The sequence below is a fragment of the Grammomys surdaster genome, unplaced genomic scaffold (assembly GCF_004785775.1).
Source record: "Grammomys surdaster isolate TR1022 unplaced genomic scaffold, NIH_TR_1.0 125584, whole genome shotgun sequence".
NCBI lineage: Eukaryota > Metazoa > Chordata > Mammalia > Rodentia > Muridae > Grammomys > Grammomys surdaster.
Genome location: NW_021620430.1, coordinates 106,164 through 174,728, shown reverse-complemented (window position 1 = coordinate 174,728; position 68,565 = coordinate 106,164). Strand labels below are relative to the sequence as shown.

Here is a 68,565-nt window from a genome sequence, read left to right as displayed (position 1 = left end):
TCCACAGGACAGGAGCAGACCGACTCTGTGTCTGCTCCAGCCCAAAGGACCAGGCAGGGGCGGAAGGGCAAAAGTAACTCCTTTTAATAGCCATAGGAAGATCTCCAAATAATTGCAGTCAATGTATTTCAATAGAAGACACATTAATTCTGTATAAGTAATGCCATGTAATACAAGAATGCTTAGAGTAACTGAAGTCTATTGAAGAGTGTGATAGTTATGTAGCCTTGCTGCAGCTCAGGGTCTTTAAGAAGGATCTCATACACTTCAGGGTTATTATTTAAACTATGTTATCCACATTCTTAAAAACAGAGCAATGACAAAACAAATAATGAGACTGTTGGTATCTATATCTTCTCTAAAGGAGAACTCAGCTGTCTGGTAGTTTGAAAGAGAATTTTCTCCCATAGGCTCATGTATCTAAAGATTTGGTCCCAGTTGGTGGTATATTTGGTGATTTTAAAGGCAGTGCAACATTGTTGGAAGAAGTATATCCCCGTTGTGGGACTTAAGCGTTGACATCCTTGTGTCACTTCCAGTTTCTTCTCTTGCTTCATGTTTGAAGCTAAAGCTATGATTTCTCACCTTTGTTCTCCTGCTGACATCCCTTTATTCCATGTTGAACGTTGGAACCATGACCCAATATGAAGTCTACATAAATTGCTTTTCATCACAGTATTGTTTATCACAGCAACAGGAAAGTAACACATATAGTCTGAGATGATCATATCTTTATTAGATTTCATGAGCATGATAGAACATACCTACAATCCGAACACTTAGGAGGCTGAGAAAGGAAGATCAAGACCCAGGCAAGCCTGAAGTATATAGGAAAATCTTACATCCACAAACAAAACACAACAGATCAATGTGGAGATGGTTTGTAAGGGGAAACATCCACATAGCAATGTCTATCAAACCTTCAGCAAATTCCTCAGGGAAAAAAAGCTGACTTCTTACCTTGATCCTTCTCTATCTCTACAGGATGGCCATAAATTCCAGTTTTTTTCCCATGTGAAACACAATTTCAATGTCAACCATACCTAATGTTTCTCTTAACCAACAAAATCAATGACAGAAATTCATGAATAACATAATTACTGTTAAAATATTTATTTAATATTTTATTTTGTGTGTATAGATGTAGCTCGTGTTAGATACTTTGCGGGCTCTATTTCCTTCCACTCTTCTCCACTCTTTCTCACCATTTCAACCCCCAAAGACTAGATATGAGAGAAAGAAGGATAGAGGGGAAAGAGGGCTATTTCACTGTTAAACTACTTCAACCTGATTTACAGATTTTGAGTTCCTCGGGTGCAGTTTGATCTTTACCTTCAGAATATCTAATACTTCTTGTTGATTCTTCTTTGTGCATCATAGCAACCAACCATACTGGTGACCTGAACAGACCTTGGGCACCAGCTCTGCACCCAACCCCAGAACACCCAGAGGAGGCTGGACTCCCAGGAGCTCTCACATGCCCAGGATTATTTGTAACATCTGCCCCATACTGAGAGTTACTGAAGCCCCAGGGACCCAGGGACACAGGAATCCCCTCCTAGCCAGTGGCACGGGTGCCTCTTAAGTTCTTGATTAGTTTTAGAGTAATTGAAACCAATTATGATAATCAGTGTTCTCCTCTTCCCATAAATGATCATAAAACATATTAGCATTAGTTTTTCCAAAATTGTTTCTGATTTAGGGAGGTTGATAAATGGTGATTTTCCCTTTTTTTAATGGAAAATCTGTAAATTTTTACTTACAGTTCTTAGGAGAAATGTCTCTTTTTGAAATTTTTCTGGTTTGTGGTCAGATAAATATAATATACTTTTATTTTGTACAAGTGGCATTTCACAAATTATATAAAATCTTGAATATGCTTTAAATTTATGACATTAAATATTTCAACATATTACCATATGTAGTCATGTGGCTTCTGCCAATGGAATGTCACCAGCAGCTATACATACATTTTTCTTGGTGAAATAATAGTAGTGCCATAAAAGTGTAGATATATGTTTTTAAAATGAAATCATTCTATATGAAATATTCTTTACTATATATATTTTAACATCCAGAAATTTGTATTGTGTCAGGTCCATACTAGCAAAATGTCTGAATTGTTTTCAGGCTATCTCTCTGACCTTCAATTACACATATTGAATAACTAAGAGTCTTTGGTAACTAAGAAGTCTTACTTTCTTTATTAAGAATTGATAACTAACGTTAGAGAATATTTGTTTTTATAAATGAAGAGATGGTGATATTGAGATAGAAAGGGGATATGAGAGAGTAACTAGAGAAAAAATATGGCCAAAGATCCTAATATCCTTGAATAAAAATGTTGCTCTGAAACCCATTACTAGGTACAATTAATGCTACTAAAATTTTTAAGAGAAAGGGGGCTGGTGAGATATCTCATGATATAAAGAAATATGCCACCAAATCTGATAACTTGAGTTCAAACATGCCAGTAACTGATTCTTTACAAATTTCTTCAAACCTCCACACACATACCATGGTTTATACTAATCTCTCTCTCTCTCTCTCTCTCTCTCACACACACACACACACACACACACACACACACACACACCTTAAATGTAATTTAAAGTAATAAATAATTGCAAAGACAAAATGCTGTCATGTCTTCCCTGAGACATATTATCATTCCCAACTCTCCTCTCTCCTCTAACTCCCTCTTTTCTCCTCACTCCCTTCCCCCTCCATCATTCCCATTCCCAGTGTGGGTCACTGAGCAATGATAGAGTAGCTTAGGCATTCAAAGGCTACACCTCTTCATCAATGATGTTCGTAATCTGTGGTTTTGTCACCTAGGCACAAGGTTAGACTCCATTATTTTAAAACTTCTTACACCTATTGTACTTAACTTTTATCACTTCCTTTCTCTGTTTGTCCTTATAAGTACTTCAACTCAACACTCTTAAAATTGAATAACTAGTGTATTTAGTCAACATTATCTTGCACTTTATCTTTATCAAAAAGATAAAGATATTGATTTCCTATATATCTATCACCCACATAAAATAAAGATAATAGGTTATGTTGAATACAGTTATGCCATTTGATGCAATTAAAATCAAATTACAAAATGAGCCAAAGCTATTACTATAAGACCATTTATCTCTTTTGGATTCAAGAATGAGATGAAAATTGAGGCAGTATAGAAAATAATGTTGTCTGTCAGACACAGTGATGAAAAGCTAACTTCAGTTGTAGCTGCAAACCATGAACAGAAAGTACAGCCTAGTAACCTAATAACTGGTGCTTGATTGTCTCAGTATTTCTTCTGCAGATGTAACATTACAAATAGTTGGGGCAAGTTATTAACAATGTAAGTTTGGTTAATGGTTCTAGAATGTTTGATATTCAAGATCAATGGATTGTTCTTGTGAAGGGCCTTCTTGCTGCATTATAACATCTAGGAAGGTTTCATAGTGAGAGATATTATGACAGTAAAACATGAGAGAACTAACTCTTCTATGACTAATTAAATTTAAAGGCAATGTCTTTAATACACTCATGAAGGCACATCTCCCAAGTTGTTATCTCCATTAAAGAGATTCTACTCTCAATGCTTTTAGGATGCTATCCAAATTTCATCATGAGTTTTGGAGAGGAAATTAAAATGTCAATATTGAGAAACATTTTGGAGTCTCTGTAGATCTATGTCTCCTAGCAAAAAGTATCAAATCAATCTGAAATTTCAATTTTTAGTTTTTCACATAAACAGCACCATGAATGTTTGGGAAGCTATTTTGTTGCATTCAGACAGTTTCATATTTAGTTATATAATTAATTTGTGTCCTATTTTAGTGCTATCCTTTTATACTGATTATATAGTTAATATTACAAGGAGTAAAATGTAACTGGAAATTATTTTCTAATTTGTAAACAGATAAAAGTGTACGCAGCTCTCCTTGTCCCAACTTTGCAACTGTATTTAGTTGATTTTAATTTTATAAGCTCATTCAAATTGACCTGTGTTGTTCTGAAAACATAATACAACATTCCTACCAGTAGTAAGAAGACTATCCTGCTAATAATGTAAACTTTCCCTTCTAAAATATTTTTATATGTGCTGTCTGATGCTTACGGTCTTCAGATATTACTCTTCAAGTAAAATTTTAGTTGTGACATTAATTTGTATTTTTCTTTTTACTTTTTCGTGTGTGTGTGTGTGTGTGTGTGTGTGTGTGTGTGTGTATGCTACATATGTGTAGATGCCAGAAGAACCTATAAGATTAGGATAGATATCTAAAGCTAAAGTCAGCGGTGATTGTGAGCCACCTGATATGTGTGCTGGGAAACAAAAAGTGGTTCTCTAGAAAACAGCAAGCACTCTTAACAACTGATCCATTTATCAAGCACAATTTGTATTTTCTTAATCAGTAATAAGACAGTATATTACAATTTTTAAATTAATTATTTTATTTATTTACATTCTATATATTCCCCCCCTCCCAGTCACCACTCCCACAGTTCTTTCTTCCATTACCCCTCCCCGTTGTTTTGGAGATGGTGCTTCCACCCCATCCCTGGCATCTGCCTTCCCTGAGGCCTCAACTCTTTACAGGATTATGCACATCCTCTCCAATTGAGGCCAGACAAGAAAGGCTACATATGTGCTGGGGGCCTAAGATCACCCCATGTATTGCCTTTGATTGACAACTTATTCTCTGGGAGCTTCAAGGGGTGAGAGGGAGTTGACACTGTTGTTCTCCTTATGGTGTTGCCAACCCCTATCAACTCCTTCAATCCATAGGGGTCCCTGGCCTCCATCTAGTGCTTACTTGTAATTATCTGGCTCTGTCTTTGTCATCTACTGGTAGAGCTTCTCAGAGAAAAGCCACAAAAGACTCTTGTCAGTAAGCACAACATATCATCAGTAATATGGTTGAATCCCACCCATGAGATGTATGTCATGTTGGGCCTGTCACTGGACAGCCTTTTCTTCTCCTTCTTTCAGTTTGTGCTCCATTTTCCCCCTCCATTTCTTTTAAACAGGAACAATTCTGGGTCAGAAAATTTGACTGTGGGTTGGTAACCCTGCCCTTCTATGCTACTAAAATTAAGATTAAGGATGATAAGGCATTTGTTAAGATAATAATGAATAAGTTTATTACTCTCTTCTGAAGTTTTATCAGAGTATACTATTGGAAGTCAGTTATATTTATTATACTAAGAGAGTAGGATCCTCATCAATAGATAGACATATAGGAAAAGTGAGACTACATCTACAAAGTGTCAGTATCATGCTGCCGCTTCAACTTAAAAATGATGCTTAGATGTAAAGTGAAATTTTAGTGTCGTAGAAGACACACAATCAGGAATGTAGATTCAATAATTACATGAAAGCCATGGAATCTTTTGCTCTATAGAATGTAGATCCATAGATACCATCTGAGATGGAGAAGGAGGTCTGGAAGTATTCTGAGGCTTGTAGAGCAGTAAAGTAGATACCTAATATGATAGGAATGAATAGAACTTGATTTACGTTATTTTGTTTTCTTTCTATTAAGCTATGATGAGCTCATGTAATTGAAACACCTGATGCTAGAAGAACTGATATATTGAGAAGTAGAACTTCTAGTGGGTTTAGTCTCCCCACTGTTGGGCATTTTGGATAAGTTCATACCCATTAAGTCCTGAATGTCTTTCACATCCCAGGTCTCTGGGACTTTCTAGAAGTTATTCTATCCCTAGAAGCTGCATATTTACATTCATTCTCCTGGACCTCTGAACATCTCTCCTGTTTCCTCTCCATAGCTGATCCTACCCGTCCTTTAGTCCTGCCCCTACCCACTTTGACCCAGATTCCTTCCTCCCTCTGCCTCCCATGATATTTTTGCTCCCCTTTCTAACTGGAATTGAAGCATCCTCACTTGGGATTTTCTTCTTTTTAGACTTCTTATGATCTATGGGTTATATCCTAGATATTCTGTAATTTTGGCTATTATTTACTTATCAGTGAGTACGTACTATACATGTCATTTCGGGTCTGGGTTTCGGTACTCAGGAAAATATTTTCTAGTTACATCCATTTGCTTGCAAAATTAATGATGTCCTTGTTTTTAATAGTTGAATAGAATTCCATAGTGTAAATGAACCATACTTTCTGTATCCATTCTTCTGTTGAAGGATATCTGGATTGCTTCCAGCTTCTGACTATTAGCAATAAGGCTGCTATGTAGATAGTGGAGCACATGTCCTTGTGGTATGTTGGAGCATCTTCTGGGAATATGCACAGGAGCAATATAGATGGATATTCAAGTAGAACTACTCCCAATTTCTTTCTTCAGGGACTTGAAATTCTTGTTATACAATTTTTTCAAATGCTTAGTTACACCAAGATATTTTGTATTATTTGTTGCTACTGAGATGGTTATTGTTTCCCTCATTTTTTCTCAACCTGTTTATCATTGGTATAAAAGAAGGGTATTGATTTGTTTGAGTTAATTTTATAATCAGCCCCTTTGCTGAAGCAGTTTATTATCTGTAGGAGTTCTCTGGTAGAATTTTTGAGGTCAACTATATATAGTATCATATCATCCTCAAATAATTATACTTCGACTTCTTCTTTTCCAAATTTAATCTTTTGATCTCCTTTTGTTGTCTAATTGCTTTAGCTAGAAATTCAAGTACTATATTGAATAGATAGGGAGAGAGTGGGCAGCCTTTTCTTGTCGGTGATTTTAGTGGGATTGCTTCAATTTTCTCTCCATTTACTATGATGTTGGCTGTTGGCTAACTGTATATTTCCTTTATTGTGTTTAGGTTTGTGCCATGAATTCCTGATGTCTCTGAGAATTTTAATATGAAGGAGTATTGTATATTGTCAAAGGTTTTTTCATCATTTAATGATATGATAATGTGACTGTTTTTGAGTTTGTTTATATAGTGGATTATATTGATTGATTTTAGTATACTGAACAAACCCTGAACCCCTGGCATGAAGCCTCCTTCACCATGGTGAATGATGGTTTTGATGTGTTCTTGGATTTGCTTTGTGAGAATTTTACTGAGTATTTTTGCATCAATATTCATAAATGAAATTTGTCTGAAGTTCTTTTCTTTGTTGCGTCTTTTGGGATTTAGGTATAAGGGTGTCTGTGGCCTCATAGAATGAGTTTGTCAGTGTTTCTTCTCGTTCTGTTTCATGGAGTATTTTGAGGAGTGTTTGAAGTAGCTCTTCTTTGAAATTCCTGAATACTTCTGCACCAAAACTATCTGCTCCTTAGCTTTTTTTGCTTGGGAGAATTTTAATTACTGCTTCCTTTTGTTTGGGATGCTTAAATAGTTTCCTTCATCTTGATTTAACTTTGCTACATGGTACCTGTCTAGAAAATCATATGTTTCTTTAAGACTTTCCTGTTTTGTGGAGTAGAGGCTTTTGTCATAAAACCTAATGATTTTTTTTTTTTAATTTCCTCGGTGTCTGTTGTTATGTCTCCCTTTTCATTTTTGATTTTGCTTATCTGGATATTGTCTCCCTGTCTTTTGGTTAGTCAGGATACGTGTTTGTGTACCTTGCTGATTTTCTCTAAGAACCATCTCTTGGTTTCGTTCATTATTTCATTCTTTGTATTGTTTTCTTTGTTCCTAACTGATTGATTTCAGGACTGAATTAGATTATTTTATGAATTCTACTCCACTTTCACATGCTTGTTCTTTTGATTCTAGAGCACTTAGGTATACTTTTTGTATACTTTTTTCTTTTTTTATTACTTTTATTTTTTTATTTTTTTACTTATTTACAGTGCAGTCATTACTCCATTCCAATCTCTCCTTCTATAGTTCCACATCATATTTCTCCTTCCCTCTGTCTCCAAGAGGATGTCCCGATTCCCACTCCAGTCCTTACTAGGCTTCCCCACTTCTTGGGACCTCAAGTCTCTCAAAAATTAGGTGCCTCTTCTCTCACTGAGGCCAGACCAGGCTGTCTTCTGGTGTGTATGTGCTAGGGGCATTGGACCAGATAGGTATGCTGCCTGTTTGGGGGTCTCATTTACTGAGATATCTCACAGGTTCTGGCTAGTTGAGACTGCTGGTCTTCCTATGGGATAGCCTTCCTCCTCAACTTCTTCTAGCCTTTCCCTAATTCAACCACAGGGTTCTTCAGCTTCTTTCCATTGGTTGGATGTAAGTATCTGCTTCTCTATCACTCAGCTGCTTATTGTGTCTCACAGAGGACAGTCATGCTAGGCTCCTGTCTGTAAGTACACCATAAATAGCATCAGTAATAATTTCAGACCTTGGGGCATCCCTTTGAGATGGATCCAAATTTGGGCCAGTCATTGGACCTCCTTTTTTTCAGTCTCTTGTACTTTTTTGTCATGCAGTTTTTTTTAGACAGGAACAACTATGGGTCAGTGTTTTGGAATGTTGGATGGTATCTGCATCCCTCCAATTGATGCTCTGTCTTTCTACTGGAGGTGGACTCATCAAGTCCCCCCTCCCCACTGTTTAATTTTGTGTCCCATAAATTTGAGTATGTTGTATCTTCATTTTTGTTGAATTCTAAAAAGTCTTTAGACTTATCAGCAGATGAACTATCTAAAGTGTCCCATATTCCTAAAGGAAATAGAGGAAGACATTAAAACCTACCCACCACCACCAAGTGCATGGAAAATGGATTTAATGCAGAATTCTACCAGGTATACATTTAAATTGCTGATATGATAACATTTTAATTTCCTTTTGGAGGTATTTATTGCTATGACCTTTCCTCTTAGCATTGCTTTCATTGTGTTCCATAAATTTGGTTATGTTGTGTCTTCATTTTCATTGAATTCAAGAAATTCTTTGATTTGTTACTGAATTTCCTCCCTGATCCAGAGATTATTCTGTAGAGAGCTGTCCAGTTTCCATGAGTGTGTATTCTTTACAGTGTTTCTGTTGGTGTTTAAAAGCCTGCTTTAATCCATGTGGTCTGATATGATACAATGAATTATTTCAATTTTCTTGTATCTGGTCATGCTTATTCTGTGACTGACTACATGATCAACTTTGGAGAAGGATCCAAGAGGTGTAAACAATGTATATTCTTTTGTGTTTGGGTGAAATACTCTATACATGTCTGTTAGATCCATTTGATGAATAATGTCTGTAAGTTTGATTATTTCTTTGTTTAATTTTTGTCCAGATGACCTGTGAACTAATGAGAATGGGATGTTGAAATATCCCATATTATGGTATGGGGTTTGATGTGAGATTTTTGTTTTAACTATGATTCTTTTGCAAATGTGGTTGCCCTCACGTTCGAGGCATTGATGTCCCAAATTGAAATATCATATTGGTAGGTTTTGCATTTGATTAAGATGAAGGGTTCTTTTTTGTAACTTTTAATTAATTTTAGTTGAAGATCTATTATATCAGATACTAGAATGGATACCCCAGCTTGTATTTTGGCTCTATTTCTGTGGAAACCCTTTTTCCATTCATTTACTCTACAGTGATGTCTATCTTTATTGCTTGGTTGTGTTTCTTGTAGGCAGCAGAATGATGGATCCTGTCTTTGAAATTTGAACCCATGTTGTTAGCCTATTCCTTTTTGTTTGTTTTGATTTTTGTTTTTTGTTTTTTCTTTGTTTGTTTGTTTGTTTTAATTTTTAATATGTTTAACATCTTTTCTTCTATTTTTATTTCATATTTTGTTTATTTACATTTCGATTGTCATCCCCTTTCTCCGTTTCCCCTCTCTAGTACATCCCTACCCCATCCCCATCCTCCTTTTTGCTTTTATGCCATTTTAATTACATGCAAGTATTAAGATCAGTTATAGGTTGAGGAACTAGCAATACAATATATGCAAATAGTCAAGGTACAAGCAAGAAAACTAACAAATAGTCAAAGAAGCAGCAAGTCAATAAGCAAAGTTTCGTGGACACTCCTGTGATCACTGTTTCTAAGGGCTAATCAGTATGACCACAATATCTGAGCCTACTTCTCTGTCCTAGCCCAAAGTCATTTTCGTGTCTAAAGCCTACTTCCTTGTTCTATACCAAGGTATAGATTCCTGCCTGAAACCACTTCTTTGTTCTAGCCTAAGATTTTGATTCCTCCCTGAAATTATTTCTTTGTTCTAGCCCAATGTCAGATTCCTGCCTGAAGCACGTTTTCTTGTCCTAGGCAAATGTCACATTCCTGTCAAGCATCCCATTTCCTTCCCCTTGGCCCATGTCAACTTCTTGCCAAGCAGCCCCAAAACTCTTCTCTTTTCCCTCTTTTTTGATTCACAAAAAAACTGTGCCTGTCTTAGGTCATTCTAACAAGAATGTCTTCCTTACCCATCATGGAATATGCATTACCAAAGACAATGCACTTCTGTCTTAGGTTGGTAAGGCTCTGTGCAGAATCTTACCTGCTGTTTGCTTGCCAACCTGTTAATTTAATAACTCTATCTGTGGGTCAATTTTCAGGTTCAAACCATGTACTTTGGCTGCCAACAATTTGATGTTGTTAAAGACAAACTTTAACACAATGGGCAGGAATAAAACTATTCCCAGGACAAAAACGGCTAGCCTGATCAAGCTATATATGCCATTCTTTAAACTTGACCAAAACAGAAATGCTGACCTCAGGTCGTGGATAATTTTATCAGCATTATCTGGTGAATCAATGTTCAGCAGAGCAGCATTCTTGAAATTCTGAAGCTTACTATGCAAAGTTAAAGCATCCAGAGTGGTATTAGACTTATACCAAATTCACTGCTAGTATCTTTAAACTTTTTTCTGATTATAGTGACTGTCCCTGTAAATTTATGAACTAACAGGAATCCAATGGTATTTGACATGATATGTGAGATGTCTCCTTACTCTTAAACTCTGAACCTCTTTCCAATAATTCAAACTGGATAAAGAGGATCAATCCAATGTTCCAAATTCCTATCTAAATCCTCTTGTATATTCAACATATTAGTCACAATTTTTTGCTAAATGGTTCACAAAAGTAGCTGTCTTCTTGTGTCAAAGCAATCGCAGAAGCAGTGGTGCTAGTAGTTAATGTAATTAAAGCTATTCTACCAGAAATAATCAAGTCCACTAATCTCTTGCTTCTGCTTAAAGCCTGACTCACTTCTTCCAGTACTTGCAAGCTTTTTTTTCAGAAGAGCAAGGTTCTGTGATATTCAGCGTAATAAAACAACATCTGGTTGATCTGCCTCTGACAAAATACCATGAATGTCATAGATTGCTTTCTTACACTGGTGAATAGGCATCTGGGTTTGTTATGATTATTGTTCTAGGTGCCAACTTCTGAGGTTTGTTGTTGGAAGGATTTTGTTGTTGTGGTGGTTGCTGTTTTTTTTTTTTAATTTTTGGTTTTTGGATGCTTTTTTGTACTTTGTTTCCATTTCTTCTCTGGTACTCTAGCCAGAGTGGCCTTTGGTTAAGTAGATGGTCTCTGCTTAAGTTGGGTATTGGACTTCTGATGGCCAGAAATGCACACAGAAATGGCTCTAGCGTATTAAAGGCATTGAACGGCCATAATTTAAAAATCTTAGCAAAATTTTACTCATTTCCTCTTTGAGACAGTTTTTCTCAATAACAAATTTCATGATTAGGCAAAGGAAATCATTTGAGGAAATGTTTTACCCATTGGAAGCTAAAATTTCAAGCTTAACAAAATGAAATGATGGACCTAACCTTTTTCCCTTTCATAAAAATATCATGCCTGAATATATAGGCATGTGATATACAGTACAAGATATACAGGAGTATATCTTGTAGAGAAACACAATTTTATTTCTTTGGTTCTGGGAAAGGCATCCTATCTGTAAATGATGTATTTTTTTTAAATTTGTCCCAGCCTTTCATTGGCATAATGAATGAAGGATATATTAGACCAAAACATAGATAATGAAATTTTCTTTTGCTTAAAGACCTACACACCACACTTCTGATGAGTAAAAATATTTCTGAGAAACAAACTCCATTATAGAAAGGTTATATAGTATTTTCTAGGCTTACATTTTTAAGGTAAGGAAGGCAGTTCCCTTTAAGAGTATCTGTTACATAAGCACATTCCTTTAAGGAAGAATCTTGGGTGAATCACAAGATTCTGCCAGAACAAAGGGAGGCTCAGAGATTCAAGTGCTTCTGCGAGAGGTTTGTTGGTGATAGTTCAGTAATAGAGGATTGGGAAGTATCAGGACCCCCCCACCTCAGTAATCCTAATGTCTTTGGACCCCTCTTAGACTCTGCTATTCATTTAAACTCCAATAATCTGCTCTCTTATGTTTTTTTCAGAATTGCGACCACGGCAACACTCCTGGTTAAGGTAGCGAGGGATAGTGACCTCTGGCCAGAGTACTAAAAGCCGAGGTCTGCACAAGAACGTGGGCTAGCTAGGCAAGGCCAAGGACCAACATGGACAAGAAACTTCATAGAGTAAAAGTCTATGTCATGGTAGAAGGCAAGAAATGGAAAGACATATGTGCAGGACAAATTTCATCCAAATACATCGAACGGCTCGAGGGTGTGTGCCTGCTTGTTCATTCAGAGTCAGATCACTCACTGACTATGGAGTATAAGATACATCCTAACGTGCCCTATAAGAAACAGCAAGGGGATATAATCATTTGGTCTGAAGGTAAGAACCATGGCATGGCAATACATTTCCAGGAACCAAGTGGTTGTCAAGAAATCTGGGAAGATATCTGCCAAGTTCAAGGTAAAGATCCAAGTCTAGAAATGACACAAGAACTTACTGGTGATCTAGAAAGCTTTGAAGATTTGCCGCTGAGCTGGAATCAGGTTGAGATGCCAAATTGTAAACTCACTACACTTGCAAACATTGTAAATTTATTTACTTTTGTCAATGAAATGCCAAGCCTCAAGGAAAGGCTGGTGCTGGTCTTAGAAACCGAAGGTTACATTAAAAAACTGCTCCAGCTGTTCAACACTTGTGAAAAAAAGCTGAACATGGAAGCCTTACACTATTTGAATAGCATCATTAAAGGAATCCTATTTCTAAATGATACACGCTTGTTTAAGATCATGTGTTCTGATGAATTTTTCATGGATGTGGTAGGATGCCTTGAATATGGCCCTGGTTTGGATCAGCCAAAGCGGCATAGGGAATTCTTGACTCAAAATGTTAAATTCAGGGAAGTTATCCCAATAACACAAGCCCAACTTAGGCAAAAAATACAACAGACCTACAGAATGCAATATGTTCATGATATTATGTTGCCCACACCATCCATATTTGAAGCAGATCTTCTTTCTGATCTTACTACTATGATTTTTTTCAATAAAATTGAAATAATCACAATGCTGCAGGAAGACGAAAATTTTTTGCTTGAAGTTTTTGCTCAGTTAAAAGATAATGATATAAGTGATGAGAGAAGGCATGAATTGTTATTATTCTTCAAGGAATTCTGTGTATTTGCCAGAACACTACAGTCTCAAGAGAAAAATGGATTAATAAACACACTGATAAAGCTAGGAATCATGAATGTTCTGAAAGTCATAGTACACATGCATGATGATCAAACACAAATAGCTGCTCTGGATATATTTGCTTATCTAGTAGAATATAATCCTCGACTAGTCCAAGCATATGCAATGGAAGAAGCTCAGGACAGTGAAGATAATGATAACATTCTCATTAATATAATGATCAAAAAAATGATCTGTGATTCTGATCCGGAATTTTCACGAGGCATTATTTTGTCAGCAGTTCTTCATGCTCTTCTTGATCCAGAAAATATGTGTGTCACAGCTAATGGATGTGAAAGAAAGGGATTTCTAAATTTCTTCTACACACATTGCATGAACAACCTCATAGCACCAATTTTGTCCACCAGAGTAGAAAATGACAGAGATGAAAATAGGGCTAACATCTGCCCTGATAATTATCAAAATGCACAGTTGTTGGAAGTAATTTTAGAAATACTCATGTTTTGTGTGCAATGCCATTCAACGTATATAAAAAATTATATTTTGAGCAACAACTTGCTCAGCAGAATCTTAGTGCTGATGAATTCAAAGCATACTTTTCTGATTTTGTGTGCTGTTCGGTTTATGAGAAAGATGATTGGCCTTAAAGATGAAATGTATAATCTTTACATAATTAAGAAAAATCTATTTGAACCAGTTGTAAATATTTTTATGCATAATGGACCTCGGTACAATATGTTAAATTCAGCTATTATTGAGCTATTTGAATTTATAAGACAAGAAAACATCAAGTCTCTCATTGAAAACATTGTGGAAAAATTTTTTATTCCTTTTGAATCAATTGAGTATGTCCAGACCTTTAAAGGGTTGAAGATTAAATATGAAGAGGAAAAGAAGAGGGAAAGTAGAATACAAAGGTATTTAGATGATATGATATACCAGAAAATATGTTGTAGACATATTAAAGTTATGGAGGTAAAAGTCAAGGCAGACATAGACATATGTTGTAGAGGAATCACAGAAGAAGAATCAGAAAAAGAAGGAGGAGGAGTAGAAGGAGGAGAAGGAGGAGGAGGAGGAGGAGGAGGAGGAGGAGGAGGAGGAGCTATTCTACCAGTAGGAAGTGACTTTCAAAGTCATTATGACATATTTATGAAAATTAAAGAAAAAAATGAAAGAGAAAATGAAATAGAACGCCCCAAAAGAAAATCATCTGAAGCGTCTAAATGTTCATCTCAAGGTCATGATTCTGATAATGAAATGACTACAGTTCACTTTAGCAGCTTTGTTCCTTTAGTGGATTACCCCTATGATACTGATGGTGACAATGATGATGATTCTTATGATAACTATGAAAATGAAAATGATGACAAAGATGAGGAACCCCCCCTTAAAAGACCTACTCTTAGTTCATAAATCATATGAGGTCCTTATCTCCAAGTTCAAGTAAAATTCTATAAATATCACAAATTGAAAAATTTAGTTAAAAATCTTTCTTCTATGGGTTTAAATATGGTAAAATTTGGAACAAAATAATTAATAAGAGACCTCAGTTTTATATAAAGAAAACCTCCCATAATATAGATGCATAGTGTAAAATAAACAGTAACTAAGTCATAAATTCTTAAGAAGATCATCTTATTTAATCAACATGGTTTGGGAGGAGGAGATAATTTGTTAAAGTAATTCAATTTTTACTAAAATCTTCATATTATAAGCAACTACAAAGATTTTATTGCAAAGCCTACTTTGTAAAAAATCATCTAGCAATGGCATTTTTTCATAAATTGAAGTTTGTCTAATGTATCTTTTGTTTGTATGGAAGACAAAGTCATACTGAAATAAAAATAAAGTGAGATTTTTCAACATTTCTGTGAAAATTTAACAGAACTTCAGCATTATGAATAATAATAAAGAAACATCTAGTGCAATTCAGTAAATTTTTTTGTGAATAAAGTGCTAAGCTGGATCCTAAAGTAGCTGCTGTTAATGTACATCTTTTTAGATAAGAAATATTAAATATAAGTATAAATATAGTACCATTTCTAATGTGGTTTCTGTAGGATCTTCACGGGATGAAATAGTATGCATCAAATATCAAGTTAGAGAAAGTTAATGAAGCTTTGTCTTTTTCCTTAGAGTAGTAGGTACATAATAGGATACACACACACACACACACACACATTCACAGACTCACACACACACACACACTATATATATATATATAATTTCAGCAACCATATGTATGTATGTATGTACATACGTATGATGGATCAAATAAACTAACAGAACAAATTAATAGAGGAAAATTTGACTCTGTCTTACAGTGTGAGTGAATACATTCCATCCTGGTGAGGAGTACACGCTTCAGTTCTTGGAAGAATCTAAAGCATCCTGTCACATTTTACCCACAATCAACAAACAACTAGATGATTTCTGAGGCTTAGTTCAATTTTTCTTTTTGTTTAGTGTCGGACATCAGCCAGTGGTACAGAGTCATATATATTCAAGTTGAGTCTTCCAATTTCAATTATCTCAGTCTATAAACTACCTCATATATATGCAAAGAAATTTGTCCTTAAGGGTAGATTCTGTTAATTATTAACAATTAAGAATTAAACCCTTGTCTTCCTAACATGCAAACATATAACTATTTAGCCATAACCTTCCACCATCTCATACAGAATTATAAAAGGTATATAGTGTAACTGTAAAACACCTCATAGTCTATAATGATTTTGACATTGCTCAAAAGTGTAATGACAAAATCTTCTCTGAGACTCAGTCTCTTAACTGTAATGAGGTCTCATGCCATAAAAGAAAGCATATTATTAACTTTTTGTAGGGATGAAACATATGATAAAAATCAATATATGGAGGCCAGAAAGTTGGTTCAACAGTTAGGAACACTTCCATAAAACTGCATTTGATCCCGTAGTATCCACATAGTAGCTAAGAAATATGTATAAGTCCATGATGATATCCCATAGTTCATTCTCCAACCGAGGGCCATGTTGGAGTCCTTGGTCTTGTTGTGTTGGGAGGCTAAGTGGATGGTAATGGCCCTTGTTATGTTCAAAGGCCATATGGATAGTCATTGTCTATGCTACCACCTGAAGACATGTTGAGGTCAGAGAACTAAGCTGCCATGAGAAGCCATGGTGATGTGACTGGCCTGGGCTGCTTCATGAGGCCCTGTTGATATCTGAGATTTTATGTTACTGCCAGTTTCCATGTTGGTTTTAATGCCCTTGCTGCATCAAGAGCAGTGTTGATTTCCATGGCTCATGTTACCCCCAAAGGCTATGGGGATGTCCATTGACTGTGGAGACATGTTGATGTCTTCGGACTGTACTGTCACCAGAAACCATGTGGAAGACTAAGGTTTATGATGCCACTGTCTATAAATGGAAAGGAAGCTTCTTTTGCAGTGGTATCAGTGACTGCAGATTCACAGTTGATAATGAGAGACATAGAAGGTTTCTTTGTCAATCTCTCTCACATCCCAACCCTCAAAAGAAACAGTCTAGACAGGTAGCCATTAAAAACAATCTCTTAAAAACAGTAACTGGAATGCTGAAATACAGCTTTTCAGAGTTGACAGATTTCTGTGGGAGGCACGGGTGGGATTAGGAAAGGACTCAGTTATCTATAAAGTGCTGGACACTCAGAGTTAGATCATGGTCCATTCAGTATATGAGCAAAGAAAATTTAATATAGTATTGTTTTTCCTTTCTTTTCTCTTTTTTATTCTTCTTCTTTGATATTTGGAGAGGTCACAATTGTTGGGGTGGACCTGGGAGGACTGGAAAGTGAATGTGATTGGGAGCATTAAATTAAATTTCCAAATAATATATATCTGGTGTTGTATTGAAGTCTTTGATCCATTTGGACATGAGTTTTCTGCAGGGTGACAAATATAAATTCATTTGCATTCTTCTACATACTAATACCTAATCAGACCACCACTATTTGTTGAGGGACCTTTCCTTTTTTTCATTGAGAATTTCTAGCTTCTTTATAAAAAACCAGGTGTCCATAAGTGTTTGAATGTCTGGGAAATTGATTTGATTCCCTTGATTAACTTGTCTGGTTTTATGTCAATACCATGTGGTTTTTATTAATATACTTCTACTGATCCATGTGTATGAATGTTCTTTTTATCTTCAGGTATCTCCTTCAATTTATTTCTTCAGATGCATAAAGGTTTTATCATATTTTCTCTTGCTTCATTACAGTTACCTCAACATTTTATATTATTCCTAATTATTATGAAGGTGGTTGTTTCACTGATTTCTTTTTAGTTCATTTGGCATTTGTGTATAAGCTGGATACTGATTTTTTGTATTAATTTTTATCTATTAATTTCCTTAAAGGTGTTTGTTTACCTGCAGGATTTCCTTGGTAGAATTTTAGGGGTATATCATCTGCAATAATGACACTTTTACTTCTTCCTTTCCAAGATTAATCTACTTGGTCTTTGCCAGGTGTTTCATTACTTTAGCTAAAACTTAAATTATGACATTGAATAGATGTGGAGAGAGAGGAAAGTCTTGTCTTGTCCCTAATTTTAATGGAATTGCTTATAGTTTCTACCAATTTAATGTTATGTTGGCTATTGGCTTGTAGTAAACTGTCTTTATTACATTTAAGGATGTTCTTGCACCCCTAAACTTCCTTAAGATTTCATCAAGAAGGAATGTTGAATTTTGTGAAAGGTATTTTCATCATCTAATGAGATGATCACGTTTGTTTTTATGATGGATTAGTTTGACAGATTTTGATATGGAGAAATGAACTTGCAACTCTGGGATGAAGTTTGCCTGATCATGGTGAATGACATTTTTGATGTGTTATTGGATTCATGTTTACCAGTAATTTCATTGAGTATTTTTCACCTAGATTAATGAAGAAAATTGGTTTATAATTTTTTCTTTGTTGAATCTTTGGGTGGCTTGGGTAACAGGGTGAATGGGAACACATAAAAATGTGTTTCATAATGTTCCTTCTGTTTCTGTTTTGTGGAATAATTTGAGGTATATGGACATTAGTTCATTGAAAATGTGGTAGAATTTTGCACTGAATCTGGAGCTGTTAACTTTTTTTTTGCTATTTTGTTTATTTTGCTTGGTTGGTAGACTTTTAAAGACTACTTTCTATTTCCTTAGAGATTATAGGTTTATTTAAGCTGTTTATTGGGTCTTGTTTAACATTGGTAGGTGGCATCTATGGAGAAAAATTTCAATTCTTTTAGACTTTCCAATTTGGTGGATAACCACTTTTCCCCCTATGCATTTATTTGTTTTATTGTTTGTTGATTGACTTTTTAATTTTAATTATTCAGTTTACATCCCATTCATTGACCTCTCCCTGTCACCCTCTCCGACAATCCTAGCCTCCGTTTTCCCACCCCTTCCCCTCTCAGTGTGTGAGGCTCCTCCTCGGACATCAAGTCTGCAAATTTAGGTGCCTCCTTTCCCACTGAGGCCAGACAAAGCATCCCAGCAAGAACATATTTCACATACAGGTAACAGCTTTTGGGATAGCACCTGCTCTAGTTGTTTGGGACTCACATGAGGACCAAGATAAACATCTGCTACATATGTGTTGGGAGGCCTAGGTCCAGTCTGTGTGTCTTCTTTGGTTGGTAGTTTATTTGCTGAGAGCCCCAAAGATACAGGTGATTTGACTTTGTTGGTCTTCCTGTGGAGTTCCTATCCCCCTCTGGGCCTGCAATCCTTCCTCCTGTAGGACCATGAAAGGCAGCCTGGTTTCTGGTCTAACATAGCCTAGAAACTGTCAGAGACTCCAAGTGATCCTCAGGGACTGCATGCATTTCACTATGCTCCCAGACTCCAGGTTCCTGACATAAGGTCACAGCCCTCCATAGATTTGTGTCCTTTAGTCACTAAGGGAAATACTCTTACTAGCCCCTCTACAAGTAGAAGGCATGACTACAGGCCATGGAGCCTCATGGACAGATCCCCATATTAATGAGGTACCTAAAGACCAGAGGGGCATAGCCAGTTAAGCATCCTTCCCAGACCCTCCTCCCTGAAAAATGTATTTAACCTCCGGCCTGCCCTGAGAAAACAGGGATACAGTTTCTCATCTACTGCCAGCCATGACAATAAACATCTTAAAACCGTGGACTGTAAACATCTTAAAACCATGGACTGTTTCTCTTCATCAGAACCTGCCATGGGGAACACCTGTCTAATCTCCCACAGAAGACATCTCTGTGTTCCCAGACACAGGACTACCAATCCAAGCAAGCCTACTGCTATGACTATCCCCTCTAGACAGAGCTGGAACCTCTCCCTGTCTCTTCCCTTCAGCCACTGGGCAATTCAACCCATATACCCCCACTTCATTCTCAACTCTTTCGCGACTCACAGTGATGCTTGCAGACTCAAAGCCTGAGAATCAGCTGGTCCCTGGCCACCTTTTGGCCTGGAGACACCCCCAGCCAACTACTGCAGTCCCCAGGGACCTCAGACTGTGCCCCCCAACCCCTGGAGTTGGGTTCCAGAGCTTCCCATAGCCAAATGCCCACACAGAACCTGCATGGGGAGAGTGCATTCAAACTTCCTGTGCCTCTGTCTACCCGAGTGGCCCTAGCCATTTGGTGGGGCAGATCTGGAACATACATTAACCCAACAATTGGTCCGGGATATACTTTAACCCAACATCCTCCTATTCTTCCATAAGAGTCCTTGAGCTCCAACTGCTGTTAGGCTGTGTGTATTTACATTCCTTTAAGTAAGCTGCTAGGTAGAGACACTCAGAGGACACTCATGGTAGACTACTGTATGCAAGCATAACTGAGTATTATTAATAATTTCAGGGTTTGGTGCTTGCCCATGGGATAAAAATCAACTTAGGCAGGTCATTAGTTGAGTATTCCCCCAGTCTCTGCTCTATCCTCCCTGCAATTCTTTTAGACAAGATAAATTTTGCATCAAAATTTTGGTAGGTGGGTTTGTGTCCCTATTGCACCAAAGGTGTTTTGCCTGGCTACAAGAGGAGATCTCTTTAGATTCCATTTCCCCCTACTGTTTTGAGTCTCATTTTAGGTCATCCCAATTGATTCCTGGGAATCTCCCACCTCCCAGGTCTCTAGCATGTCTACTGAATACACCCCCACTCCCCAACCCCACCATCTACAGATTTCCATTCATTCTCCTGGCTCTATGGCTTTCTAGTCTCTCTCTCCAAACATGATCTCATTCCGCATTCTATCTTGGTCAACTTTCAGACTCTGTACCTTCCCTCCATCTGCCTCCCATGACTACTTATTTCCCTTTCTAAGTGATATTCAAACATCTTTGCTTGGGCTTTCCTTTTTGTTTAGCTTTTTTGGGTCTGTGGAATCCAGTGTGGATATCCTCTACATTATGTCTAATATGCACTTATGAGTGAGTACATACCATGAGTGTCATTTTAGGTCTAGGTTACCTTACTCAGGATGATAATTTCAAATTCCATCCATTTGTCTGCACAATTCATGATGTCTTTATTTATAATACCTGAATACCATTCTATTGTGTAGATGTATCATATTTTTTCTTCCATTTTGCAGTTGAGGGACATGTATATTGTTTCTAGTTTCTGGTTATTATGAATAAATCTGCTATGAACTTAAAATGGCAAGTGATTTTATCAAATAGTGGAGCATCTTTTGGGTATATTCCCAAGAGTGATATAGCTGAGTCTTGAGGTAGAACTATTCCCAGTGTTCTGAGAAACTGCCACATTAATTTCAAAAGTGGCTCTTTAAGTTTATATTCTGACTAGCAATAGAAAATTTTTCTCCTAGCTCCACATCTTGGCCAGCATGTGTCTCTTGAGTTTTTGCTATTATCCATTCTGATGGGTGTAAATGGAAACAAGGATTTATTTTGATGTGCATTTCTCTGATGACTAATGACTTTGAATATTTCTTTAAGTGTTTCTGAGCCATTTGACATTCCTCTGTTGAGAATTTTCTGTTAGCACTATACCACATTTTTTAGTTGGGTTATGTTCCCATTTACCAATTGTTGATCTTAGAGCCTGAGCCATTGGTATTCTGTTTAGGGAATCATTTCATTTATCAGTCCTTTCAAGGATATTTTCCACTTCATGTTCTTTGAGATGTAGTGTGTCTATTTGAATGTTGAGGTCCTTGAGCCACTTGGACTTGAGTTTTATGAAGGGTGATAAATATGGATCAATTTTCATTGTTCTATAAGTAAAACTACAGTTTGACCAGTACTGCTTATTAAAGATGCTTTTCTTTTTCCATTGTATGGTTTTGGCTTGCCATTTATGGTTTTGGCTCAAGTGTTCATAGGTGTGTGGGTTTCTTTCTGGGTCTTTGATTCAATTGCATTGATCAATGTGTCTGATTCTACACCAGTACCAGGCAGTTTTTATCACTATTGCTTTGTATTACAGCTTCAGGTCCGGGATTGTGATTCCTCCTGAAAAAATTTTTTTTGATATTTAATATACATTTCAGATGCAAACTTTCCCACCCACCCAGGAAACCCCCATCCCAATGCCCCTTCTCCTGCTTCTGTAAGGATATGCCTCCACCCACCCTTCCACTCCTACCTCCCCACCCACAATTTCCCCCACATTGAGGCATCCAGCCTTTAATGGACCAAGGACTTACTGACCAACCTATGCCTGACACTGACATTCTCCCCTATATATACAGCTGGATCCATGGGTCCCTCTCTATGTACTCACAGGCTGGTGGTTTGGACCATGGGTGCGCTGGTTGGTTGGTATTGTTGCTCTCCTAATGGGGCCACTAACCCTTTCAGTTCCTTCAATGTTATCTCTCACTCCCTCCATTGGAAACCCCACGATCATCTCAATGGTTAGCTGTGAGCATCTACCTCTGTATATTTCAGGCTCTGGCAGAAATCTAAGGAGACAGCTATATCAGGTTCCTTTAAGCATACATTTCTTGACATCCACAACAGTGTCTACCTTAGGTGACTGCACAAGGGATGGATACCCAAGTGGAGCAGGCTCTGGACAGCCGCTCCTTCAGTTTCTGTCCCACACTATGTCTCCATATTCGCTGCCATGAGTATTTTGTTACCCCTTCTAAGAAGGGCCAAAGCACCCACACTTCGGTCTTCCTTGTTCATAAGTTTCTTGTGATCTGTGAGTTGTATCTTGGATATTGTGAGCTTTTTGGATAATATCCAATTATCAGTGAGTACATGCCATATGTGTTCCTTTATGATTAGGTTACCACACTCAGAATGATATTTTCTAGTTCTATTCATTTAACTAGGAATTTCTCGAATTCATTTTTTTAATAGCTGAGTGAAATTCCATTGTGTAGATGTGCCAAATTTTCTGTATCCATTCCTCTGTTGAAGGACATCTGGGTTTTTTCCAGGTCCTGGCTATTATAAATAAGGCTGCTATGAACATAGTGGAGCATGTTGGAGCATCTTCTGGGTGTATGCCCAACAATGGTATAGCTGGGTCCTGAGGTAATGCTATGTCAAACTTTCTTAGGAACCACCAGACTGATTTCCAGAGTAGTTGTAACAGCTTGCAATCCCACCAACAAAGGAGTAGGGTTCCTCTTTCTCCACATCCTCGCCAGCATCTGCTATCACCTGAGTTTTTGATCTTGGCCATTCTAACAGGTGTCAGGTGGAGTCTCAGGGTAATTTTGATTTGCATTTCCCTGATGACTAAGGATATTGAACATATCTTTAGGTACTTTTCGGCCATTCAAGTTTCCTCAGTGGACAATTCTTTGTTTAGCTCTGTACCCCACTTTTTAATAGGGTTATTTGGTTGTCTGGAGTCTAATTTCTTGTGTTCTTTGTATATATTGGATATAAGCCCTCAATTGGATGTAGGACTGGTAAAGATCTTTTCTCAATCTGTGGGTTGCTGTTTTGTCCTATTGACAGTGTCCTTTGCCTTATAGAAACCTTGCAATTTTATGAGGTCCCATTTGTCAATTCTTGATCTTAGAGCATAAGCCATTGGTGTTTTGTTCAGAAACATTTCCCTGGTGCCTAGGTATCCAAGAATCTTTCCCAACTTCTCTTATATTAGTTTCGGTGTATCTGGTTTTATGTGAAGGTCCTTTATCCACTTGGACATGAGTTTTGTACAAGGAGATAAGAACGGAATGATTTTCATTCTTCTACATGGTGACCTCCAGTTGAACCAGCACCATTTGTTGAAAATCCTGTACTTTTTCCACTGGATGGTTTTAGCTCCTTTGTCAAAAATCAAGTGACCATAGGTGTGTGGGTTCATTTCTAGGCATTCTATTCTATTCCTTTGATCCTCATGCCTGTCTCTGTACCAATACCATGCAGTTTTTATCACTATTGGTCTTCAGTACAGCTTGAGGTCAGGGATGGTGATTCCTCCAGAAGTTCTTTTATTGTTGAGAATAGTTCTCCCTATCCTGGGTTTTTTGTTATTCAAAATGAATTTGCAAATTTCTCTTTTTATCTCTATGAAGAATTGATTTGGAATCTTGATGGGGATGGCATTGAATATGCTTTTGGCAAGATGCCCATTTTTACTCTATTAATCCTTCCAATCCATGAGCATGGGAGATGTTTTCATCTTCTGAGATCTTAGATTTTCTTCAGAGACTTGAAGTTTTTGTCATACAGATCTTTCACTTACTTGGTTAGATTCACACCCAAGATATTTTGTACAATTTGTGACTATTTGTGTGAAGGGTGTCATTTCCCTAATTTCTTTCTCAGCCTGTTTATCCTTCAAGTAGAGGAAGACTACTGATTTGGTTGAGTTGATTTTATATCCAGCCACTTTGTTGAAGTTGTTTATCAGGTTTAGGAGTTCTCTGGTGGAAGTTTTAGGGTCACTTAAGTACACTATCATATTGTCTGCAAATAGTGAAATATTGACTTCTTCCTTTCCTATTTGTATCACTTTGACTTCCTTTTGCTGTCTAATTGCTCTGGCTAGAACTTCCAGTACAATATCAAATACGTATGGAGAGAAGGGGCAGCCTTGTCTAGTACCTGATTTTAGTGGGAATGCTTCAAGTTTCACTACATCTAGTTTGATGTTGGCTACTGGCTCACTGTATACTGCTTTTACTATGTTTAGCTATGGGCCTTGAATTCCTAATATTTCCAAGACTTTCACCAGGAAGAGATGTTGAATTTTGTCAAATGCTTTCTCAGTATCTAGTGAGATGATCATGTGTTTTTTTTCTTTGAGTTTGTTTTATATAATGGATTACATAGATGGATTTCATAATATTGAACCATTCCTGCATTCCTGGGATAAAGGCTACTTGATCATGATGGATGATTGTTTTGAAGTGTACTTGGATTCAGTTTGTGAGGAATTTATTGAGTTTTTTGCATCGATATTCATAAGGGAAATTGGTCTGAAGTTTTCTTTCATTTTTGGTCTTTGTGAGGTTTAGGTATAAGCATTATTGTGGCTTCATAGAATGAATTGGATAGTGTTCCTTCTGTTTTTATTTTGTGGAATAGTTTGAAGAGAATTGTTATTAGATCTTCCTTGAACATCTGATAGAATTCTGCACTAAAACCATCTAGTCCTGTTTTGTTTTTGTTTTTGTTTTTGTTTTTTTGTTTTTTTTGTGGAGAGACTTTTAAAGACTGCTGCTATTTCTTTAGGAGTTATGGGACTTTTTAGATGGTGTATCTGCTCCTGATTTAACTTTGATACCTAATATCTGTCTGGAAAGTTGTCCATTTCATCAAGATTTTCCAGTTTTTTTGAGTATAGGCTTTTGTAGTAGGAACTGATGTGTGTTTTTGCTTTTGTTTTTGTTTTTGTTTTTGTTTTTGTTTTTGTTTTTGCTTTAATCAGAGAAGAAACTGGAATTTTTACTCAGAATGGTTTCAGCATTTTGACAAATGGCTCTGAGTATTTATCATTGATCTTTACCAACTAGTAATTTGCATATAATTCACAATAAAGGACCAAACAAATAATAAAATATTAGTTTCCCTAAGGCATTCATAATCAAATTCATATAATAGAAGAATCTTGTCTATTTGTGAAATAGGCAAATTTTTAAATGTAAAAGCTTTAGGAGTCATTAAGGGGTGGATGTAGATTTATCAGCCCACTCTTTTTTTTTCTTTTTTTTTATTGGATATTTTATTTACATTTCATATGTTATCCCCTTACCCCATCCCCCACCCACCCGGGAACCCCCCATCCCCTTACCCCTCCTCCTTCTTCTCTGTGGATGTAACCCCCACCTACCCCCTCCCACTCCCACTTCCCCACCCTCAAACTTCCCACCCCCTGGGGCGTTCAGCCTTCATGAGGTCAAGGATCTCATCTTCCACCTGTGCACGGCAGGCCCCACTACTCTTACATATTCAGCTGAAGCCCTGGATCCCTCCATAAGTGCTCCCAGGCTGGTGGTTAGGACCCTGGGAGCTGTGGTTGGTTGGTATTGTTGCTCTCCTCATGGTGCCACAAACCCTTTCAGCTCCTTCAGTCCTCACTCTAACTCCTCCATTGAGAACCTCATGATCAGTTCAATGGCTAGTTGTGAGCATCTGCCTCTGAATATGTCAGACTCTTGAAGGCCTCTGAGGAGACATCCATATCAGGCCCTTATCGGCATGTACTTCCTGACTTCCACATCAGCATCTACCTTTGGTGACTGCATATGGAGTGGATACTCAGGTGGAAAGGTCTTCAAATGGCCCCTCCTTCAGTTTCTGTCCCTCACTTTGTCTCCATGTTTACTCCCTTGAGTATTTTGTTGCTCCTTCTAAGAAGAACGGAATCACCCCCACTTGGTCTTCCTTTTTTATGAGCTTCATGTGGCCTGTGAGTTGCATCTTGGGCATTTCAAGGTTCTGGGCTAATATCCAATAATCAGTGAGTGAATACCATGTGTGTTCTTTTGTGATTGGCTTACTTCACTCAGGATGATAATTTCTAGTTCCATCCATTTACCAAGGAACCTCTCGAATTCATTGTTTTTAATAGCTGAGTAATACTCCATTGTGTAAATATACCACATTTTTTGAATCAATTCCTCAGTTGAAGGACATCTGGGTTCTTTCCAGCTCCTGGCTATTATAAACAAGGCTGCTATGAACATAGTTGAGCATATGTCCTTGTTATATGTTCGAGCATCTTCTGGGTATATGCCTAGGAGTGGTATAGCTGGATCCTCGGGTAATGCTATGTCCAATTTTCTGAGGAACTGCCACACTGATTTCCAAAGTGGTTGAACCATCTTGCAGTCCCGCCAACAATGGAGGAGTGTTCCTCTTTCTCCACACCCTCGCCAGCATCTACTATCACCTGAGTTCTTAATCTTAGCCATTCTGACTGGTGTGAGATGGAATCTCAGAGTTGTTTTGATTTGCATTTCCCTGATGACTAAGGACATTGAACATTTCTTTAGGTGCTTCTCGGCCATTCGAGTTTCTTCCATTGAAAATTCTTTGTTAAGCTCTATACCCCATTTTTTAATAGGGTAATTTGGTTGTCTGGTGTCTACTTTCTTGAGTTCTTTGTATATATTGGATATTAGCCCTCTATCAGATGTAGGATTGGTAAAGATCTTTTCCCAATTTGTTGGTTGTCGTTTTGTCCTATTGACAGTGTCCTTTGCCTTACAGAAACTTTGCAATTTTATGAAGTCCCATTTGTCAATTCTTGATCTTAGAGCATATGCCATTGGTGTTCTTTTCAGGAACTTTTCCCCTGTGCCCAAGTATTCGAGGGTCTTCCCCACCTTCTCTTCTATTAGTTTCAGTGTATCTGGTTTTATGTGGAGGTCCTTTATCCACTTAGACTTGAGCTTTGTACAAGGAGATAAGAATGGATCAATTTTCATTCTTCTACATGTTGTCCTCCAGTTGAACCAGCACCATTTGTTGAAAATGCTGTCCTTTTTCCACTGGACAGTTTTAGCTCCTTTGTCAAAGATCAAGTGACCATAGGAGTGTGTGTTCATTTCTGGGTCTTCAATTCAATTCCATTGATCTTCCTGCCTGTCTCTGTACCAATACCAGGTAGTTTTTATCACTATTGCTCTAAAAGGGTGCTTAGGTTGTTTGTTTTTTTTTTTTTACATTTTTTTATTTCATACAACTTTCTTGTTTATTAGCTTACATCATGTCAGGTTGTAAACACAATGTATTTCTTTTTTTTTTTCTTACAAAACATGCTCCTGTTATATTAAACATTTCTGCTAGTAGTACTTTCCGATATATGGTTCTGAAGATATCTGTATTCCCCCTGAACACTCACACTCCAGTGTTATTCCCTTCCCCACATCCTGCCTTTCTGTGTTTATAACCCCTGTGTGAATGAATTACGATTAGAGAAAAAGAAAAAAAAAGAAAAAGAAAAAAAAAGAAGAAAGTACTGATGATTTTTTTTTAAATTTCCTCAGTTTCTGTTATGTCTCTCTTTTCAGTTCTGATTTTATTAATTTGGATAATGTCTCTGTGCCCTCTGGTTAGTCTGGATAAGGGTTTATCTATCTTGTTGATTTTCTCAAAGTACCAGCTTGTGCTTTTGTTGATATTTTGCATAGCTCTTTTTGTTTCTACTTGGTTGATTTCAGCCCTGACTTTGACTATTTCCTGCCGTCTACTTGTTCTAGAGTTTTCAGGTGTGCTGTCAAGTTGTTAGTGTATTTTCTGTCCAGTTTCTTTTTGTAGGCACTTAGAGCTATGAGTTTTCCTCTTAGCACTGCCTTCATGGAGTCCCACAAGTTTTGGTATGAAGTGTCCTCATTTTCATTAAATTCTAAAACGTTTTTAATTTCTTTCTTTATTTCTTCCTTGAAAGTCATCATTGAGTAGAGGGTTGTTCAGTTTCCACATGTATGTGGGCTTTTCATTGTTTTTGTCATTCTTGAAGACGAGCCTTAGTCTGTGGAGATCTGACAGGATGCAAGGGATTATTTCAATCTTTTTGTATTTGTTGAGGCCTGCTTTGTGACCAATTATATGGTCTATTTTGGAGAAGGTACCAAGAGGTGCTGAAAAAAAGGTATATTCTTTTGTTTTAGGATGAAATGTTCTATAAATATCTGTTAAATCCATTTTGTTCATAACTTTTGTTAATTTCATTGTGTTTCTGGTTAGTTTCTATTTCCATGATCTGTCCATTGCTGAGAGTGGGGTGTTGAAATCTCCCACTATTATTGTGTGAGGTGCAATGTGTGTTTTGAGCTTTAGTAAAGTTTCTTTTATGTATGTAGATGCCCTTGCATTTGGAGCATAAGTGTTCAGAATTGAGAGTTTATCTTGGTAGATTTTTCCATTGATAAGTATGAAGTGTAATTCCTTATCTTTTTTGAGTACTTTTGGTTGACAGTCATTTTTATTTGATATTAGAATGGATACTCCAGCTTATTTCTTGAGACCATTTGCTTGGAAAATTGTTTTCCATCCTTTTTTCTCTGAGGTAGTGTCTGTCTTTGTCACTGAGGTGTGTTTCCTATATGCAACAAAACTCTGGGTCCTGTTTATGTATCCAGTCTGATAATCTGTGTCTTTTTATTGGGGAATTGAATCCATTGATGTTAAGAGAAATTAAGGAAAAATTATTGGTGTCTCCTGTTATTTTTGTTATTAGAGGTGGAATTATGTTTGTGTAGCTATCTTCTTTTGGGGTGTTGGAAGATTACTTTCTTGCTTTTTCTAGGTTGTATTTTCCCTCCTTGTGTTGGAGTTTTCTATCAATTATCCTTTGAAGTGCTGGATTTGTGGGAAGAAATTGTGTAAATTTGGTTTTGTCATGTAATATCTTGGTTTCTCCATCTATGGTAATTGAGAGTTTTGTTTGGTATAGTAGTCTGGGCTGGCATTAGTGTTCTCTTAGGGTTTCTATGATATCACTCCAGGATCTTCTGGCTTTTATAGTCACTAGTGAGAAGTCTGGTATAATTCTTATAGGTCTGCCTTTATATTTTATTTTACCTTTTTCCATTACTGCTTTCAGTATTTTTTTCTTTGTTTTGTGTATTTGATGTTTTAATTACTATGTGACTGGAGGAATTTCTTTTCTGGTCTAGTCTATTTGGTGTTCTGTAGGATTCTTGTGTGTTCATGGACATCTCTTTCTTTAGGTTAGGAAGTTTTCCTCTATAATTTTGTTGAAGATGTTTACTTGCCCTTTAAGTTGGAAATCTTCACTCTAATCTATACATATTATCCTTAGGTTTAGTCTTCTCATTGTGTCCTGTATTTCCTGGATGTTTGGGGTTAGGAGATTTTTGCATTCTGCATTTTCTTTGACAATTGTTTCATTGTTTTCTATGGTATCTTCTGCACATGAGATTCTCTCCTCAATCACTTGTATTCTGTTGGTGTTACTTGTGTCTACAACTCCTGATTTCTTTCCTAGGCTTTCTATCTCCAGGATATTCTCACTTTGAGATTTCTTTATTGTTTCTACTTCCATTTTTAGATCCTGGATGGTTTTGTTCAATTCTTTTACCTGTTTGGTTTTTTTTTCTTTCAGTTTTTAAAGAGATTTTTGTTTTTTCTCTTTAAGGGCTTTGTCCTGTTTACTTGTGTTTCCCTGTACTTCTTTAAGAGTGTTATTTATGTCCCTCTTAAAGTCCTCTATCATCAGTATGAGAAGTGATTTTAATTTTGAATCCTGCTTTTTCGATGTGATTGGGTGTTCAGGGCTTGCTATGATGAGAGAACTGGGTTTTGATGATGCTAATTAACTTTGGTTTCTGTTGCTTATGTTCTTGTGCTTGCGCCTTTCACCATCTGGTTAACTCTAGTGCTACCCACACTCACTGTCTCTGACTGGAGCCTGTCTTTCCAGTTATCTTGCTTGTGTCAGAACTCCTGAGAGTCTAGATGTCTCCATGATCCTGAGCTCCTGGGTGGAAGAACTACTGGGACTCAGGCCTCCTCTGTGATCCTGAAATCATACTGCTCTGGGTGCAGTGGTTCCTTCTTTGCTCTGAGTGCACTAGTTACTTTTGGATGGCTCACGATCTGGTGTCTTCATGGGAGCAGACCAGCTAGGTGTCTGCCCCAGCCAAAAGGACCAAGGGAGGGGCGGAAAGGGGAGTCTCCTCCTGAAATTATTTTATTTTTCAGAAATGTTTCAGTTATTCCTGGGCTCTTTGTCTTTCCATATGAATTTGAATATTAGTCTTTCAAGGTCTATAAAAGTTGTGTTGGAATTTTGCTGGGGATTGCATTGAATCTGTAGATTGCTTTTGGTAAGATAACCATTTTCACTATGTTAATCCTTCCCATCAATGAGCATGGGAAAGCTTTCCATCTTCTGATATCTTCTTCAATTTATTTCTTCAGGAACTTAAAGTTCTTGTCATACAGGTCTTTGACTTGCTTGTATAGAGGTACACCAAGATACTTGATATTGTTTGTGACGATTATTAAGAGTGTTGTTTCTCTAAATTCTTTCTCAGCCAAATTATCATTTGTGTGATAGAGGGCTACTAAATTCTATGAGTTAATTATTTTATATAACCACTTTGCTCGGTGTTTCTCAGCTACAGTAGTTCTCAGGTAGAGTTTTTGGGGTTGATTATATATATATATATATATATATATATATATATATATATATATAAACATATAATCCACTAATATCAATACTTTGACTTTTACCTTTTCAATTTGTATCCACTTGATATCCTTTAGTTTTCTTATTCCTCTAGCTAGAACTCCAGGTATTATGTTGAGTAGATGGGGGGATAGCAGTAGGCAGCCTTGCCTTGTCCCTGATTTTAGTTCAAATGCTTTAAGTTTCTCTCCATTTGGTTTGATTTTGGTTACTGGTTTGCTGCATATAGCACTAAGTGCTTCCATAAAAAAATTAGAGAGTTCTAATACCAGCAATTTAAAAGTACACCTAAAAGATTCAGAAAACAAAACAAAACAACTACAACAACAACATCAAAAAACACAAGCACACCAAAGAGGAGTAGAAGGCAGGAAATAATCAAAATCAAGGAAGATATCCATCAGTTATACACAAAGTATACAATAGATAAATCAAGGAACCAAAGAACTGGTTCTTTGAGAAAATCAACTGGCTACATAAATCCTTAGCCAAACTAAGACAGAGAGATAATATTCACATAAATAAAATCTGTAATGAAAAGGGGGACATAACAACTGACACTGAGGAAGTTCAAAGACTCATTAAATCTTACTTCAAAAATTTGTACTTGACAAAATTGGAACATCTTATTGATACTGATGATTTCCTAGACAGATACCATTTTTCAAAGTTAAATAAAGTCAGGTAAGCTATTTCAACACCCCACAATCCCCAAAGAAATACAAGCAGTCACTAAAACTCTCCCAAAAACAACAACAACTAAAAGCTCAGGGCCAGATGTTATTTATTTATTTATTTACTTATTTATTTTTATTTACATTTTCAGTGTTATCCCCTTTCAATGTTTGTCCCCCACATTCAGAAACCCCCTATCTCATCCCCCATCCCCCTGCTTCTATGAGGGTGTTCCCCCACCCTCTTCTGCCTCCTGTCCCTGGTATTCCCCTACATTGGGGCATCAAGTCTTCACAGGACCAAGGGAATCTTCTCCCACTGATGCCCGACAAGGCCATCTTTGTAGACTCCTTGGTTGGTGGGTTAGTCCCAGGGAGCTCCAGGGGGTCTGGTTGGTTGATATTGTTGTTCTTCCTATGGGGTTGCAAACCCCTTCTGCTCCTTCAGTCCTTTCTCTAACTCTTCTGTTTGGAAATCCTTGCTAAGTCCAATGGTTGAGAGCATGACAAATACAGAGCCAGATGTTTTTAGTGGAGAATTCTAACAGAGGTTCAAAAAAGAGCTAATTCATATAGTCCTCAAACAATTCCACAAAATAAAAACAGAAGAAACATTGCCAAACTCATTCTATGAGGCAATGTTCACCATGATACCTAAAACTCACAAACACTCAACAAAGAAAACAAAATTCAGACCGATTTCTCTTATGAACATTGATGCAAAAATACTCAATAAAATACTCATAAGCTGAATCCAGCTTATCTAATACATCTAATACATCATTCCTGAAGATCATGTTGGCTTCATCCCAGTTATAACAGAATGCTTCAACATATGAAAATCTATTAATGTAATATGCCATGTAAACAAACTGAAAACAAATCACTGATTATCTCATTAGACACTAAAAAATCCTTTGATAAAATTTAACACCCCTTTATGTTAAAAGTATTAGAGAAATCAGGAATACAGGGCACATACTTAAACATAATCAAAGCCATATACAGCTAGCCAATAACAAACATCAAATTGTCCTGGTTCTTAATACAAATTCACTTAAATATTTCCCTACATTGTTCTGAACACTGGGAGGAAACAAGATATGTTTCTATATTTTTTTAATATGGAGGTAAGGCTCCTTTGGACTACAAATCAAGTTGAGGGAATTTTCTATTGGGATATTTTGCTCTTTCTATTCTCTCCATGGTACTGAGATGATGAGAAATCTACAGCTGAACTACATGTTTGCTCAATATTGTTAACTTGAAAACTAAATATCAATTTATTTTTCTCTTGATTCTAGTTCACAATTATTTTTACTTAGCTTTTGAATTACTTGTTACAGTTTTTTCTAGTGTTGATTGTGGCCTAAATATTTAAAAATATTTCCATCATTTTTATTTGTTTTCACTGAAAGTGGTCAGATTAGTTTGTTAAGATTCCAGAAACAATAACCTAAACTGTGATTTCTGACCTCACTTTCAACTTTGTGTTTGATGCTGTGTTCACTATATTAAAGATTTGTTTCTAAAAAGAAATAACATGTGCAAGTAAGCAGTATAATTGCCCACTTGTGAGAGGTTTGTGAGCCACATGTCTCCATAGTTTATGGCTCAGTGCCCTTGCCCTAAGCAGTTTCATTTGACAGGTAAAAAACATTTAGGTAAATAATAAGTTCAGTTTGACTAAGTCTCCATTGTTTCAATCATTTCCTAGGCTACACTTATAATTATAATTACTGAATATTGTTTCCTTTAATGAATCACATAATTCTAAAATAATAGTTAAACGGCTATAGAATGAAATGAATCAACTATGACTCTGTGAACCTCTTTTAGACATTTATTTGTTTAAGTATGCTTTGTTTCTAAGTATTCTTTGGTTTTCTAATTATGTGCATGGGCAATAAATCATATTTTTGGTTTTCTAAAATGAAATTTTGTGCAATTACAAACTACTAATATGTAGGACTTATGACCTTAGGAGTAATGTAAAATATTTTATATATACAAAGGGCTAATGCATATATTTAATAAAATTAAATGTTACACAGACTGAGATGTTGTTACTTTAAGTTATAATAGGTAGGTGTATGTTTATTTTTATTCTAATTATGAATCTAATGATGGAACAAACAAAGTGTGATTTTTAATTGCTGTAAATTTTTAAAATTTAGCACTATCTGATACAAAATAAGCAATCAATCACAAACAACCCTTGTTTAGGTTATAGTAAATGACAACAATATTAAATAATATATCTATATTATGTCTAACATCATTGAAATACTTACTTATCTGATAAAATTAGTAACTCAGACTAGGGTCTTTTCATATCTTTTGCTTTAGTTTTCCTTTACAAATTATATTTGTTAGATGATAACTGTAACAACTTTACAATAATTGAATTTTGGGTAGAGAAATATTAAGATTTTCATGAGTGTAATTAAAGAGACACTGATTGGGTAGTTATTTTCTCCCAGTATTAAATGAAGTATGTACTTAAACTTCTAATGTTGTATGACTATGGTCGAGTTTTAGCCTAATAAATACTTGTGAGAAGACTTATCAAAAATATACAAGAATGCAATATTTCTAAACCTGTAAAAATTATCTTTGGTAGTACTTAGAGAACATACTTCTTGAAGCTACATTATGCAGTAAAGTCCTCATGTCCCTACTCTAGTTGTATCACTTTCCAAAGGCATAGACCATTACTCCTGTATCTATTATTTTACTGGAAAGAATGCTTTGTTCATAAGATGACAACTAAGGGTCTCAGTTACATAAACATGAAATTATTTTGGTATATATATACTGGGAGGAAACATTATAAGTGGTCGTACGTTATGTAAATATTGTTTTCTCTTATGTTCTGGGACATGAAATACACATTCTGGGTAAGCCATGTACCATACTGTTACTTCCCCACTGACAATTGTTTAAATTTAATAAAATCCCATTATTTTTATTTTATTAAAATAATGAATTAGACTTACCATTATACCCACAGATTAAAGTGTCTCTCAACTCTTACTAGAGAAGCCTCTGTAGAGGATGGCAATCAACATAGAAACCCAAAACTGACCAATGTACGAAAATAAGAGGCTGCAGAATATTCCACTATAAATGGAAATTATAGGTTTACCATGATGAGGTAAAAATAAAAAGCTATAATGATGAGTGGGTGTGTGGGGGGCAGTGAGCTATGAGAAAAAGGCCGGAAAGCCTGGTAGAAGAGCACTAGAACCCTGGAACCCTGGCCCGAAGAAGGCCACTGGGACGGAAGGTGCTTCAGGACTTTGAAGATATCCAGCTCTCTCAGCTTCAGCTCTCCACAATCCCTCCCAAAGAGAGGTCCATGGTCATTGATCATGTAGGAGTAGCACTATCATGCAGATGAGGCATTCCCAAGCTCTCAGACCAAGCCAATAGGGGTTACCTGCTGTCAGACCTTAACCCCATCCCAAAACTGTACATATAGGCCAAGCTCAAAAGTAAGGATGTGTGAGATTCTTCCCGGCATCTGAGAGCTCCTTTTGTGGTCCCTCCCCTCTTCGCCAACCAGCCAGTGCCTCTCCAAGGCACTTTAAAGAGCTGTAACACTTTTCAAAGAGCTGTAACATATTCCCCCTCTCCACCGCCGCTGAGACGTGTTGGTGGCAGGGGCAGAAGCGGACTCTCCTCTCTGCCCCCCTTTGTCCTTCACAGGCCATCCCGAGGACTCAGTGGGGCTCTCTCTCTGCTACAGTCGCGGTTCCCGGGACTGCTGAGCAGCGCTGCTGAGCCCCAGTGATCACAAACTACACCACGACTCCCCAGGGACTGAGCAGCCAAATCCTGAGTTCCGTGGACTGAGCCGCGGTTCCCGGGACCAGCATCTCTGCATGCGGGTCCATGCATACCAACCCTGCCCATGACCATCTCGAGTTTTGAACCACAGCTGGCACCCAGCCTGGGGCTTTGAAAACCCACACGACTACAAGAACCAAGCCACCCAACCTGTGAGGCGTTACCAGAGCCACAGCTGGACTCTCTGTGTCAAGCCTCTGCACCAAAGCCACCAGCTGCACTTGGGCACCCCATCTCTATTCTGTTCTGCTTCCCTGATCGTGAGCTCGAAAAACGCCACAGGAACTAATACCGCCAGAAGGTAAGCCCCCAATCCTGGAGATGAACAATCTATTACTTCCTCCTGTATTTTCAGTCAGAGCCATTGCTCGGATTTATATAAGCCAAGGGAACAATTGATGCATCCTGGCCAGAGCTACTCTATGGCGTTGGTTGAAGGTTCCTCCAACCTCTGCTTAAATCCCGACAGCCCGCAACAGGTGTTGGCGAAAACCCTCTAGCTAGACTCTCTTTAAAATAAAGAGAAAAAATCTGGTAATGCAGTAGCCAGTTAAAAGCCACAGGGAAGCTTCCAGAGTATCTTAAAATCTGTGGTCAGGCTTAATGTTTTGGGCTTTTGGGAATCCCCTGAGGCTGTCATGCCAAAGGAACGTTCCCATTGGACAAAGCATTTCTCCTCTTTTCTGTCATGGGCAACTCAACTGTAGAGTGAAAAATTATAGATACTGGGTATATAGAATCCTTTTTAGACATATAAAATATTCTTTAGGCTTTCTTTATGAAGACATGGAGAATCCGAGCCATGAAGCAAGTTAGGAATGTGGAAAGACCAGTCACCATTACTGGAACTGGCCTATCTGCAAAGAGAAAGGAAAAAAATGCAATGAACTAGGTGGAACCAAGCTGAGAACCAAGTTGAGAACCAAGCTGGGAACCGCAGTGACAGGGCAAGGCCGAAGTAACAGGGCAGGACCACATTCTTGAGAAAGATAAGCATACAGAGAGCTTTCACCTGACCCTGACTCATGTAGGTTGGTTTCCTTTGGAATGTTCCACTATTTTTATGTTATGCCACCTCAACAACTCCTCATTCCCCTCCCCATTCCATGGTTTGTTGTTTTTCCCTTTAAAAACCCATCTGGCTGTCGGGGTCAATTCAGCTCCTGCGTGGGCATATGAATTGACCGGCAGCTAGTTGTCACGCCCTAATAAATCTCGCAATTGCTCCGGTACATGGTGTCTCGAGCAGATTACTGGGTGGTCGTGACTTTCTGAGATTTGAGTGAGGGTCTCCCCTCTGCGGAGGTCTTCATTGGGGGCTCGTCCTGGGATTTGCGACCACCCTGATCTCTGAGACCCCCACTGGGAGGTAAGGGCACCGCGGTTTTGTTTGTGCATTTTGTGTGTCTATCCGTCTCATTTGGAGTTCTGGAAAGTGCACTTCTGTGGTTTGGCTTGGCAGCTGTTTCTGTCTCGTAAGAGACAGCAAACCTTTTGTCTCGGCAGGAGGCGAATGGGTGACCAGCAGATGTGCTAGGATGGTTACCACTGCCACAACCCGGGAGATGTCCCGGGAGAGGAAGGGACCCCAGGGACGCCTGGTGGGTGCCTGTCTAGAGGCTGGGGAGGACGTGGTGGTCCTCTTGCTGGAGGAGGTGTCAGAGACCTCCTGGCCATCTGTTTTTCTGTATTGGTGTTGGCTTTCTCGGTTAAGATGGTTAGTCTCTTTGTGTAGTTGTTTTGTCTGTGTTTTGTGTTACTCGTGATGTGATAGGGACAATGGACTGTGTGCTTGTGCTTGTGAGGTGTCTGTGCCCATGGCGTGGGGCAGTGTACTGTGTTTGTGAAGTTTCTGTGTGCCCATGACAAGGGTGACCGTCTATGTAGTCTGGTTTCTGTGCTCGTGGCAGGAGCGGGAACCAGGCAAGCCACGCAGGGCAGTTTGAGACCCTGAGAGAGGGTCAGGTTATGAATTCCGGGAGGGAATTCGTGGGAAGTGGAAGCAGTGGGACAGATGTGTCGGCACACTGCAGGCCACAGTTCTCTAGAAGACACTCTGGAGTACGTTTGTATGAGAGATAGGGTCAGAAATGACCCCTTCTCTGTCTGAAGGTGGTCTTTGGCCACCGCCACCTGGGGCAGTGTCTGTTGAAGCTCTCGTGGCTGTGTGTGTGTGTCCAATTCTGTGTTATTCATTGCTGGTGATGTAAGAAATCTGTTCAATTAGGTCCAGCATGGGCTGGCCATGTCATCTGGTTATTAGGTTCTCTCACCAGCAGTCTTTCATGTCTTGATTGTGTAAACCGTCTCTGCACCTGTGACAGGGGCGAGAACAGTCTGTACCTGGTATATCCACCGCCTGTGATGGGGGTGAACTGACTGCGTTTTTTTCTGTTTTCTTGATGAACTGTTTGTGTGTTTTTGGACTGTGACTGACGTTATTTTGGACTGAATCTACTGTGTAGAATATCCTGAGTTAACAAGAAGTAACATGGCCATTGGCAGAGAAATAGCTAAAACAATTGTCTGATCTCCGCGGTGTGTTAGCAAAAGAGAAAGAACTCTCTGGCCCCTACAGGAGAGATTCTTGGTTATACTTTCTTTGTCTATTGTGAGTCCTTGGCGCCAAATTTGTCCACGTGTGTCATTGTCTGTCTTTGTTTCATTAAAACAAATGTCTATTCTATGTTTCATGTTCAGAAAGATAAAAAGGGTTAAAACTTATAGACAAGTCCCCCTGCTCTGTGGGTGAAAGTGAGACACAGCGGGAGGAGCCCTGGCAAAAATGATTCTTTACACAGGCTGCTCTTGGGGAGGCTAAGAACTTTTTGGCTTTCTTGGTAAAGAAACTGATTTTTTTCTTCCCCCAAGATTGAAAAGGAGATTTCAGTGTAAGTTTTATCTGGGATCAGATAAGGCCTTGATGAACTACTTCAGGAATTTATAGATAGGCCCAAATTAAGAATTTTCACATTTGAGTCAAGACAAAGCTCAGAGTGGGCTCAGCTGGTGTGACATTCCTGTTGTCATGGTCACTCTGACTAGCCCCTGGAAAGGTGTTTTCTGGAATTTGTTTTATTCCCTTGCTTCTTCCTTGGGGAAGACAGGTCAGCCTCAGACCCAAGGACATTTACAAGAGACAGTTTATGGTCCAGGAGCTATATAATGATTATGCTGGAGAAATTAGAATTACAGCCTGACTTGCCTACTCCAGCTGCCATTCCAAGAAATACATATAAAATTATTATAGACTTAGAAGAGTGTTTTTATACTGTTCCTTTAAGATGAGAGGTTTACATGCAGTGAGTATGCTTGTATATTTTTTTTAGAGTCCATGAAGCGATATCACTAGAAAGTTTTGCCTCAAGGAATGGCTAACAGCCTTATAACAAGTTAAGAGTAAGAAAAGTAAAAACAAAAAACAGTTTCAATTGACCTTTGGAGCCCTGCCTTGGTCTCATTGCTTATTGAGTTTAGAAGGTGACAAGGTGCTTCTTCTGAAATTACAGCCAGGAAAAGTAAGAAAATTTTTTTTGAAAAAATATAAGTTGTGCATTTAAAAGTATAAGAATGTTCTGCATGTCTTGGTTATAGATTATTTGGCCTATAAGGTATTGGGTATGGTTAAAAATTTGCAACCTTGGTAAAAGAAAGTTGGCTTAAAGCTGGTAACTCAGGTTTGGAGTCATTCAGAAACCAGATGTATAGAGATAGGATTTAAAACAATGTCTCTTATGAGTTATTAAAAGCTGCACTATCATGCATTCATATATAGGAACTGACAGCCAACTTTGTAACCTGAAAGAAATGCATTTAGTGTTGATTTTTGAGAAAATGGATTGTTTACATTGTTAAAAATTGGTTTTGTTTCTCATAATTATGGTTACACTCTAGTATTGCAAAAAGAAACTTAAAAAAGTATAATGAAACAGTGGCTGCAGTTGACAGTTCAATCGTGAGCTCCAGAAATTTTGACTCACTCATGTTTATGGTTGAGAAGAAGATAGAGCAGGTGGAAATGATTGCTAGAATAAGAAAAAATAAGAACAGCTGTGACATAGTACCACCCTGCTGTCAATTAGATACAGTGGTAAAGACAAATTTAGCCCCCCCCTTAAGAAAGAGAAGAGATATCTGTGGGGTTCTTAGAAGACTAATCACCCCTCCTTTCCAGACAACCCATCCAGTCTGATGGGACTGGTAGAGTCTTTGATGTTTACCCTCCAGCACACCTGAGATGATTGTCAATAGAGTTTACAGGTTCTCTTTACTACTGAAGAAAAAGAAAGAATTCTGTTAGAAGCCTGTAAGAACGTTCCTGGTGACAATGGGCAGCCTACGCAGCTTCCTAATGAGATTGATGCCGGATTCCCCCTTAACTGCAGGTAAGGGGCGGCTGGTGGTCTACCATCGGGCTCTAGCGGGTCTCCAAGGGCAGTGAGATGGCCCACCAATTTGGCCAAGGTAAGAGAAATCCTTCAGGGACCAAACGAGCCACTGTCTGTGTTTCTTGAGAGGTTACTGGAAGATTTAGTTAAGGAGGCAGAGAAAGTGTACTATAAGAGGGAGAAAGAAAGAAAGAAAGAAAGAAAGAAAGAAAGAAAGAAAGAAAAGAGAGAAGAGTTGTCAGTCACAGGCAGCAAGGTTGCAGGATTCAAGATGGCCGGGGGTGCAAAGATCACCCTTTCAGTCAACAACAGGCTCTGATAGTGCATCATGCGAGCATTAGTCATCTATCAGTCAGGGGGCTGCCGACTGATATAGACAAAGAGGGCTACTGACAACTGTAGAAATTCTGAGCCTCTTTGAACCAAAGCCAGAGGGCTCAGGACACTGTTGCAAAAGGAAATCAGATGATTTCTGATTTCCTTTTCACCTTGAAAAGGCAGGTGAGATTGCAGACAAGAAAGATTTTGGCCACAGTGCAGGAGAGAAAGACAAGAGATAGGATAGGACTTAGACAGACAGAGAACCTGGGTGATGAAGGCGGAAGCCCCAGATATCAGTGAATGGCTAGCAGAATTCCCAAAAGTTTGGGTTGAAACCAAAGAAGCCAGACACTAATGATTACAAGCCAATACAAGATCTAAGAAAAGTCAATAAGGGAGTACAAGACACTTAACCTCCTCAGTTTGCTCCCCCCAGAGAGGACTTTTGGCAGCATCAACTTTCCGGCAGCCCCCTGACTGAGAGATGACTAATGCTCGCATGATGCACTATCAGAGCCTGTTGTTGACTGAAAGGGTGATCTTTGCACCCCCGGCCATCTTGAATCCTGCCACCTTGCTGCCTGTGACTGACAACTCTTCTCCCGTCCATCACTGTGTTGATATCCTGGCAGAAGAAACAGGTACTCGGAGTGACCTGAAGGACCAGCCCTGGCCAGGAAGTCTGAACTGCTATACAGATGGCAGCAGTTTTGTGGTGGAAGGTAAGCGAATGGCGGGAGATTCAGTGGCAGATGGAAAGCGAGTACCGATATGCCTTTGCCATGGCTCATATACATGGTGCAATCTATAGACAAAGAGGGCTACTGACAACTGCAGAAATACTGAGCCTCTTTGAACCAAAGCCAGAGGGCTCAGGACACTGTTGCAAAAGGAAATCAGATGGCTGACATGGCTGCCTAGAAAGCTGCCTAGGGAGCAATGAGTCTAGCAGTAAGGCTTCCAGAGACTATTTTTGACACTCGAGATACCAGTTTCAGATATGCCACCGATGACCATAAAGTGATGGACAATTTGGGATTTCACTCTGAAACCCCTTATGGAGTAATAAAAAAACTGAGATGGTAAATTAATCCTCCCACAAGAAGGACTGTCTGACTTGGCGAAAGCTATGGTGGGAAACTATACAGCTTGTGCCTTAACCAATGGGAAGAGACTGAGGGGCGACCGGCCCAGAGCTTACTGGTGTCTCAAGCAGATTACTGGGTGGTCGCGACTTTCTGAGATTTGAGTGAGGGTCTCCCCTCTGCGGAGGTCTTCACAACATCATATAGAAAACCACCCCAGGCCAGGCAAATATGTGCCCTAGTAGAATCCCAAGGGGTGAAGATAACTAAAAAACAAGCCTCTCTGTTTTGGGAGGAAGTCCTTCAGATAGCCCCATGTATGGCGGGGGACAATATCTACAGCACAGATTCATGGAGAAGAGTAGCTTCCCTTATCAAAACCAGAAATACCCAAGAAGGAAAAAGGCTTCCTCATGTTTTTTTGCTGATGTTAGCTGCAATTTGGCAATGTATAGGTCCCTGTAAAATAGGACAGACTCAGAACAATACAGCTTTTGACACCCCTCAGTTAAAGGAAACCAAAGATTAAGATCCCCAAAATCACCCTAGATCAGACCTTGCAGCCCTTACTCAATAAGAGAGACAAAATCCATCTACCCACCCCTTCCCCCTTATGCCTTGGAGGAAATGCCAAACAGGCCATCTGCCCTTCCAACCCTCTCCTCCCCCATCCAAAGGCAAGGCTCTATTAAAATACCAAAGGAGCTCTTGCCTGCCTCCCCCCTTACTTCCCAACCAAAGGGAGATAAATCCCCTCCCTCTTCTCTAAGCAGCAAGAGTGAGAGGCCTTGAGAACCTGCAGATAAAACCCTGCCAAATTCCATAGTCCCTTATACTCAACCATCAATCATTCAACAGCTTTACAATTTCAGGGATTCTCGTACAAAAACTAACCCTGCCTCCCATGCTACTCAGGAGTCTGATACAGAGCCCGAAACCCAAACTGCTCGAGCATTCCCAGGTAATATCAACCCTACTCGAGCTAAACCACTTAACTGGTACCAACTCCAAGCCTCAGACCTAAAAGAACTCAGGCAAGCATTGAAGGAAGATAGCATTCATGCACCCTGGACAAAATCTCTCCTGCAGAGCCATATTGCCAACTTAAATACCCCCAAGATTGGAGAGATTTTTGCCATTCTGCTCTTACTGGCCCAATATTTCTAGAATGGGAAGCCTATTTTCGTGATGAATGTCTTCAACAAGTCAGGCAGAACCAGGAGAGGGGTGATGACATCCCATGGAGTTTTAAAGAACTCTTTCGCCAGGAAGATTTCTCTACTGTAGCACAGCAGGCAACTCAGCCAGAGGGATACTATGAGCAGGTCCGCCTCTGTGCCATTCAGGCCTGGAACAGGCTAACTCAAGACCCTGCTTACTCTCTGCTCTCCCTCCATCAGAAGGCTGAAGAATCCCTATCTGATTTTATTCTCAGACTAAAATGAGCTTAGAAAGAAAAATCTCCAACCCCACAGCTAGTGACCTTCTTCGTAAAACCATTGTTTGGGAAGGCATGACTTCAGAGTCTAGGCTAGCTTGCCAGGGTCTCCGGGAAGAACATCATGACAGGTGGATTGTGGCAGCCCAAGAAATAGGAACCTCATCACACCAGGTTGCATCTGTAGCTCAGGCATTTGTAGCAGCAGTAAAAACAGAAGGAATCTGCTTCAAATGCGGAGAGGCAGGACATTGGAGGGACGAATGCCCACATAACTCCCCTCCTATAACAGATTCTATTCCCCCTAAGGCCATCTGTCCCCGATGTAGAAAAGGTTTCCACTGGAGGAGGTACTCTACCACCCGATATGATAAGGATGGCAAGCCACTAGAGCCTTTAAACTTCAAACAGGGCAACCCTCAGCCCCGACAGTAAGAGAGACAACTACTCAGTAGAAGCCTTATGAGTGTCCAGCATCTCAGAATGCTCACACCCAAAGTTAACCATTAAAATAGATGATAAGCCATTCAAGTGTCTCATTGATACTGGGGCAGATCGGACAATCTTAAGGCAACAAGAAGTCCCACAAGACTGACAATTGATCCCTGGGCCCCAGCTCTTATGCATAGGGGGTACCTCTCACTCGTGTATCACCAAACAGACCTATACGTGGGAAGACCCAGATGGGGCTACAGGCCTCATACACCCCCTGGTGGCTCAAGTGGCCACCAATCTCTTGGGGAGAGATATCTTACAGGCCCTAGATGTGGTCCTTACCACCCAATCAGAAAGAGATCACATTAAGATAGAAGATATTACTTATGGAAAAAATAGTACCCAAGGAGACCCAAATAATCCCCCTCCAAATCACCCCCAATTCTAGAGGCCACTGTCAGATTTAATACTCCCTGCCTTGATTGGCTCTCCGACGAAGCCGTCTGGGTCCCACAGTGGCCTCTATCAAGGGAGAAACTTAGAGCCCTCAAAGAACTTGTAAAGGAGCAGCTGTCTTTACAACACATCTTCCCCTCCCGCAGTCCATGGAACATCCCTGTGTTTGATATAAAAAAGAGCTCAGGAGGGGTGGAGGCTATTACAAGATCTGAGGGCAATTAATAAAACCATGTGAATCTGGGGCTCCCCAGCAAATGGGGTTACCTGTGGAAAGCCGCGGCTTGTGGTGACAGCATTCGCCATTGCAAGATGGCGCTGGCATTCGGTGCTCCTCCAAGTAAACAAGTAAACCTCACATGTGCTATGGTAAAAGCGCGCCAAAGTCAAAGCCCATCCCGGGGTGTTTTGGCGGGCAATGAGTAAGCAGCCAATCAGAAATGAACACGCCGCTCCAAGGGTAAATAAGCAGTGCCTTTTCCGGGCCTGGGGTCTTCCTCCATATTCATTTGGAATAATCGTTTGCTGCAGAAGGATCCTGGTGTGTTGCCGTGTGTGTTCTTGCTGGCGAGATGATTGCACGTGTGCCACAAGTGGTGTGGAAACCCGGGAAAATTCACCATCGCCGGCGCCGAGAAGACCCCCGTTTATGGGAAGGGTTCAGAACTGCAGGACAAAGGTAAAGCTCTGAGAGGCATGTTTGGACTTGATCTATTTTGTCTCCCTGCCCAGGCGGCATTCGTTCTCTTCATTCTGGTTTTGCGGGATGAGAAATCCCACTTGACTGTAGCGGCTGGCCAGGGAGTGCTAGACGGATTACAGGCCAGCTGGTCAGAAACAGAGCAGCATAAGCGCTTAGGAGCTCAGAAAGAAAAAGGGAAAAAAGCATGTCTAAGAAAAAAAACCCTTCCAAAGACACACAGTCCGAGGAAGCGAAAGATGAGGGAAAGGACGCCCTGGGAGAGGAACGTAGGAAAGGAGAAAAAACCCCAGAAAAGAAACCTCTTTATCCGGTAAAGGAGCCGGAGGTTTTGGGGCTTGGTGGCTCTGAGTTGGAGGAGCTAACTTCCTCTGAGGCGGAGGACTTAGACGAAGAGACAGATGAAGAGAAAAGATGCCAGCCAGATGAGCAGTTGCCGCTGAAAAATCAAAAGCAAAGGAAAACGGGAGATAGGAGCCGCATGGCCTCTCGGCCTGTCGCGCTCTCCCAACCTAATGTTCCTGGTGCACTTCTGCCTTATGCGGACAAGCACTGCTCAGACTCCTTCCTTTCAGAGGAAGACACAAGTAGGATGTTACAAGCCTTTCCAGTATTTGAGGACGCGGGGGGAGGCCATGTCCACGCACCTGTAGAATATGCCTCTATCAAAGAACTTGCTGAATCGGTTAACAAGTATGGAGTTGATGCTAATTTTACAGTTATGCAGCTTGAGAGATTTGCCACTATGGCAATGACTCCGAATGATTGGCAAAATACAGTAAAAGCTGCTCTCCCTAATATGGGACAGTATATAGAATGGAAAGCTTTATGACATGATGCTTCTCAAACAAGTTACATCTTGAATGAGAGAGAGAGAAAAGGTTCCAGAAAAACAGTTGCCCTCTCTCTGAGCTGTGTCAGCAAAAAGGAATGAAAAGGCTATTTCAGAGCTCATCTAGAAAAAGAAAGAAATTCGGTAGTCGTCCTGAATTTCTCTTTATTTAGCTCCTAGATGTCCTTCTTTGTTGTCTGCCCTTGGCACGCCAATGTCCACGTGTTTGTGTTTGTCTTTTGTTTCATTGTCTAAATGTTCTGTGTTTGTTACATGTTCAAAAGAAAAGATCGTTAAAACTGCTTGATTCAACCCTTGGGCTAGTTTAACTCTGTTTTAAAGGCAGTCTTAATTTACACAGCGGAGGCTGATAAGCTACCCTACACCTGTAGCTAAGAGTTGAGCTGAGCTGAAAAAGCCTTTTCAGGAATTGAAGTTGGCATAAGCTGCTTTTAAAAGAGACCAGTAGCTTTTTGGGTTTTATAAGGAAGCTAAGAGTTGTTTTGTCCTAGAAAAATCTCTGTGACAAGGTGCTTTTCTCTTGAAATTACAGCTAGAAAAAGCAACAAATTTTGTCTGGTCTAAATATATAAGATGCATAGCCACTTCATTGTTGTTTCTGATTAGTTTTAAAAGTATAAAAATGTTCTACATGTCTTGGTTATAGATTATTGGCTTAAATTATTGGGTGTGATTAGAAATTTACAACTTTGGTGACAGAAAGTTAGTTTAAAATGGTAACTCATGGTTGGAGTCATTCAAAAACCAGATGTATAAAAATAATATTTTAAAACTGTATCTCTTCAATGAGATTAAAAGTTGCTTCATACACTCATATATACGAATTGGCAGCAAAACTTTGTAACATAAAGGTAATCTACTTGGTGTTGATTTTAGAGAAAATAGATTGTTTAAATTGGTTTTGCTTTTGCTTCTCAAAACTAATGGTTATACTCTAATGTTACAAAAGAAATTTAAAAATTTATTTAAACTGCCAGTATTCCATTGGCTACAGTTGGCAGTTCAATTGTGAGTTTAGAATTCTTTGACTCACCCATGTTTATGGTTGAGAAGAGGGTAGAGGAGAGTTGCCTATTTTGTCAGGAAGAGATTACTTGATTTGGAGCTCAGATTGGAGTGATACTAGTAAAAATCATAGTGCCATGATGAATGCTCAGACAGGCACATAGACTGGGATCTTAACATGCTTCTAGGAGAGGGTCAGTGTGAAGGCAGTGTTAATCAAGTTGAACTGCCTACACAGCTCTCAGACCATAAAAGCAAAGACAGACTTAGATACATTCGTCTTTGCGATGAAATTGCACCCTCATACAATCAGGATCTGGCCATAGCTTACACAGAACCGTAGAGATAAAAGATGTTTTAAATGTGGAAATTTAGATAGTTTTTAAAGTGACTGTCCCAGGAACAAAGGCTTGAGCAACAGTCAGGTGACCAAGGTTACACGACAAACTTGTCCTTGGTGCAGGAAGGATAATCTTTGGGCCAGGCTTCAGGATATAGGCCAAGATTAAAGACATTTACATTTAAATTTAGGCTATATACAGAGTGGGTGCGGCAGAAGCTTGTATTTCAAACATTCCTTTTTTCCTGCCCTGCCTCTAGAAGGGTGTTTTCTAGAATTTGTTTATTGCCTTGTTTGTTCCTTAGGGAGGTGTCAGCCTCAGACTCAAAAGAAATTCAAAACAGCTTATGGGCCAGGAGTTAGAGATAATGAAACGTTAAACATTTAAATCTCTCAGTGTATATTATTCATTGTATATTTTGTTAGGTGATCTCTCTAAAGGAGTTTTTCTGTACATCTTTGCCCTAATACAATGAGCTTTAAGATTTTGGAGTACTTGTTGCTCCAGAAAAGATTCAAAGGCAGTATCTTTTCAATATCTGGGAATTCAATTGTGACACAGAAAATTTCCAATAAGAATGGAATAATTGGGGCTGGAGAGATGGCTCAGCCGTTAAAGGCTAGACTCACAACTAAAAATATTTAGAGTTCAATTCCCAGCAACCACATGGTGGCTCACAGCCATTTGTAGTGGGATCTAGTGCCATCTTCTGGCAACTGATGAAGGAGGAACAGCTTTGCTGAGAGTAGAGTAACCTGTTAGTTATCAGCAGATGCAGTATATGGACTGTGATCATTTGTTGGCTGTTTGCATTATTGCTACTCATGTGCTCACAACAGCCCTTTGGCAATACAAACACAGTTTAATTTAACCAGCTTACACTTCTCAAAAGTTTGGACAATTTTTTCGCCAAATGGAGGTGACCCATCTGACGGGCCTCCCTTATAACCCTCAAGGACAAGACATTATAGAATGGGCTCATCGCACTCTTAAGTCTTATCTAATTAAAACAAAAATGGGGAGTCGAGGAGGCCCTACCCTAAGTGCCACGAGTCTCCGTTTCTATAGCACCTTTTACCCTCAATATTTTAATTCTGGACAGTCAGGACCATTCAGCTGCTGACCGTCACTGTTTAGAGCCTGACAGGCCAAAAGAGATGGTCAAATGGAAGGATGTCTTGACCGGACAATGAAAAGGCCCGGATCCTATTTTAATAAGAGCCAGGGGAGTGGTTTGTGTTTTCTGCAGGAAGAAGACAACCCGTTTTGGCTACCAGAGCGACTGACGCGACGACTCGCGATATTAGAAGATGACACCCAGGCGGACCCTCCAAACTCTGATGACAGCCCTCGTGCTGATCCAAGGGATACAGGTTCCTAGTATATTGGGGGAACAATGATGGGCCATATTATCTGCCTTTCCAAAACCCATACCAGTCAGACATAATGTAGCTAATCTGTCCAGGAAATTGTCTCAATATCTTGCAGGAAATTGGTCAGAAAACTTCAATGAGACACTCAAAAAATTGAGAGTGGCTGTGGTGGCCATCAACTCGATGCGCTTGGATCTGTCCCTGACTGAGGGACTCTCCTCCTGGATCTCTTCAGCTTTCTCCTTCTTTTAATAGTGGGTGGGAGTAGGTCTATTTGGTATGCCCTAGATTGCGGATTAGTGTTCATGCTTTGGTTGGTTTGCAAGCTCAGAGCTAGACAAAAATGTGACAAGGTCGTTATTACCCAAGCACTTACAGCCCTAGAACAAGGCTCATCTCCTGAAATTTGGTTATCCATGATTAAAGAAATAGCCAGTAGACAGATTCCTCAGCCGTTGTACCCCAAGGGATTTGCCCATTGCACTGGGTCGGTGAGGAGTCTTGGCCTGGCTGGTCCTTGTCTGTGTAGCTGTGGTACCTGAATTTGAGGCAAACAGCCCTTGCACCCCTGGGAGATGGCTCCATTGCACAGGGACGGGTGTTTGCATCTCTCTCTGTTTCCCCTAGCCCTTGCACCCAGAGGACTTGTTTCCATTGCACCTGGTAGGGGAAGGGAGACTGTCTTAAACTATCAGTCCTTGATCGCTTATTCCCCCAAGATGGAATTTGCTTGACCGGGCTTGAGTTTGAGTCATGATTGGTACCACGCTAGACAGGCCAAGGACAGCTCCATCTTTTCGTCTCCAGGCCAGCTGCCATTGGTCCCAACGACGGGAATAGGTTGATGCCATATGCCAGAGGTACACCATGAGCTGTGAGTTTACCCCATGATGGGCATTGCGAGTGGCCACAACCTGGGGCGCACATTCTGAGAATGTCAGGTGTGGGTGCGCGACCCTAGTAGCCTAAGACAGGGAGCTCACCATTCTTTGGTGCTGGCTATGGAAGAACGCCAACTAGCCTAAGACACGGGACATTGGCCAGTGCTTGTGATTCTTAATTATAACAAAAAGGGGGAGATGTGGAAAGCCGCGGCTTGTGGTGACAGCATTCACCATTGCAAGATGGCGGTGGCATCCGGTGCTCCTCCAAGTAAACAAGTAAACCGCGCATGTGCAATGGTAAAAGCACGCCAAAGTCAAAGCCCATCCCGGGGCGTTTTGGCGGGCAACGAGTAAGCAGCCAATCAGAAATGAACACGCCGCTCCAAGGGTATATAAGCAGTGCCTTTTCCAGGCCTGGGGTCTTCCTCCATATTCATTTGGAATAACGTTTGCTGCGGAAGGATCCTGGTGTGTTGCCGTGTGTGTTCTTGCTGGCCAGACGATTGCACGCATGCCACAGTTACCCCACATCTCAGCCATTCATGCCAATGTTCCCCTATTAGCAGTAGACATAAACGACTGTTTTTTCATCCCTCTCCACCCCCAGGACTGTGAATGCTTTGCATTCTCAGTGCCCCCCATTAACAATTCTGGCCCAGCCTCATGATATGAATGGACTGTTCTTCCCCAGGGAATGGCTAAGAGTCCTACGATTTGCCAGGAGGCTGTAGCCACTGCATTAAAACCCTATTTGGACAAAGGACTCAATGTTTATCATTACATAGATGACGTTCTTTTATGGAGGGACGAGTCTACCTCCCCCTCCCAACTTAAAGACCAGCTAATACCTTCCTTATCTGCCCTAGTATTCAAAAATAGCCCCTCACAAAATCCAACTTATTCTTCCCATTGCATTTTTAGGGACAGAGATCTCCCTTACTTCAATACACCCCCTCAAACCCATCCTTTCCTTCCCTCAAAAAAATTAACTCTTGCCTCCCTCCATAGCTTTTTGGGCAACCTTAACTGGCTTCGACTCTGGCCAGCTTGTGGGAAGTAGTATATCACTGCTGCAGCTGCCCTCTTCCCCCATCAGTAAATATTGAGGGGATCCTGCTATGGGCTCTCTGGAGAATAGTTTGGGGGGTAGTCATCATAACAGACATTCCTACCAGCACCCTTCAACCCCTCTTTAACCTCCTGAAAGGAGATAAAAGTCCCTCCTCCCCAAGGACACTGTTCCCACAAGCTGTCCAAGCCCTAAAATCTGTCAATTCAGCCCTAAAAGATATGGCTCTTGCTAGATATGACTCAGGAATACCTGTACATCTCCTTATCTTTAAGTCCTCCCCCACCCTTGTAGGAGCCCTTTACCAGCCACAGGGGGTGCTGGAATGGCTCCATACCCCGATGGGTGGTGCACCCAGAGTTTTAAATGAAGTGGATGCACTCACCAATATGATTAAAAATTGCAGGGATAGAGCCCGACAAACCCTAGGAAAAGAACCTCATGTTCTTGTCACCCCCTTCTCCCTCTCCGATGTTCAGTGGCTAATCAAAAATCATTCCCACTTCCCTATCAGCTTAATAGGGTTTCCAGGACAAATTGACAATCATTATCCTAGTAAAAAATGGGCCTCTGCCCTCCCTCTGTTATGATGAATACCCCCCAAACTATTCTCCAGAGAGCCCATAGCAGGAGCCCCCTCAATATTTACTGATGGGGCAAAGACGGGAGCTGCAGCAGTATTATACTACTTCCCTGAAGATGAGCCTCCTATCCTCTGGTTCAAAGAGCTCCCACACCACTCCCCCCAATATAAAGAACTATATGTCATTTACCTAGCTCTAAAAGAAGTCAAGGGCCTCCTTAACCTCTTTTCAGACAGTGTATATGCTGTCAATTTGCTCCCCTGGTTGTCGAGATCATTTGTCAAACTAGATGACAACCCACTCTCCTCTCTACTCATGCAGGTCTCCGCCCTCCTACAGGAAAGAGCCTCCCTCATCTATATCCAGCACATCCAATCTCACAGTCCCCTTCCAGGTCCTATATCTGAGGGAAATGCACTCACTGACCAAACTGCCTCAACAGGGACATTCATAGCCTTTACTGAGCAACCAGACCAATTTCATTCACCCACATATACAAATCTAAAGGGGCTTCATGCTCACTTCCCCCACATCCCCCTTGCTCAGCTCCAAAGCATATTAAAAACATGTTCCTCGTGTGCTTCCCTTATTACCACCCCAGCTTTACAAACCATGGGCACTAATCCCTGAGGCCTCAAATCTAATGCCTTAATGCAAATTGATGTTACCCATGTTCCCCAATTCGGTAGACAAAAATATGTTTTTGTCACCATAGATACTTACTCAGATTTTATACGGGATACAGCCCAGACAGGTGAAAACTCAAAAAGGTTAATTTTTTATATGCTCTCTATCTTTGCCATCATGGGCGTTCCTCAACAGATAAAAACTGACAATGGCCCCACCTTCACTAGCGCTCAATGTAAAGTAAAGCCTTCTGCGCACGCTGGGAAATTGATCATCATACAGGAATTCCCAACAACCCTCAGGGCCAAGGAATAATAGAAAGAACACACCAGACCCTAAGGCCAAACTCCTAAAACAACAAACCACAGGTGTGGAAATGTGGTAAGCCTGAAAGAATTAAGAAAAGGATAGTCAATGTGTTCAAACCACACATAAAAATCACAACTATAAAGATTAAAAATAACAATTATTAATGAAGGTGTCTAGTTAGGTTAAACTGAATATAGTTTCTTGAAAATCAATGTATAGGTGGCCTGCTCCTGTGGAGATACTGAATCCTGAGCCATCCTAGAGGAGCCACTGCACTCAGAGCTGTGGGTAAGAACCCTATCTCACTCCCTATGCCACAGAGTTACATCTGGGAGCCAGGGACCCTCAGGACCCACCAGCTACCCAAACCCCGCCCCTCCAGAATTCCACTTCCCTTCCACCCCTGCCTGGTCCTTTTGGCTGGGGCAGACATATAGCTGGTCTGCTCCTACGGAGATACTGATCCATCCTAGAGGAGTCACTGCACTCAGAGCAGCAGAGGAGCCATTGCACTCAGAGAAGCAGACACCTAGCTGGTTTGCACTTATGGAGACATTGTATCCTGAGCCATTCTAGAGGAACCACTGCACCCAGAGCAAAAGGATTTCCAGATCCCAGAGGTGGCCTGAGTCCCAGGAGTTCTTTCACCAAGGAGAATAGGATCATAAGACCACAGAGACCTATGGACTCTGAGGAGCTCTGACACAAGCAAGATAATTGGAAATACAGACTCCAGTCTTACACAGTGAGGGGAGGTAACACTAGAGTTAACCAGATGGTGAAAGGCAAGCACAAGAACATAAGCAACAAAACCCAAAGTTTCTTGGCATCATCAATACCCAGTTTTCCCAACATAGAAAGCCCTGGACACCCCATCACACCGGAAAAGCAGGATTCAGACTAGACCAGAAAAGAAATACCTCCAGTCATATAATAATCAAAACATCAAATGTACAAAACAAAGAAAAAATACTAAAAGCAGTAAAGGAAAAAGGTCAAGTAACATAAAAAGGCAGACCTATAAGTATTACACCAGACTTCTCACCAGAGACTATAAAACCCAGAAGAGCCTGGACTGACATCATACACAGCCTAGGAGAACACAAATACCAGCCCAGACTACTTTACCCAGCAAAACCCTCAATCACTATAGATGGTGAAAGCAAGTTATTCCATGACAAAACTAAATTTTCACAATATTGTCCCACAAACCCAGCAATTCAAAGGATAATTGATGGAAAACTCCAACACAAGGAGGGAAACTACAACCTAGAAAAAAGCAAGGAAGTAATCTTCCAACAACCCCAAAAGAAGATAGCTATACAAACATAATTTTACCTCTAATAACAAAAATGACAGGAAGCCACAATCATTTTTCCTTAATATCTCTTAACATCAATGGACTCAATTCCCCAATAAAAAGACGCAGACTATCACACTAGATATACAAACAGGACCCAGAATTTTGCTACATACAAGAAACGCACCTCAGGGACAAAGACAGACACTACCTCAGAATAAAAGGATGGAAAACAGTTTTCCAAGAAAGTGGTCCCAAGAAACAAGCTGGAGTCGCCATTCTAATATCAAGTAAAATCGACTTTCATCCAGAAGTAATCAAAAAAGATAAGGAAGGACACTTTATACTTATCAAAGGAAAAATCTACCAAGGTGAACTCTCAATTCTGAACATCTATGCTCCAAATGCAAGGGCACCCACATACATAAAAGTAACTTTACTAAAGATCAAAACACACATTTCAACCTCACACAATAATAGTGGGGGATTTCAACACCCCACTCTCAGCAATGGACAGATGATAGAAACAGAAACTAAACTGAGACACTTTGAAATTAACAGAAGTTATGAACCAAATGGACTTAACAGATATCTATAGAACATTTCATCCTAAAACAAAAGAATATGGGCTGGAAAGATGGCTCAGTGGTTAAGAGCACTAGTTGTCCTTCAAGAGCACCAGCACCCACAAAACCCAGCACCTATATAATGGCTTACAGATGTCTGTAACTCCAGTCTCAGGGGATATAATGTCCTGTTACAGCCTCCTGGTGCATTGCATACATGCATACAAAATACCCATACACAAAAAATAAACAAGTAAATATTTGGGGAAAAAAAAAGGCCGGGTGGTGGTGGCACATGCCTTTAATCCCAGCACTTGGGAGGAAGAGGCAGGCAGATTTCTGAGTTCAAGGCCAGCCTGGTCTACCAAGTGAGTTCCAGGAAAGCCAGGGTATACAGAGAAACCCTATCTCGAAAAACAAACAAACAAACAAAACAAAACAAAACCTTTTTCTCAGTACCTCATGATACCTTCTCCAAAATAGACCATATAATTGGTCACAAAACAGGCATCTACTAATACAAAAAGATTGAAATAGTCCCTCGCATCTTATCAGATGACCAAGCACTAAGGCTGGTCTTTAATAATGACAATACCAATAGAAAATCCACAGGCATATGGAAACTGAATAACTCTCTACTCAGTGATGACTTGTTCAAGGAAGAAATAAAGAAAGAAATTAAAGGCTTTTTAGAATTTAATGAAAATGAGAACACATCGTACCAAAATTTGTGGGACTCCATGAAGGCAGTGCTAAGAGGAAAACTCATAGCTCTAAGGGCCTACAAAAAGAAACTGGAGAGAGCACACACTAACAACTTTGACAGCACAACTAAAAGCTCTAGAACAAAAAGAAGCAAATAAACCCAAGAGGAGTAGAAGGCAGGAAATAATCAAACTCAGGGCTGAAATCAACCAAATAGAAACAGAAAGAACAATACAAAATATCAACAAAACCAGAAGCTGGTTCTTTGTGAAAATCAACAACATAGATAAACCTTTAGCCAGATTAACCAGAGGGCACAGAGACAGTATCCAAATTAATAAAATTAGAGCTGAAAAGGGAGACACAACAACAGAAAATGAAGAAATTCAAAAAAATCATCATATCCTACTACAAAGGCCTATACTCAACGAAACTGGAAAACCTGGATGAAATGGACAACTTCCTAGACAGATTCCAGGTACCAAAGTTAAGTCAGGAGGAGATAAACCATCTAAACAGTCTCATAACCCCTAAGGAAATAGCAGCAGTCATTAAAGGTCTCCCCACCAAAAAAAAAGCCCAGGACCACATGGTTTTAGTGCTGAATTCTACCAGACCTTCAAGGAAGTCGTAATACCAATTCTCTTCAAACTATTCCACAAAATAGAAACAGAAGGAACACTACCAAATTCATTCTATGAAGCTACAATTACACTCATACCCAAACCTCACAAAGACCCAACAAAGAAAGAGATCTTCAGACCAATCTCCCTTATGAACATCAATGCAAAAATACTCAATAAAATTCTAGCAAACTGAATTCAAGAACACATCAAAACAATCATCCATCATGATCAAGTTGGTTTTATCTCAGGAATGTAGGGATGGTTCAATATTCAGAAATCCATCAACATATTCCACTATATAAACAAAGTCAAAGAAAAAAACACATGATGATCTCACTAGATGCTGAGAAAACATTTGACAAAATTCAACATGCCTTCATGGTAAAAGTCTTGGAAAGATCAGGAATTCAATGCCCATACCTAAATATTGTAAAAGCAATTTACAGCAAACAAGTAGCCAACATCAAACTAAATGGAGAGAAATTTGAAGCAATCCCACTAAGATCAGGGACTAGACAAGGCTGCCCACTTTCTCCCTAACTATTCAATATAGTACTAGAAGTAATAGCCAGAGCAATTAGACAACAAAAAAGAAGTCAAAGGGATACAAATAGGAAAGGAAGAATTCAAAATATCACTATTTGCAGATGATATGATAGTATACTTAAGTGACCCCAAAACTTCCACCAGATAATCCTTAACCTGATAAACAACTTCAGCCAAGTGGCTGGTTATAACATCTACTCAACCAGATCAGTAGCCTTCCTCTACATGAAAGATAAACAGATTGAAAAATAAATTAGTAAAAATGAAACGCTTCACAATAGTCACAAATAATATAAAATACCTTGGTGTGAACCTAACCAAGCAAGTGAAAGACCTGTATGACAAGAACTTCAAGTCCCTGAAGAAAGAAATCGAAGAAGATCACAAAAGATGGAAAGATCTCCCATGCTCATGGATTGGTAGGATTACTATAATAAAAATGGCCATCTTGCCAAAAGCAATCTACAGATTCAATGCAATTCCCATTAAAATCGCAATGCAATTCTTCACAGAGTTAGAAAAGGAAATCCTCAAATTCATCTGGAATAACAAAAAACCCAGGATAGCGAAAACTATTCTCAACAATAAAATAACTTCTGGAGGAATCACCACCTCTGACCACAAGCTGTACTACAGAGCAATAGTGATAAAAACTACATGTTATTTGTACAGAGACAGGCAGGAAGATCAATGGAATAGAATTGAAGACCCAGAAATGAAACCACACACCTATGGTCACTTGATCTTTGACACAGGAGCCAAAACTGTCCAGTGAAAAAAGGACAGCATTTTCAACAAATGGTGCTGGTTCAACTGGAGGACAACATATAGAAGAGTGCAAATTGATCCATTCTTATCTCCTTGTACAAAGCTCAAGTCTAAATGCATAAAGGACCGCCACATAAAACCAGATACACTGAAACTAACAGAAGAGAAGGTGGGGAAGAACCTTGAATACTTGGGGACAGAGGAAAAGTTCCTGAACAGAACACCAATGGCATATGCTTTAAGATCAAGAATTGACAAATGGGACTTCATAAAATTGCAAAGTTTCTGTAAGGCAAAGAACATTGTTAATAGGACAAAACAACAACCAACAAATTGGGAAAAGATCTTTACCAATCCTACATCTGATAGAGGGCTAATATCCAATATATACAAAGATCTCAAGAAATTAGAAATATGAAATGTAAATAAAACATCCAATTAAAAAAAAAAGAAAGGACAGGAAATCACAGTGTAACCAGAGAATGCAAAATTAGAAGAATATAAACAAGATCCATTTGTAAATTTCTGCCAGCCTTTTAGGTTTATGGTAGTCCTTTATGGGAAAAAAATGATGATAACCATACCTGGTTGTTACATTTTTTTTATAGCTCAGTATCTATGATTTTACGTATTATTACCATTATCTGTAATTATTAAATGATCATGAAACAACATGATTGATTGACTTTTATGTGAATTTCAAAGTGAACATTATACTTGAAAAAAATCAAAAAGAAGCTTAATTTATTTTTTCCTTTACAAATATACCCTTACCCAAAAGACATGTTCTAATGTTTAACATAAAATTTATGAATATTATCAACTAAACTTCTAACCAGTCTTTTTCAGAACTAGAGATGCTGTTTTCAAAGATTCTCCATTTTGTGTAGCTATGCATTAAAAGTCAGAAAAAAGCTGAATGTATATATATATATATATATATATACATACACACAAACACACACACACACACACATCTGGATAAGGATAATATTTTGCTCGCACTTTAGATTTCTGAGCAAGAGGATGGAAATGAAAATGTGCTCACACGGTTTAGTCTTTTAAGATGTGGCTATAACTAAAACTGTCCAGTGGAAAAAGGACAGCATTTTCAACAAATGGTGCTGGTTCAACTGGAAGACAACATGTAGAAGAATGAAAATTGATCCATTCTTATCTCCTTGTACAAAGCTCAAGTCTATGTGGATAAAGGACCTCCACATAAAACCAGATACACTGAAACTAATAGAAGAGAAGGTGGGGAAAAGCCTCGAATACTTGGGCACAGGGGAAAAGTTCCTGAACAGAACTCCAATGGCATATGCTCTAAGATCGAGAATTGACAAATGGGACTTCATAAAATTGCAAAGTTTCTGTAAGGCAAAGGACACTGTCAATAGGACAAAACGACAACCAACAAATTGGGAAAAGATCTTTACCAATCCTTCATCTGATAGAGGGCTAATATCCAATATATACAAAGAACTCAAGAAATTAGACTCCAGACAACCAAATTACCCTATTAAAAAATGGGGTATAGAGCTTAACAAAGAATTTTCAACGGAAGAAACTCGAATGGCCGAGAAGCATCTAAAGAAATGTTCAGCATCCTTAGTCGTCAGGGAAATGCAAATCAAAACAACCCTGAGATTCCATCTCACACCAGTCAGAATGGCTAAGATTAAGAACTCAGGTGATAGTAGATGCTGGCGAGGGTGTGGAGAAAGAGGAACACTCCTCCATTGTTGGTGGGACTGCAAGATGGTGCAACCACTTTGGAAATCAGTCTGGCGGTTCCTCAGAAAATTGGACATAGCATTACCCGAGGATCCAGCTATACCACTCCTAGGCATATACCCAGAAGATGCTCGAACATATAACAAGGACATATGCTCAACTATGTTCATAGCAGCCTTATTTATAATAGCCAGGAGCTGGAAAGAACCCAGATGTCCTTCAACTGAGGAATGGATTCAAAAAATGTGGTATATTTACACAATGGAGTATTACTCAGCTATTAAAAACAATGAATTTGAGAGGTTCCTAGGTAAATGGATGGAACTAGAAATTATCATCCTGAGTGAGGTAAGCCAATCACAAAAGAAGACACATGGTATTCACTCACTGATTATTGGATATTAGCCTAGAACCTTGAAATGCCCAAGATGCAACTCACAGGCCACATGAAGCCCATAAAGAAGGAAGACCAAGTGAGGGTGATTCGGTCCTTCTTAGAAGGAGCAACAAAATACTCAAGGGAGCAAATATGGAGACAAAGTGAGGGACAGAAACTGAAGGAGGGGCCGTCTCAAGACCACCCCACCTGAGTATCTATCCCATGTGCAATCACCAAAGGTAGATGCTGATGTGGAAGACAGGAAGTGCATGCTGATAAGAGCCTGATATGGATATCTCCTCAGAGGCCTTCAAGAGTCAGACATATTCAGAGGCAGATGCTCACAACTAGCCATTGAACTGATCATGGGGTTCTCAATGGAGGAGTTAGAGTGAAGACTGAAGGAGCTGAAAGGGTTTGTGGCACCATGAGGAGAGCAACAATACCAACCAACCACAGCTCCCAGGGTCTAAACCACCAGCCTGGGAGCACTTAGGGGGGGATCCAGGGCTTCAGCTGAATATGTAAAAGTGGAGGGCCCTGCTGGGCATAGGTGGAAGAAGAGAACCTTGACCTCATGAAGGCTGGATGCCCCAGGGGGTGGGAATTTTGAGGGTGGGGAGGTGGGAGTGGGGGGGGTGTAGATAGAGGTTACATCCACAGAGAAGAAGGAGGAGGGGCGAGGGGATTGGAGGTTCCGAGGGGGTGGTGGGGGATGGGGTAAGGGGACAACATAGGAAATGTAAATAAATCATCCAATAAAAAAAAAAAAAAAAAAAAAAAAAAAAAAAAAAAAAAAAAAAAAAAGATGTGGCTATAAGTCATAAGAAGTTCACAGGTTATCTATGACAAGTGTGTGTAGTTATTAATCCATGAATCTCACTTTCTATCATACTTCCTCAGATAGTGAACCAAAAGAGTGTAAACTATAAAACCTACAGATAAAGAATTGTTGGGAGATTACAAATAATTGATCTCCACTCCTTATGGCATTAAAATGATAATATAACGTTTCTGATCTATGGGTATGTCATTTTTTTTTCTTTCTGTTTATGTCAGATTCTCTGTTTCTACTTAGTTTTCTTTTCTCACTTAGATATTTCTAAAGTAATAGTATAAGAAACTAGAATTTACAAAAGCATTTCTTTTTAGAAACAGCCATGCCTGAGCAACTCACAGACATTTTTGAAACCAAATGATTAGTTGTAGAACAAATTACCATAATTAAACTGAATTATAAACAATATGGGAGCTGGTTTTACAAAATAGAATTTTTATATTAGCAAAATTTAATTGAACCCTATATGAAGACAAATTTTCAATATTTTTCTTCCTCCTCTATTATTCATTACATTTGAATTCTCTGACAAAAAAATTACAGTGTAAAGAAATTGATATTACAAATTTATGAAAGCAACATTTTTAATGGCAAGTTAACAACAAATATCTTCATAATAATATTACTTGTCATTGATAAATAATGGAACCATTTTATTCCTTCCCTTCATCAAGAAGTAGTACCATGGGCCACAATCAAGGACACTAGCTGTTTACCAGACATGAAATAATTCCAACCTAATCTGTTATGAGTGATTCAATGAACTCCAAAATAATGGGTCAGCTAAACTTATTCCAAATTCACTGGTCTAGCTGTTTAAAAAGTGATGAATATTCAGAACTACTGAGATATCAAAATGAATAATTAATGGGTTTATTATATAATAGCTGTAGACTGCACATATATTTAAGATTGGCATATACCCTGGAAATACACAGAATTAAGAAACTCATTAAGAAAAAAACAAACATCTAAATAAATAATTTAAATTAAATTATTCAGTGAGAAAAGGCACTTGCAGGAAAGCCCCAGGACTTGAGTTCAATCCCTGGAGTCCACATAATGGAACTAGAGAAATGACTCCTTAACCTGTCCTCTGAACTCCACATACGTGAAACGACACAAAGGAGAAATTCATAATCACAAACATACAAACACACAATATATAAATACAAGCTTTTTAAATTGGTATAATAAAAAGCTACCTTCTTGTTTAGTCTCTTTGAAGACTCACAACAACTTTACAGTACTAATATATGTTATTTCTGTTGCTTTAACCAAGTAGTTAGTGATATCTGATTTTTAGCATACATATGTATATAAATATGAGATGAAATGCCAATATCGCTTCACAATAATGTAGTCTTACAATAATTACATTATTCTCCTCAAGAGAAAAGAACTCCCATCACTAAATTACTTAAAGTTTTGCTTCCTCAACACGTATCTACAACAGGAATTAAATCATAATAAGAGTTTGGTAGAGATAAAGCATGTTGAAAGTGAAGATACTTCCAAGAAATAGATCATTAAAATAATGTGGAAGGTATAACAGGAATGCATAGAAAGAATTTCTTATTACGACCAAAGTTATTCAAGGAAGCCTTATATTCAGAAAGTAATACAATTGAGACAAATATGAAAGGTGAATGAAAAAATGGACTAAAAAGATGATTAAAGAAAAAAAAACATTGCAATAATGTGGGTCTTTTCTATGTCCATTCCAGCTCCTGAATAATGACACAGAGTCTTATATTTATTTAACAGCTTTTAGCCTTATGCTAGGCCTGTTTCCCATAAAAACATAATTCAATAATCTTGTTTATATTAATTTAAGTTCTACCATTTGTCTGTTTCATTACCTCTCCTCAGTTTCTTACTCCTGACTTCCCCTGCACCGTTCTCCTTAACCAAGTTTCACTCAGCCAGATGTCCCATGTTACATATGCTATAGGCCATAGTCGTTTTTATTTTAACCAATCAGAAGGTGACTTAGGCAGGAAAGGTTAGGCAGAGACACTTATTCTCAAAGTGTACAAAAAATATCACCTTAACATTCTACAGAGGCCTAATGAATAACAAAGGTAAAATTATGTTTAGTTATATTTTTATTTGAAGAATGAATTATCTGGTGATGCTAAATTGCTACAAATAAGAATATGTTGTTCTAGGGTGAAAGCAAATTTGCAAAAAAGTTTTATTTTAGATAGCAAAGAGAAAACCAATATATTAAGCAAAGTAAATTGTACAATAACTCATTTAACAGTTTAGAAAATAATTTGAAAGAAAATGATGTTTTAAACTTTTATTGTTATTTTAGTTTTCACTGTAATTGACATGAAACTTACACATATTTATAAAGATAAATGACAGATATAAAAATACATTGAGGTAGGAGCAATTATTTTAAAGTTTCCATAGCTTTAAATATTTACTTTTTATTTTATTTTTTTAATTTTTTATTGGATATTTTATCTATTTACATTTCAAATGTTATCCCCTTCCCCCATTCCCCAACAGAAACCCAATATCCCATCCCCTCCTTTCTGCTTCTGTGAGGTTGTGTCCCCACCCACGCACCCACTCCCACCTCTCCGCCCTTGAATTCCCCCCACACTGGGGAATCCAGCTTTCACATGACCAAGGATCTCCTCTCCCACCTATGCCTGACAAGGCCATCCTCTCCTACATGTACAGCTGGAGCCATGGGTCCTTCCCTATGTGCTCCCGGGCTGGTGATTTAGACCCTGGAGCTCTGGTTGGTTAAAAATGACTTATGTTCTCTTCTCAGAAGCATTAGCTTTAATAGTAAACTCAAAGGAAGAATAATGTTAACTTATGGAACTATCCTTAGGTAACTTGGAACAAAATCATAGAAGATTTATGTTTATTAAAAATGAATAAGATAAGGCTAGACAATTGGCTCAGTGCTTAGCAATTCATACTGCTTTTGTAGACTTACATTTAGGTCCTTGGTTATAAGATAAGTGTGTGGAAATTAATGACCAGATTTAAAAACATAGTTCTTTTTTCTGTATGTAAAGTAAGCCTGGAACAAATTGTATCAGAAATGGAGTATAGTCCTACACTACATAAACTTATTTCACTTAGCTATCAACTACATGTGTTACAGAGATACCATAGTATTGCATTGCTTAATGACAGTACAGTCATATTAGTTCATATAAAGAAACTATATTGTTTGCATAATGACAAAATCAACATCACTTGAAGTTGTGTCTCTCAGAACATAACCCTCTAATTGAGTCACATAAGATGGTAAATTTGTCATAACAAAAACACTCACAAAAACAGACATAAACTATGTCTAAGCCAAGACAAAAAAATTTATGAATGTATAACTCATAAAAAACTCAAGGCATTTGAAGTTATACCATGGAAAATGTAGGTGGGAAATTTTGCTGATAAGCTTCAAATATTGCATACATGATAACAAGTATAAAAGAGCCTTCTAGAGGGCAGGGATAGGGGCCACCACAGAGAGAAGGGAATAGAAAATCCTCTTAGAAATCACAACTGTAGAGTCATGTAGTCAGCTTACAGCACTGATATGCTATGACATTTTTGCAGTCTCTGTTTTATGAGGTTTGAATAAGATAAGAATAAGATAAGAATTAGTAACCGTAAATTGTATTGATCTTTCTAAACAAAAGATTATATTTTATTGCTGTATTTATATTCTATCATTTAATATCAAGTAAGCATAAGTCAAATAGTGTGCTTGAAATAACAAGTGTATGAATCTGGGGGAGATGATGACCCATAATGTACAATGCTTAGATTTTGATACATATAATTATGATACATTAATATATAATTCTATTTTGATGAGTATTTAGACTGTTCCTCAAATTTATACATGTCTAAATTCTAATATGATTATATTTTCTTTTCCAATTTATATAGCAGATGACTACTCAAAATTCAAGCCTTTAACTTATTTTAAACATACTAAGTACTTTTAATCATTTAAAATGTACAAGTTACAAGGTATTTTTTGGGAAAGAGTTTGTAATATCTGTACTTTCTCATAAGTCTCACAATGGCATAGTCATTTTCTAAATTATTTACACCTCTTAAGGGTATATTATTATATTCTTTTCTTTTTTAAAAAAATAAATGTTCCTTAATAATTAATAGAATATATTTTTGTCATAACATTTCAAAACTCCAAATTCCTCCCAGATATTTTTACTCTCCATACACACAAAACTTCATTTTTTACAAAATAATCCCACAAAAATCATGGAATCCAGTTTGGTTTGGCCAATTACTTTTGAGCATGGATACTGTGCAGAAATGTGGTTGATATTCCCGGTGTCACTGGAGTGAAGAAAACTGATTTTCCTTGTCCTAGCAGCTATTTGTAGAAAATAAATTCTTGATTAGGAACATGACTTTGTGTCCCTCTTCTCTCCTTGGTGTTTTGATTTTTGTCTGTCATGAGTTTGTTTGTGCTCTCACAATCTTGGTGAGTTCACATGGGCTGTGCATCTGCCCTGTTATATGTGAAAATGCTATCTCACAAAATCTAGCTCTTAAAATCTTCTGCATGATCCCTGAATGTTAGGGTGAGAAGTGTGGTAAATATATGAATATTGTAATTAGGGTCAAGCACTCAAAAAAATCTCCCACTTCTCTGCACCATGTTACCCACTTGTGAGTCTCTGTGTTAATAACCATCTATTGCAAATGGTGTCCCTGATGAAATATGAAAAATATATTGATTAAATACATTACTAAGATTCCTTTTATGACTGTGCTCATTTATTAAATTAATGATAAAAGTTTTTTTCTCTAACAACTATAACCTAACTAGTCAAAGGTTCTTGGCATCATGGACTAGGCCTTAAATTTAATAAAATATGTATTTGGTTATTTCTCTAATGTCCATAAAACTAATGCACCAGTGGGAATTCAATGTTATTTTTCTTGTTGTTTAATGTTATTTTCTTTGTTTATACTTGAATCCCAGTGCTTCTATGTAATCAAATTTTTTGAATGAGATTGAGATGAAAATGATTTGTTCTAAAATAGACAAAATAATGCTCCGTTTTAATCAAGAACAGGGAGAGGAACATTAATTAATTAATTAATTAATGTATTATTTATATGCAAATGCTCATTCATGTATGGGCTGGAGTGAATACCACTCTGAGTGTGTGAAGTGTTTTGCAAGCCAGAGAGGTCTGTTCTTTCCTCTTGGATGGAATATTCTTATAATGGTGAGTAGATTAATTTTCTAAGTGTTTACGAAATGTTGCTTGTCATGAGACATAAAGGTACAGGGACCCTGGGAACAGAGCTATGTGTAAGTTTTGGAGTATTTATTTTGTGTATATTTTTAATTCAATATCATTGAGAATCATTGTAAATATTTCATATTGTTGCTTGGCAAAATACTTTTATTTTCCTTATTGTTATACTTCTATTTGGAATAATTTTATTTCTTATTGAAGAACATGATTTAATATTTCCTTTAATGCCAATCTTGGGAACCATCTTCTCCTAAGTATCTTAAATTGTCTCTGAAAATTATTTTGTTTATTTATTTTAAATTACTGTGAATCCATACAATTTAACTGTATTTGTTATTATTCTTCAGAATTTTAAATAGCTCATTCTATTTTCTTTCCATTATTATTCTGTTTCTGTAAAAATGGAAGCTTTCAGTCCTGTTAATGTGTTTTCTTTAAGTAACTCCAATGTTATCCTTTAAGGTCTATTGTATTATCTGAGTGGTATAACTTGTATTTTTTCCTTTGAATTCATAAATTTTGGAAATTTTAAGTATCTTAAGTTACTTTGAGAACATTTTCTCAATAACTTTAAATATTCTTTTGGCTATATTTTATCACACCTTTCATAGACACTTTAAAGATCTTCCCTCAATACACAGGATGTATACACATGAGGAGAGGCCTACTACTTCCCGGTTTGTCTTTGCCTTTTTCTGTGATAAATACTTGACAGAGGTAACTTAATATCATCAAGACACTCTCTCTTGTGCTCTATCTATTTATTACTTTCATTTTCTGTGCATATAAATAAATAAATAAATAAATAAATAAATAAATAAATAAAGTAAACCTGGCAAAAAGCAAGAAAAAGTATGAAGGAAGGGATCATTTGGTTTATTGTTTGAGGGAATACATTCTAACATTGAACAAAGGCATGGCAGGAAGAAACAGAAAATGCAAAAGAAGAAAGACTGAATAAGTTCATGGGCAACCTCCATTGACCTACAAAGCACCCACATTTTGGTCTTCCTCCTTCTTCTTGAGTTTCATGTGGTCTATATGTTGTGTCTTAGGTATTGTGAGCTTTTGGGCTAATATCCACTTATCAATGAGTGCATACCATGTATGTTCTTTTGAGATTGGGTCACCTCACTCAAGATGATATTTTCCACCTCCATCAATTTCCCTAAGGATTTCATGAATTCATTGTTTTTAATAGCTGTTTAGTACTCCATTGTATAAATGTACCACATTTTCACATTCTTCTATTGAAGGGCATCTGGGTTCTTTCCAACTTCTAGCTATTATAAATAAGGCTGCTATGAACATAGTGGAGCATGTGTCCCTGTTGTATGTTGAAACATCTTTTGGGTATATGCCCAGGAGTGGTATAGCTGGGTCCTCAGGTAACACTATGTTCAATTTTCTGAGATACCACCAGACTGCTTTCCATAGTGGTTGTACCAGTTTACAGTCCCACCAACAGTGGAGGAGTGTTACTTTTTTTCCACATCATCGCTAACATCTGCTGTCACCTGTGTTTTTGATCTTAGCCCTTCTGACTGGTGTGAGGTGGAATCTCAGTGTTGTTTCATTTGCATTTCCCTGATGACCAGGGATGCTGAACACTTCTTTAGGTGCTTTTCAACCATTTGAGCTTCCTCAGTTGAGAATTCTTTGTTCAGCTCTGTGCTCCATTTTTTAATAGGTTTCTTTGATTGTCTAGAGTCTAATTTCCTCAGTTCTTTGTATACCTTGAATATTAGCCATTTATTAGATGTAGGGTTGGTGAAGATCTTTTCCCAAAGTGTTGGTTGCCGCTTTGTCTTATTGACTGTTTCCTTTGCTTTACAGAAACTTTGCAGTTTTATGAGGTCCCATTTGTCAATTCTTGATCTTAGAGCACAAGCCATTGGTGTTCTGTTCAGGAACTTTTCCCCAGTGCCCATGTGTTCGAGGCTTTTTCCCAGTTTCTCTTCTATTAGTTTCAGTGTGGCTGGTTATAGGTGGAGGTCCTTGATCCACTTGGAATTGAGCTTTGTACAAGGAGATAAGTATGGATCAATTTGCATTCTTCTATATGCTGACCTCCAGTTGGACCAGCATCATTTGTTGAAAATGCTCTTTTTTCCACTGGCTGGTTTTAGCTCCTTTGTCAAAGATCAAGTGACCATAGGTATGGGGGTTCATTTCTGGGTCTTCTATTCTACTCCATTGGTCCTCCTGCCTGTCTCTGTTACAATACCACACAGTTTTTATCACTATTGCTTTGTAGTACAGCTTGAAGTCAGGGGTGGTGATTTCCCTAGAAGTTCTTTTATTGCTGAGAGTAGTTCTTATAAGAAGTTTTAACTTACAAATAAGTAGCTGGTAAATCCAAAGCAAATATCCCATACATTTATGAGTTCAGATAAGTGAACTTTGACTGTAAACCATCCAGTATGACTAAAACGCAGAGGGTTAAAACAAAGTAAGGAAATGATTGTCAAACACAAAAGCAATGAAGAAGTAGTTTATTACTCACAATCTATGAAAAATATTCAAAAGTGTAAACAAATTCTACATAATCAAAAACTGATCAAAGTTTAAGTGCAGGCAGCACATAAATTTTAAATACAGAATATATAAATTTGATAAAATACTTAGCATAATCTTGAAAATCAACAAAATAGAAGTCAGAATATCAGTGGTTAGAATGACACAAGATCCTTAATATTTGAATATATAAAAATATTGATTTAGTACACTGTACCCTGTAAGTATAGACATTTATATCAATATAATATTTACAAACAACAAAAGTCTAATGGCTAATGGAAGCAAATTGTTACTGTAGCACAAAAATGCTAAGATTACAAGTTGAATCCTAAAATTCCAGATTATTTCAAAAAGATGAATTGGTATTGAAGAGGAAGCTCAGCAGCTAAGAGCACTTGTAGGTCTTCCAGAAGACCCAAACTTTGTTTCCTGAACTCATATAATATCTCATCTGTAACTCCACTTCCAGGGGCTCCAAATATTCTCTTCTGGTCTCTAAGGGTACAAGGCGTGCAAGTGGTATATACACATGCATACAATCAGGAAAAGATACTCATATACATTAAAATCATTTTTAAAGGACAATAATTTATAAGAACATATTTCCAGGGCTGGAGAGATGGCTCAGAGGGTAAGAGCACTGGCAGCTTTCCCAGACGTACAGAGTTCAATTCCCAGCAACCTCATGATGGCTGATAACCACCTGTAATAAGCTCTGGTACCTTCTTCTGGTGGCCATGCATACATGCAGGCAGAAGACTAGATATATAGTAAATAAATAAATATTTTTAAAAGTATATTTTCATATATTTGCAAACCAGATATAATGCCATTTTCAAAGAAAACATTTTAAAGATTGAGTAGATGATGGACAGTCTTAATTGCCAGTAGATACAGAAGGAATTGAAAAGATGTCTTTGTGAGAAAAGAGGTTTTGAAATATTAGAAAAGTTACAGCAACCATATAAGAGAATATTGACATAATTTAATACATGCATCATAGCCCTGGTTCAGTACTGGTTTATTTTAGTACAAAAAATATGACTGGAATAAAAATAAAGTACCAAAGGCAATGTTTCTATATCTTTCTCAAAAGAATTTATCAAAGCAATTGAAACAGACTATCTTGCTTTGTAAAAAGCACATTGAGCTATCTCATTGACCCTTCTTTGGGATTTCTAAGAGTGAAGTTTTCTATATGTTTGTGCACTTTGATAACAATTGTAACAGTTGATGTTCTTCATATGATTATTAAGTAATTTAGAGTATTGGGTGCATTTAAGTTAATCTGTCTCCTAGGCATTGATTCATCCACTGAAATAAATATGACATTTAAGTTGATAATGTTGTGACCTTCAATATCAGATGTTACCTGCAAAGTGTTTCCATTTAAGGAATGCTACTTTCCTTAGGACTGGTGAAATCTAAGCCTATTTTAAAGCTCATAGAACCCAAAACTATTGTAAACTAATGATATATATGTGTTATGGATCTTATTGCTACAGAGTACTATTAGTATTAAGGAGTATTAATTTAAAGTAGCTTGGTGTCATCAGCTAAATAAAAGAATCCAAAGATATCTAAAGATATAATTTCCCTTTCTCTGGAAGATGTATTTGTACAAAAGGAGTCTGCATATACAGTTAAGCTAAAGATGATGAGATGTGGAGATTCTCTTGGATTATTCTGCTGGAATATGAGTATAGTCACAAATATCCTCTGATGAAAAGTCAGGAAGAGACTTAATATAGAAAAAGATGGTATGGTGACTACGGAGAAATGATACAACAAGAAGCTTAGAAAAGAAGATGATATGGCAGTCACTAAAAGCTCTAGGAGGCAAACATTGGGTTATTCCTAAGAATCTTCATAAGAACTGTGAAACAGTAAG

General features: G+C 38.4%; 1 protein-coding gene across 1 annotated transcript; it reads left to right on the top strand.

Moving 5' to 3' along the window:
- The first annotated feature begins 12,362 nt into the window (after positions 1 to 12,362).
- Positions 12,363 to 14,840, top strand: LOC114638393 (protein PPP4R3C-like). The gene has a single exon (XM_028786816.1). It carries the CDS (start codon positions 12,390 to 12,392, stop codon positions 14,838 to 14,840), a length of 2,451 nt encoding a protein of 816 aa, XP_028642649.1. The 5' UTR covers positions 12,363 to 12,389.
- The last annotated feature ends 53,725 nt before the right edge of the window (positions 14,841 to 68,565 follow it).

Coding starts and splice junctions, on each gene's coding strand:
- LOC114638393 (XM_028786816.1), top strand. CDS start 12,390: ATGGACAAGAAACTTCATAGAGTAAAAGTCTATGTCATGGTAGAAGGC.